At 41.2% G+C, this 60,915-nt stretch overlaps 1 protein-coding gene across 1 annotated transcript; it reads left to right on the top strand.

Annotated features, from left to right (window-relative positions):
- The first annotated feature begins 1,509 nt into the window (after nucleotides 1-1,509).
- On the top strand, nucleotides 1,510-33,744 carry LOC139418737 (ADAM metallopeptidase with thrombospondin type 1 motif, 15a). Its single transcript, XM_071168403.1, has 8 exons — nucleotides 1,510-2,788; nucleotides 9,730-9,862; nucleotides 10,403-10,570; nucleotides 25,339-25,625; nucleotides 25,993-26,170; nucleotides 26,456-26,631; nucleotides 30,145-30,320; nucleotides 30,538-33,744. Exons 1-8 carry the CDS (start codon nucleotides 1,841-1,843, stop codon nucleotides 31,337-31,339), a joined length of 2,868 nt encoding a protein of 955 aa, XP_071024504.1. The 5' UTR covers nucleotides 1,510-1,840; the 3' UTR covers nucleotides 31,340-33,744.
- The last annotated feature ends 27,171 nt before the right edge of the window (nucleotides 33,745-60,915 follow it).

Here is a 60,915-nt window from a genome sequence, read left to right as displayed (position 1 = left end):
ATCACATTCACTTTGGGACTTTTAAAATGCTTCGATGTCTATTACGTATTTCCCATTTTGGCCACATTACAATAGGCTACTTCGAAGTCTCTATCAGGCGTCAGCTAAATTATCATAATGACCAATGATAAAACAAAAGTATTATTAAATCACCGTCTTTTAACCACGATGTGGCAGTGTTGTTTCACAATTCAAACGTAGGCGCTTCTAGTGATGGAGTTGAAGCCCATGTATGTTACAAAAAATGCATTTAAATGGAAAGAAATCAAACAAATGATGCACACAATTAAAACGTAACAGTTAATGGATGATAGCAGCTAATTGTATTTAATTTATTTGATTAGTCTTGTTTAGTTAGACGGAAGCGGTGTACATGATTATGCATATTAGCCACAAGATGCCGCACTTGTATCAGCCTCCAGAATATTGTATCTGAAAAGAGGACTGTCTGGACACCGCCAGGCATCAGTTCTGAACAATCTTGAAAGAGCAAAAACCGTCAAGTAAAAGTACCCAACACATCACATTGTTTCACTTTATCAAGGTGGTGTTGTATTATTATTTGTACAGTTCCATAGTAACATTAGGCTACTGTGTTACATTGTAGGCTATAAACTCGTGTTGAACTTGAATGGACTTTTCCCCAATGATCTGATGATGATGATTAGTATGATGATTGTGACAGCATGATTACTTTATAATCAGATATAGCCTAAACCCTGTCTCACTGGCTCAATTATACTACAGCACATAGGCATGTAGCCCACTGGTTTCAGTTAATTATAAACCCCAAGAAGATTGGGTATATTGAGCACAAGACTAAAATTATGCACACTATCCACGGCCACTGATGTTTGTCTCTGAGCTCGTATGCCAATAAGATGATCATATTTGTATCATCAGTGGGTGTTGAAGCATAGCCTAACCCCTAGATACATCTTACTAATTCACAAAGCCATGTTATAAAATGACATTTTGTAGAGTATAGGCACTGGCTAGTAAACATATGCAAAATATATCACTCATTTGGTGTTGTGCTACTTTGCTTTGGATGTTGCGTTGGATACAAATGTGTATGGAGGCAGGCTGCGCGCTATGCACTGCATAGCATAGCACAGACTCAGCTCGAGGGGTAAGTGTAAGGAAACCCTGTTTTTCGTGTGCTGCGCGGAAGTGGTGATGCTAATACAGTACAGAGTTTCAAGTGGTCGCAGAGTAAACCTTGAACTGAGACGCATAACCAATGAGCTTTCCCGAGCGCCTCCCCAAAAACTCTGTTGTCACTAGTTACCGCAGCCACAAAGTAAAAATTGTCTATATCGTAAAAATGCATTAAAACAAAATGTGCTTTATAGTCTTAATTTAAGGTTATGGTTAGGCATAAGGTTTGCAGTGTGGTTAAGGTTATGGATACATTTAACGTTAGGTTTAAAATCAGATTTTAAGAGAAATTGTAGAAATAGGCGGGGTTAAACCATAATTATGACTTTGCGGCTGTGGTAACTAGTTACGACCCCAAAAACTCTGATTACAATTTCTCAATATTTAGGCTACTCATGACGCAAAAGCATAAAGTCCACAGAAGGCAGCAATCGGCTCAGCAGACAGGTAGATGATGGGAACGGGTCAGATACTGAAGGATTTTGCACTGAGCGGACTTGTAACGGCAATGTTTTAGAATAGCCTTCCATTTGCGCCTTGGATTATTCTCTGTTGTATCGATCACTCATTACGACTGCATTAGAGGGAACGTTTACCCGGGAACGTACCCCTTGCAGGCTACTTTTGTTGTTCATTTCAATTCCTGATCATTACATTAGGTTACTCAATAAAATCAATCATGGTGATGTTCATAAGGACAATATTGCTCTATTGTTTCGTGATTCTACACTCCAGATCCGTTAATTGCATGGAGAGTGAAAGTGAACTTTGCTACCCCATTAGACTGGATGACAAACAATATGAGCATAATGTTTTTGACAACGGCGAGGATATTCTTACGGGGATAATTGTTCTTAAAATAAGCGCCTTCCAGCAGGAGCTAGTGCTTGATTTGCATCCAGATTCAAATTTCCTTACCCCCACGGTCTCTGCCTCCAGTCCAGCTGCAAGCGGGGACCTGAGCAGGTGTTTTTACTCCGGTTATGTCAACTCAGACCGGCTCTCATACGCAGCGCTGAGTCTGTGCAAGGGCTTGCAAGGCGCATTCGGTTTCAAAGGCTGGGAATATTTCATCAACCCTGTCCACAATGACACCACTTCAGGAAATACCAGGAGCGCCGAGAGCGTGCATGTTATCCGGCGCCGTAGCAACGATAACTTCAACGGTAACTCGACCTCCATGTGCGCGGTGGACACGGGTCTGAGTCCCGACGTCGCGGCGTCTTTGGAGAAATACAAGCACTTATACAAAGGGCACAATGTGACTGAAACAATGTTAAAAGGTATCCAAGGTAGATCCAAGAGATTTGCCTCCATCCCCAGATACGTGGAGACGTTGGTTGTTGCTGATGAATCCATGGCTAGTTTCCATGGAGATGACCTTAAACATTACCTCTTGACACTCATGTCTGTGGCAGCTAGGCTCTACAAACACCCCAGTATTCTCAACTCCATCAACATTGTTGTTGTCAAGTTCATTGTGCTAACTGATGATGACAAAGGACCCAAAGTCTCAGGCAATGCAGCAATGACGCTGCGTAACTTCTGCACTTGGCAAAAAAAGATGAATAAGAATAACGACAAGCATCCAGACTATTGGGATACTGCCATACTGTTCACCAAGCAGGTAAAGTTGAGCTTTATTCTGTCAACATGGGGTGCTCTCTCTCTGTCACCTTGCAATCACCATGGGAGCATGGGATGGCAGGTAGCTTATTGCAAAGGTGTTGGGGCAGTAACCGGAAGGTTGCTAGTTTGAATTCCACAAGATGAAAAATCTTCCCTATAACCCTAAATGTTTCAGGGTCTCTGTCAATAATGGTTTATTCCGGCCAATGACCCCACTCTCAGGGGGAGTTGCAATAAGCAAAAAGCTAATTTCCATTTTACACCTCACACTTGTACATGCCGTGAAACTGGATAGATTTAAGCACCCTCTATTTTACCTTGGTTTGCAAGTATGTATGCATCTGTGCAATTAGAATTACTGTGTAATCTGTATGCAGAATGAGGATGATTGTGATGCATTGGATCATTGCAATAGTTTGAAAATGGGAATATAATTGAATGCACCACATAAGCAGTCTAAACCAGTCTATAATGCTGACCAGCATCTTCTATTATTCATTAGTGTGTTTGTCTATGGTGACATAGATGCCATATAATAGAACTTGTGTCACAAGGAGGTATGGGAGCCTTGGCATAAGTCCATGTAAACCCAATGGCACACGAGACATAGTCATAGACATAAAACTAGCTAAACCAACCCAACCCCAGGTCTCATAAAGTAGACACTGACTTGATTTATGCTTGTTCACAAATCACAATGCTTATTTATAAAAGGCTGGGTTCAGTGGGTTGTCCCTGCCCTTAAACATTAATTGATTTGCACTCAAACACACTTTCCACCTCTGATGAACTCTGAGACAATCCCCACCTGTTGGGAGGGAGAGGTAGACAGAGAGGAAGAGGGAGAGAGAGAGAGTGAAATGGAGGGCCGCGCCCACAGCACAGTGTCGACAGACCAGACCACTCATTACTCACACAGCCAAACAACAAGACTCTACATGCCACGTGGCCAACCGGCTGGTCAGCCCTAACACTGAAGTAAGGTCAGGGATTGTCATGGTCCAAGTTTACCATTACAACCAAAAATAATCACTGTCAGAGCAGAGTGGCAGTTATTTGTTTCTGTTATGCTGACATATTTTCTTTTTGATTCATTTCTAAATTTCAGACAAGGTCAGAGTTGAAGTCCCTCCTTACATTCCAACCATTATTAGAGAAGGTGTAGCTCTTTGACCCATGAAGAGACATGTGAACACTCACTTCTCAGCCAAGTTTCAGACAGCCGTGATATGACAGACAGACACAGACGTTATACAGTCCTTTGTTTTCCTTAGTAAAGAAGGTTGTCCATGGTTTACTGTCTTGAAGGTAGGCAAGCATTTAGTGGGGAGAGCGATTCAGACACCTCCAATAGTAGCAAGGAATACAGTTACCATGCAGTTAGCTACTTTAGTCTCAGAGCTTTCATGCAATAAATAGATTGGCAGAGCCAAACTTAATGTCAGTGCAGTGCTGTACTCAACCACCCTTACTTGGCAGATGTAATTGAAATAATTCCGGATCATGTCATATAGCACATTATGTCATGGCCAATCTCTTCATGACCAAGTCACTGTACTTTCCAGCAAACATACTGAACATAATTATCCAATAGAAAATGTAACAATAAACTAACAACTAGCTTAGTTATTTGTGCTCTGTGACAAGGGAGTGTCAGTCAGTCTGTCAGTACCCCGAGGGATGCAGCAATCGGAAGTGTCTTGTTTTATGTGGACCTTTCCCACCCTGCCTTGCCTCCAGCTGTAAATGCGCTGGCTTGTCCCTCCCCACCTCCCCCTTCCCCCTCTGAGGATGCCTTGCCTGCTCCCCATTAAATATGCCCCTGGGGAAGATCACCATGAACATGTCAGAAATTCCCCTATCCTTCCCTCCCTCCCGCCACATCTCTGGCCCTGGCCCACTTGCTTGCCCCCAGTCTGAAACCACAGCAGCACTAGAGGAGGGAGAGCCTCACAGCTGCAGCCAGCCGCAAGGGACAGGATTCAGCACACCTCTCCTCTGCCTAGTGCACATTTCTCATCTGGGTTGTTGGCTCAGTTTTAGCATTTTGATTTAGATCTGTTTGTGTGTATTTCCATTCACTCCTGCGTTTCTACCATGTGACCTCTACAGCAATTATTGTTTTTACCTGTCACTCGTCAGGGTTGTTCACCTACACATTATGTGAAAGTCATTCTGAAAATTGATTGCGAATTTATTGTTGAGTATTGAAAATACACTGGAGATTTTAAACAACTGCACAATAACTACACTATTACACGTCTTGTTGCTTTTTAATTTACCATAGTGGTTTCCAGTTGGCTAAACCTTACCTTTAATAAAGCCCAACTTTATCGAGTCCCTCAGATTTACACCTAATAAAAGAGGCTTAGTAGCACTGGCAGTGTGGCGTGGCACAGTTGGCCATCATCAGTCACACGCTTTCCTCTCAAAACCCCAAAAGTGACAAAGAAGCCTTGCAAGTCATTTTAAGTAGCACCATATGAGCCTGTCATCCTAAAACCACTAAATATAAACAGTCTCACGCCAGGCTATAACCAAGTAATTACACATGAATAACATAACAGAGACTGACTGTTGTGTGTGTCAGAACATTCACTGTGGTAAAGAGTGGCAAAGAATGGCAATATGGATCAGCATCACTATTAGAAAATGTAATGTGTCAGAATCATATCTCTCCAGGCAACACTTTTGTTGGCTTAGTTGGCAGCTGTATAGGCTGAATGTAGGCTTAAAAAGTAATGTCAATGATAATAGGCCTACTAGAAGAGGAGTAGATTGATAAAACTTAATTCAACAAGTTGGATGAATATTTTATCTCTAGAAATCACACTCTGCAGTCATTGCCTTTGCAGTAATCTTGGTAACCATACAGACCATTGGCAACAGGATTTGTTATGACCACTGAGATACTATGCAGTTCTGTGAGGGTAAAACCTTCCAAAGCACGGGCTTGGGCTCATCATTTAAAAGATACTGCCATGGGGACTTGTAAAGGAAGTGGGAGAAAGAAAGACTTGAAACAATCAGTTTCAGTTTAAATTTAGCTCCCTCAGGCATTCAGATTATTCCTCATGACAAATGAGTCTTACTGTTCCTGAACATTGGAGTGGACGTGAAAGACTAACATATCTCACCTTCAGCTGTGAAGCTGTCATTATGAGACCCAATACTCCCAATGGGCCCTTACAACTACCACACAGCAGACCCTTGTGTGAGCTAATTTCTTTACTGTCTTTCATTGGCAGTAATCCTAACTTCCTCCTCTCACCCCAATCCCATTCTCTCCAGCTCTCCTTTCCATTTCCGCTCATTTCTGTCTATAATAATAACAAGTCTGATTAAACATGTTAAAGCTGAGTTGTGGTGGACACTGGTATGTAGTCTGTGACTCAGAGAGAGAGAGAGAAAGAGAGGACGGGGAGAGTGGGAGAACTAGAGAGAAAAAGAGAGGGAGAAAGTGAGAGAGAGAGAGAGATGGGGGAGAGTGCGAGAACTGGAGAGTGGGAGAAAGTAGACAAATTGAGAGGGAGTTGGAGTGAGATAGAGGCAGAGAGGAAGAGAGAGAAATGGAAAGAGAAGGAGGGGGAATGCACACATGGAACAGTTTGGATGTTATAAAAGCCTAATGAAAGTCTGCTGTTTGTACCACCGGGTGCCAATTGGGTCAGTGTTGCTTGAGGAGAGGAGTCGTCTTTGACACAGTGAAAATGAATAGGTTTTGACAGACATGGGCTGGTGGTGATGCTGATGATGCACTCAGCCGACCTTGGTCCATAGCAGGAGACAGTCATGGGACACTTTCCATGCTTGTGGCATAGGAATTCTCATTCTAAATACCCAGAGGGCATGACATCACAATGACGTAATTTCAATCAGTTTCTAATGCCATTTCAACCATTTCCCCCCAGCTGGTTAGGCACATTAGATTTAGACGCCTGTGAAAGGGTCTTGAAATGGTTTGCAATCAACAGCACAATGGCATGAGTAAAGGCACAGATTGCGCCTGATGTGATGTTTACTTATGCTGAGTTTAATGTACTATACTTATGTGTTTTATATAGACCACTCAGCTCTCACAGGGAGCCTCAGTTCTCCCCATGGCTCCTTCCTTACTGCTCTGCAGCTTGCTGAGATCGCACAGTAACGTCCACAGAATGTGCAGTGTATGTGAAAACCCCTTTTCCAAAAGATTAGTAATGGATTCTGACCATAAACCTGCCAGATTCATATTTCCCCAGAGAGGGCTGGATGGGAGAGTAACTCTACACTAAGTTTGCTATTAACTTCCATGATAGACAGATACACACCAGGGTAACAAGGGGGGAAGGACACACCTAGCTAAGTATTTCCAGATCTTATAAAACCCTTCCCGGTGATACTGGTGTATCAGACCAAGGTTTCCAGTTGTCGTTGCAAGCTGCTGCAGTTGTTGTTGTGTAACTTGTTTAGTGCCTAGCCTAATTCTTTCTCGCTGTTGCTCTTTTAACATTTTGCAACAACATGTTGCTTTTGAATATGCCGCCAGGCCCCTACTAATCAGCCACCGGCTGATTGATTGAATCACTACAACTTTGATTGGTTCCCGGCCCTACTCTGTTCTGTTGCAGTTCTGTTTAACAACATGTTGCTTTTGAATGTCCCCCCAGGCCCTACTGAGCCATCACTAGCAACATGACTTATGTTATGGAGGGGAGAGTATTTTTTTATTTAACCTTTATTTAACTAGGCAAGTCAGTTAAGAACAAATTATTATTTACAATGACAGCCTAACGAGGAACAGTGGGTTAACTGCCTTGTTTAGAACGACAGATTTTTACCTTGTCAGCTCGGGGATTCAATCCAGCAACCTTTCGGTTACTGGCCCCACACTCTAACCAATAGGCCATCCCAAATCCTACTCTGTTCTATGCCTGGTTCAGTGAAAATTGGAAGTAACATGCAGAAACAAGGTCACCAAAAGCAGTGGGTCTTTTAATTATGATTAGTCAGGATTGGAACGATATTATTGGTCATTGTCATTAAACAGCTGGGTGAGTGAGTCCACACCGTGGAAAGATGGATAGGATGGAGAGTCAGGATTGGCAGTTGTGTTTGTGTGCGTGCGTGCGTGTCTGTGTGTGTGTTAAACAGCTGGGTGAGTGAGTCCACACCATGGAAAGATATGGCAGATGGCGGATGGGAAAAGTAGGTCAATGGCAGATGAAAACACAGCAGCTCATTGCAGTTTAGTATACTTTCTCATAGGCCTAGCGCAATCAAAAAATGTGATTGTCCTGTGTTTTATATATATTTCCACACTATGAGGTTGGAATAATAATATGAAATTGTGAATATGATGATAATGGCCTTTTAGTGTAAGAGCTGTTCGAAAAGACAGTTCTCAGTTTTTCCCTCCCCACTCAAACCACTCCCAGATAGTCGTAGAAAATGATTGCTTGAGAAATTACAATTTTTGACCATTTTAATTGAAAAGAATCCCAGGTACTTTATTATTTGATATTGAGTTAAAACACACACACACACACACACACACACACACACACACACACACACACACACACACACACACACACACACACACACACACACACACCTGGATTGGATTTTCATTGTCAAGCAATTGTGGTAGATACTTCAAATAATTTGTCACAGTACTTTAAGGCTTCAGTTTGGATATACTTTTAAACACCAGATCAAAGCTAAGAGGAGCTTGGGGATTGATGGTTTTTACTGTGTGTTTGTCAAAGATTCTACTCTAGTGTGCACAGCCTGGCATCAGAGCAATATGAAACATACTTAATGTATTTCTGAGCATCTCCAAGATGTATGATACCTACTAATGATCTAGTTACTTTAGACTGAAACAAAAGTAGGGAGATTGGTTGGACGTAGCAATTTAAAGGTTGTGTGTTTGAGTCATGTCGGGAACAACTGTATTATTTTAGCTAACCCTTCCCCTAACCTTTATTCTAAACTTTAAACCAATTCACCTAAACTACTACTTAAATTCACCTTACAGTTTTGTTTTAGTTCCCCTAACCTTTCACGTAATTTATCCTAACCTTTGTTGTTAGTTCCCCAAACCAACAACGTAAATTCTCCCCGTATTTCTACTTTGTTGTTACATGCAACAATCAACCTGGTCTCAGAGAAAGATGTATAATACTATATGTCCTCCCAGATGTGTGATAACTTCCGTCATCCAATTCGTATGCTACTGTACGACCAGGTAAAATGTATGATACTATACATCCTCTAATTTGTATGATATTGTACGATTGCTTTTCCATTCATAATGTAACCCGACATAACGTAACATACTGTATCATACTAAATTTAGTTTCACAGATGTATTTACAGAATAATACAAACTGGGCAGAAAGGCATTGCTCAATGGGTTGTTTAGGTACTGCCTGGTTGTCAGTGAGGCCTGTGTTAATGAGGTCCCAATGGGTCCTTACTCACTAACATACATTGTGTTTAAAACAGTGTGGTGCAGAAATATAGGTAAATTGTAAACTTTGCTACTTGGCAGAACAATTGGAGGCATTTTCATTAACTCAAGTACAGGTAGATTGAATGTGTAGTGGGGGTTTCCAGAAAGCAATGCCTATTGGGAGAACGTATGGCAAGCCAAAGCAGACATATTAGAATGGTTTGTCACAGCATTAACATCTGCTAACCATGTGTATGTGACAAATACAATTTGATTTGATGACACACAGTATAATCACTATATATAGTACATACTACTGTGGTCTACCTCTTTCAAGGTATTAAAAGCACGACAAGTAAGAGGGTCAAATTAGCTTGACAGCAAGTGAATATCCTAGTTAAATCTCAGAACAGCAATAGAAATGTTATTACCATGTGTAATGGGAGAGATGAGTGTGTTTGTCTGACCAGTGTGTGGTGTGTGTGTTATCTCCTGTCCAGGACCTGTGTGGAGCCTCCACCTGTGACACCCTGGGCATGGCTGACGTGGGCACCATGTGTGACCCAAAGAGAAGCTGCTCTGTGATAGAAGACGACGGTCTGCCCTCCGCCTTTACCACTGCTCACGAGCTTGGTGAGTGCTCTGTCCCATCACCTTAGTCCGTCCTCCAGGGTTGGAATTGAACGTTCAGTTTACTTCCTGAATTGACTGAATTGACTCAATGGGGTGAACCCATTCACCCAAACCTGCTGTCCTCTCCAAACCCCCCTGGCACAGTAATTGAGAACCCAAAGTTGCTGTTTTGTCAGTGTGACAAGAATAGTTACTAAAAATGATCCAGATTTCCACTTTTTAGTTTGAACAGCATTAGAGCTGATATAAAGGAAGACCGATATCTATGCAGATTCTCATTGTATTTTTATGTGAATGTAAAGCTGTAAAAACGGTCAAACAAAGACGAAACTGTTGACGGTATCACCTCCTTTCACAATACCTGAGCAACCATAAAATAATTTTTGTAAATGTCCAGTGTTTATTGACTGACAAAAACAACAAGCCAGTTGACGGCAAGGTATATGACCTATGCTGCCCAAGTAAATCCAGTAAGTAATTTATTGAATAACAAAGATGAATGAGACATTACTGTCTCCCTTCTTCCTCTTCCTGCTATAGGCCACGTGTTCAACATGCCGCATGACAATGTGAAGGCGTGTGAGGAGACGTTTGGGAAGCTGAAGGACAACCACATGATGTCCCCTACCCTGATCCAGATCAACAGGACCAGCCCCTGGTCCCACTGCAGCGCAGCCATCATCACTGACTTCCTGGACAGCGGACATGGTGAGTCAGCAGAACCTCTGACCCCTGACGCACACACATAGGCATGTACGCACAGCACATACCTGACCCTTACTAAGGTGTGGTAGTGGTAAAGAGATATTTGGGTAACCCTTGAGTGCTGCCGGTAAAAAAGTGGGCAAACCCTTAACCCATTTATCTTGTGTAATATGTGGGAAAACCCTACAAGGTTGGTAAACTGCCTGGACAGTGCAAATGGTGAGTCATCGTGACTCTTACCTTCTGACCCCTAACCCCTGACCCTTGTTGTGTAGAACAAGAGGAAGGAATGTAGGGAGAGTGTTTGATAAAGAGATGTGAGTGAGACTCAGCTGAACTCAGTCTCACTGTGGTGCTTCAGGCACCCCTTATAACACACTCATTGGTTGACAACATACAGTACAAACATCTTGTGTTGGCACCAGGACTGCTGATGGCTGATCACATTGAGAGAACACATGCCCATCCTTACGTGCTGCTGAGCACATAATCACAGAGCCTGTTGTGTTCCTGTTGTGTCCCTGTCACAAACAGAGTCACACAGTCTAGCCTGTTATCTGTTGCCACAGGGTCAGTAACTAAGGGGCTATGAAGCCTGCGGTTGTCAAGGAGCAGGCTGACTTACTTCGCAAAGCAGACATTTGTCTCTTTATTTTTCTAAATTCCGCCTGATAAGATCAAATAGATAAAGATGGTAGTTATTGTCCCTGAAAGGGAAATGTGTTTTAGACATATATACTGCTTAACATAATGATTATAAGTCTTCAAATAGTCCAAGAATATAATAACCTCTCAGCCATGAATATGACCTGATGGGGTAACAACAGCTATAGTTATCTCTGTCGTAAAGACGAATCACGTATCAGATAACTCTAAATGGGACATGTGCACAGACCAGACAGCCTACACTCACTGTAACGTTGGAGGCACTCACAAAATGTTACATTACAGACAATGAGAGAGAGAACTCTCTCTGCAGACATCCTAATCCTACTCTCTTGAATATGGAGCTTGTGCCAAGCAGGGCAAACCACAAGGTCTGGACCCAGATCAGTGACAAACTGTTATTTCAAGGCCTGCTATCCTGACCATCTGTCCCAAATTAGAGGGACTGTTATACGAAGAACCACCACAGTGGTTTGGGCAGCTAGGTGTAGTCCTCAATACTTTCCACATAGGTTAAAATAGAATAGAAGAAAAATGCTCTGTTCGTTCCATTCTGTTTTCATGGCCGTTACATGACATTTTTCCTCAGGACAGAGAAAAGTAGACAACGACAATGGCTGGTTCAAAGTAGCACAAGCACGCACGCAAGTTAGGAGTGCCTTGAGACATTAGGAGTGTGTGTCTCTTTGTTAAAAACAGCTGGTGCGTGTTCTCTAATGTTAAGGAAGTCTCAAGTTTTTGCTCGCCTGAGTTAGAATACCTTATGGTAAGCTGCAGACCATACTATTTACCAAAAGAGTTTTCATCTATATTTTTGGTAGCCGTCTATTTACCACCACAAACCGATGCTAGCACCAAGACTGCACTCAACAACCTGTATAGGGCCATATTCAAACAAGAAAATGTACACCCAGAAGTGGTGATTTTAATGCAAGGAAACTGAAATACGTTTACCTAATTTTTACCAGCATGTCACCTGTGCAACTAGAGGCCACAAAATTCTAGATCACCTTTACACGACACACAGAAAAATATACAAGGCTCCTCGCCCTCCCTGATTCCTACTTACAAGCAAAAAACTCAAACAGGAAGAACCAATGTGGAAGTGGTCCAATGAAGCGGATGAAACACAGCAGGACTGTTTCGCTAGCACAGACTGAAATATATTCCGGTATTCATCCAATGACATTGATGAGTGTACCACATCAGTCACCGGCTTCATTAATAAGTGCATCAATGACGTCGTCCCCACCGTACGTACATATCCCAACCAGAAACCATGGATGCCATGGATTCTTGTACGACCTCACTGAGCTAAAGGCTAGAGATGCCGCTTTCAAGGAGTGGGACATTATCCGGACGCTCATAAGAAATCCCTCTTCAACCTTTGATGAGCCATCAAACAGGAAAAGCATCAATACAAGACTAAGATCGAATCCTACTACGCCGGCTCTGACGCACGTCGGATTTGGCAGGGCTTGCAAACTATCACGGATTACAAAGGGAAAACCAGCCGCGAACTGCCCCGTGACACGAGCCTACCAGATGAGCTAAAAGCCTTCTATGCTCGCTTCAAGGCAAGCAACACTGAAACATGCATGAGAGCACCAGCTGTTCCAGACGGCTGTGTGATCTCACTCTCCGTAGCCAATATGAGTAATTCCTTTAAACAGATTAACATTCACAAGGCCGGATTACCAGGATGTGTACTCAGAGCATGGGCTGACTAGCTGGCAAGTGTCTTCACTGACATTTTCAACCTCTCCCTGACAAAGTCTATAATACCTACATGTTTCATGCAGACCACCATATTCCCTGTGCCCAAGAACGCCAAGGTAACCTGTCTAATTGACTATCGCCCCGTAGCACTCACATCTGTAGCCATGAAATGCATGGCTCACATCAACACCATCATCTGAGACACCCTGGACCCACTTTGCATACCGCCCCAACAGATTCACAGATGATTTTTTTTTTTATGGATAGCGGGGGCTATTTAAGCCAGTGGTGTAGTGGGGGATATTTAAGCAATAAGACAGGTGGACTCAACAGGGTGGGGGGTGGACTCAACAGCCCTTAGCCGTGGTATATTGGCCATATATCACAAACCCCTGAGGTGCCTTATTGCTTTTATAAACTGGTTACCAATGTAATTAGAGCAGTAAAAATACATGTTTTTGTCATACCCGTGGTATATGGCCTGATATATCAAGGCTGTCAGGGCTCGAACCATCCAGTTTTTAAATGCAGGTATATGCCGTATACCCACTTTTCTTTCAGTGGGCATTGCATTTACTCACTTCTTAATCCCCAGTTATGTGTAACAAAGTAGTGTAGTAGAGGTATACAATATCAAGTATGTAGTACAATAGTGGAATCCTGCCTACACAATTGCAAAACACGTGAAATATATTCACATGCACGCTGCTCACATAGCCTAGTTTCAGCAAAATATCATCTGCAGGCAGGCAGCAAGAGCGGCAAGCTCTTAACTGGTTTTGGCATGGAGCAGCTCACAGAAGAATGTCACCCACAGCTGGTAGGTAGGAAAGACGTTTCAACTTATGATATCTACCAATAAATGCTAACTAAGGCAACAATGGGTATGCAAACCAGGTATTAAAAAATGTTAGTCTGATGTCTTGGTTAGTAGGCTATTTGTGATTTCAGTCATCATGTGCTGTTTGCATCAGGGGCATAGGCATGAGTGGGCCTGGTTGGACACAGGCCCAACCACTGGGGCCCTGCCAGGCCCACCCAATCAGATTGAGCAAAAAAACAACAACACAGTTCCACTCACCAGATGATAATCATTTGAAACAACCCTTCCCTGCAGTCAATGACCAAAAGTGCCTTCTTTGGCCTCAAAGGTGGAAGGATATTAATAATTTTAATAATTGTGTAATTAGTAAAGATTATAAATATAAAATTCATATCAAGTGTTTCTATGTCAAACAGTTTTGTTATATTTCAGTCTTCTGTGATGTAAATAAAGTGTAATATTGGGATGCGAACAACAATTTGAATACATTTTAGTTCTATATCTGACATGGTATAAGTGTCTTTTTTTTAAGTCCATAACCATGTGTGAGGTGTATACTTTTTTTAAATGCATTTTTTTTAAGACTACTAAGAATCACTCTGTGTGACCCTGATTTAGCCCACTGCAGTTAAAGGTTAACTTCTTGTTAAAAGTTATTCTTGAAAAGGGAGAAGCTAACAAATTAGCAACAACATCCTCTTCGATAACACCTGTTGCAGCCGCTGCAAACTAGCCAACAACAAAAGATAGCTAGCTAGACCCTGGGAAAACTACTGCTCGCTATTGCACAGTGATCTGTTGGCCTTTGATAAGGCAGAAGTTTCCATACGTATTTTTGGTAAAAACTGTCCCACCCATTACAAATTAAAATGTGATTGGTTTATTCCTGTAAGGGTTTTCCTGTGGTGAAGGAGAAGCGGACCAAAATGCAGCGTGGTGGTTATTCATGTTTTTAATAAAGACAACTATACATGAACAGACTAAACAAAACAAGAAAAGTGAAAACCTAAACAGTCCTATCTGGTGCAAACACAGAGACAGGAACAGATCACCCACAAACACACAGTGAAACTCAGGCTACCTAAGTATGATTCTCAATCAGAGACAACTAATGACACCTGCCTCTGATTGAGAACCATACTAGGCCGAAACATAGAAATACCCAAATCATAGAAAAACAAACATAGACTGCCCTCCCAACTCACGCCCTGACCATACTAAATAAATACAAAACAAAGGAAATAAAGGTCAGAACGTGACAATTCCACTGTCACTCCCAAATGTTGCCCTAATACAGTTAAATGGCATGTGCCTTCTATCCAGCTTCTCATGGCCTAGCTAATGGCTGAATTAGCTAGGTAGATTTATCTCGCCAAAGACAAAATCTGAACTGAAGAGATTAAATCAGAACATGATTGAAAATAATAATATAATTGTAATTATTGTTGTTTTTATTATATTAGAAATCCTTAGCCCTCTGAAGGCGTAGAAGGTCCTCATTGTTCCCCGCTGTGTTTGGGTTAGTAATAATTGCCCTCAGCATGCATTTGTTTACCATTCTGAATGTCTATAGAATCCATATGTTCTTCTGAAATATGCAGAAATACTGGACAAAGAATTACAATTATGGTCTTGAATTATGGTCTTTTTTATGTTCTTGGAATTGAATTGGTCTCGAACCTGCTTGTCCCTCTCCCGGTCTCGGTGTCAACTCGGACTCGACCTCCCTCCGGTCTTGGTCTTGACTCGGACTCGATTTTCTCCGGTCTTGGTCTTGAATTTGTCTCGCTTTAGGTGGTCTCGAACACAACACTGGGCCTAGGCTACATAAAAAAACATACAAAAATCAATGAGTCTGATGCAACAGATCAGAAAATGTTGATGCACTATTAGTCTGTGTCTTCACATTATAAGCGCAACAATGTGCACAAGACAGTAGGCTACGCGTGAATGTTCGTTTCATAATGCAATTAGCATGAAAATACCATTGTCAAAGTGACAGATATGAAAATATCCTTTCGAAATTTAGAAAGAGGGGAGATCTAAAGATGCAACAACTAGCATGGGTTGCTAATATGACTAGGACTGTGCCTTTGGTTACTGGACAATGAAAGAAAGTTGAAAACCAATAGAACATGAGAAAAATAGGCTACTGGTTTCAATGGCATATGGAAGTCTTTATAATATAATTGCCTATACAGATATGGTTGGATTTTGCCGAGACTACCTTGAAGCAAAGTACAATATGTAGTAAAACTTTCAGGTTTCAAACAAATAGCTATACTTTTTCAAAATGTGTATTGCCTCCAGCACATTGCAAAGTGTTGTGTGGCGCGCTGATGAAGCCTGCCTTCCATTGCCTATGCATTTGAAAGGCAAAAGGGAATCGCGCTACAATTACGAGATGAGATTTTTCTGTTGCTGTTTTTAATCGTGGCCAGAAAAATGATTTTCAACATGCGATTGCATTTCAAATGATTGAGCAACGATTGGGCTTATAAAAGCTGTGCGCGTGTGATAAATAAGATACCCTACATAACAAATATACACTACCGTTCAAAAGTTTGGGGTCACCTAGAAATGTCCTTGTTTTTGAAAGAAAAGCAAATTTTTTGTCCATTAAAATAACATCAAATTGATCGGAAATACAGTGTAGACATTGTTAATGTTGTAAATGACTATTGTAGCTGGAAACAGCAGATTTTTTTTAAATGGAATATCTACGTAGGTGTACAGAGGCCCATTATCAGCAACCATTACTCATGTGTTCCAATGGCACGTTGTGCTAGCTAATCCAAGTTTGTCATTTTAAAACGCTAATTGATCATTAGAAAACCTTTTTGCAATTATGTTAGCACAGCTGAAAACTGTTGTTCTGATTAAAGAAGCAATAAAATGGGCCTTCTTTCAATTTTATGTTATTTTAATGGACAGAAAATCTCCATGGCACTGTTTCAAGCAGACCACCATAGTCCCTCTGCCCAAGAACACTAAGGCAACCTGCTTAAATGACTACAGACCCGTAGCACTCACATCCGTAGCCATGAAGTGCTTTGAAAGGCTGGTAATGGCTCATATTAACACCATTATCCCAGAAACCCTAGACCCACTCCAAGTTGCACTCCACACTGTCCTTTCCCACCTGGACAAAAGGAACACCTACGTAAGAATGCTATTAATTGACTACAGCTCAGTGTTCAACACCATAGTACCCTCACAGCTCATAAGATCCTAGCACTAAACACCTCTGTCTGCAACTGGATCCTGGACTTCCTAACGGGCCGCCCCAGGTGGTGAGGGTAGGTAGAAACACATCTGCCACGCTGATCCTCATCACTGGAGCCCCTCGAGTGCGTGCTCAGTCCCCTCCTGTACTCCTTGTTCACCCATGACTGCGTGGCCAGGCAGGACTCCAACACCATCATTAAGTTTGCAGACGACACAACAGTGGTAGGCCTGATCATCGACAACGACTAGACAGCCTATAGGGAGGCGGTCAGAGACCTGGCTGGGTGGTGCCAGAATAACAGCCTATCCCTCAACTTAACCAAGACTAAGGAGATGATTGTGGACTACAGGAAAAGGAGGGTGGGGCGCCCCTATTCTCATCGATGGGGCTGTAGTGGAGCAGGTTGAGAGCTTCAAGTGCGTTGGTGTCCACATCACCAACAAACTAGAATGGTCCAAACACACCAAGACAGTCTTGAAGAGGGCACGGCAAAGCCTATTCCCCCTTAGGAAACTGAACATATTTGGCATTGGTCCTCAGATCCTCAAAAGGTTCTACAGCTGCAACTTCGAGAACATCCTGACTGGTTGCATCACTGCCTGGTACGTCAACTGCTCGGCTTCCGAACGCAAGGCACTACAGAGGGTAGTGTGTACAGCACAGTACATCACTGGGGCTAAACTGCCTGCCATCCAGGACCTATATAATAGGCGGTGTCAGAGGAAAGCCCATAAAATTGGCAGAGACTCCAGTCACCGAAGTTATAGACCGCTTTCTCTGCTACAGCACGGCAAACGGCACCGGAGCGCCAAGTCTAGGACCAAAAGGCTCCTCAACAGCTTCTACCCCCAAGACATTAGACAGCTGAACAATTCATAAAAATCCCCACTGGACAATTTACATTGACCCCCCCTCTTGTACACTGCTACTACTTGCAGTTTGTTTGTTACCTATGCATAGTCACTTCGCCCCCACCTACAGATGACCTCAAGTAGCCTGTACCCTGCACACTGACTTGGTACCAGTGCCCCCTGTATATAGCCTTGTTATTGTTATTCTTATTGTGTTACTTTTTATTATAACTTTTTATTTGAGCTTACCATTATGGGCTATTAGCAGGACAATATACCTTAACCAACACCTCTCTGTATTTTGATACTTTGTAGATGGGAGCTCCGGAGTGGATGGGGGCTCCCACATGTAAAATGCGTTGCTACAGATGCAGGTTTGATACCTGTGCCGGCCGCCACCAGGAGACCCATGAGGTGGCTTTTAGTTTTAACCTAGAATCCTTCAACTCTCTATATGTAATTATTGGCGGAGAGTCACGTCATATTTTTCGATCTAGTGTAGGCCTACCGTAGGCGACATGAGTCTCACTAGTGTTGAGTAATTTGCTGTTAAAGTGGTGTAGGTCTTATTTATTTAAAGAGCATATTGGAGTTAGAAGCAATATAGGATTTGAAGCAAAAGCCTACAACTATTTTAGCACCGTTTTGCGCTGCTCTGAGACAAGCATGGGGACTGGTCTTGATAAATCAATTGAGGTTTTTATTTTCACTTAATCTCCGTTTGGATATTGGTTAGACTATAATAAAAAATTAGGTCGCAGATATGTTATGCTGTTAGTGTAACCTTTATTTAACTAGGCAAGTCAGGTAAGAACAAATTCTTATTTACAAGAACAGCCTATTCCTTCCTCCCCGTCTTGGAATTGAACCCCGGTCTCCCGCGTGCCCTGTCCACATGACATGGGGATTCTTTAGCTAAATAGCCAAGTACTGTACTGCCGACCGTCACGTTGTACAGCGCCATATTCTCCATTCCTTCCTAACGTTTTTTCTTGGAATAGAAACACCATAATATTAATCTAATTAACTAAGCAAGTAACAATCTAAATTTGACACACCTAATCATTCCAGGATGTTTCTTTATTTTGACTATTTTCTACATTGTAGAATAATAGTGAAGACATCACAACTATGAAATAACACATATGGAATCAGTTAAGAACAAATTTTTATTTACAAGGACAGCCTACTCCTTCCTCCCCGTCAGGGAATTGAACCCCAGTCTCCCTGTGCCTGCATTCTCTAGTACAGCCATCATTGAAGGTACTTGAGGTCACCGAGAAAGTCTGGACATGGCCTGCTCTCCCTTATGTAAGGAATTAGGCACTTTCCCATGTTTACTACAGTATGTATTGTAGGCTATGCTTACTTGTCAGACTGCACATTGGCCTAATAAACAAATGCAGGTGGCTTATATCTTCAAAATGCTTTAAATGCTTTATTATCCAAATGTAAAAGCATATACTTTACAGTACTGTATTTCCTCATCAGCATCTTTATGCTTTCATTAATAAAATAATGATAAAAATACTTTTTCAAAATGCAGATGTTGATTTAGCTTTGGATCCATAACGAATTACTATGAGAATAAATCACTGAATTACAGAAATATTGGAACAAATTTGTCTAATGAAGGCAAACAAATTGTTGCTTACTGGAAAATACTCTTTCAAACGCACATGGTTACGTTGTACATCATCGTTATGGCCATTAGCAGTGCTATATATTTTGTCCTTTATTCAGATTACAATCGCTCACTGTTGTTTAAAAAAAAAAAAATCGACAAAATATCATTATAAATAGCCTTCCCTCTGTGGACGTCTATTTCAGCACCGTTTCTCGCTGCTATGAGACAAGCATGGAGAAACTAAAATGTTCAATTATATTCCATGATATTCTTAAGATATATCTTTTTAGATATACTGTAGGCTTATCATAGGCGAAAGGAGTATTGGTCACACTACAATTAGGGTGCGGAAATGTTATGCCCCTTAGATATTAATTTAGAATCCTCCAATCTTCTTATGCTGTAGCCTGCTCCCGACCGTCACGTTGTACAGTGCAATATTTTCCATTCCATCCTAAAGGAAACCCTGAGGGTTTTGTTTTTATTTTCCTCGGTGGTCAAACTAGCACTAACTCTGGTGGTCAAACTAGCACTAACTTGCATTAACATAAAAAATGGCTGACAATTAAATAACATGCCATAGAATGCTGCAGCAAGGTGTGCTGCAGTATGACACAACTTTTAATCGAGGAACCACTGCGTGCCAATTTTATTCCACAAAATTATGCAAATTAACCCATAGACCGATACGCATGACCGGTCAAATGTATTGACTGGTTTTTCCATCAATGAATAGGCTAAAAATGATTATTTTGCAATGTGATTTTTTTTCTTCTCCAGGACAATTGGCCAGTGCTAATTTTATTTATCACCTTTTCTATTGTTTTTATCGTCCAAAAGCCGGCTATTACCTTCTAACAGAAACTCTGCGCTGGACAAGTGACGATTTTCATTTTCATTTGAAAAATGTATTGGTCATCTATGTGCATTGGGGAGTAACCCATTAGGGCATCCACACACGCAGCCAGCGGCATCAAAAACCTAGGGCTATTGGCCAAATGTCACGCCCTGGCCATAGAGAGACTTTTTATTCTCTATTTTGGTTAGGCCAGGGTGTGACTAGGGTGGGCACTCTATGTCCTTTTTTCTATGTTTTGTATTTCTATGTATTGGCCTGGTATGGTTCTCCATCAGGGACAGCTGTCTAACTTTGTCTCTGATTGAGAACCATACTTAGGTACCCTTATCCCCCACCTGTTTTGTGGGAAGTTAACTTTGACTTTGTTCAGGGCACATAGCCCAAAGCTTCACAGTTTGGTTTTGTTCTTTGTTTTGTCGGCATCATTTTTGATAAAGAGAAAATGTACGCTTACCATGCTGCACCTTGGTCCAGTCCTTCAGCCAGCCGTGACACCAAATGATTTACATGTCCTTAAAAACAGCCTACAACAAATTACAAAAACACTATTCTATATGTTTTGATTTTCGATGTGTAGCATATGCAAAACTATAGCATATGGTTTTATTGAGTTTTACTTTCCTAAAATAATTATTGTCCACCTAACGGTTCAGCCGTTAGATTTGAGCACTAAATGCATCAGAGAATTGCATGCATATAGGCCTATAGACTTATGCATCCACTCTATGATATTAATATTTTTAAATAAAATGTAAAAGGAAGAGATGCTTAGGCCTAGCCCCAGAGAGAGAGATACAGATATGCCAGTGGCATGCTATGACACCGACATGTAAGGAATTAGGCTACTGCGTCTGCTATACAGATATAGACATAGGAGGCTAAATTCGTAAATTTATTATCCTAATATTTTTTAATAAAGATAAGCATTGTATGTTAGATTATAGGAGAATCTTTGGTAGGCCTAAAATTTTTTTCCTCAAGTTCTACTGTCATAGACAGTTGGAGTGCCAGTTCACACTGCCTTCATATCACACCACACCAAACTGTCAAAACCGTTTCTAAACTTAAGGTAATGTAATATCATAAGTCAAGTTATTGCTAAAGGGAAAATATCACAGCAAACACAACATTGCATTTGGAACTTCATTTGGCCAAAGAAAATGGCTGAAGAGAATGAAATAAAACACTTGCAAACTGGTTTAAACCTTCACCAAAGTTCTGAACAGGCTGTATTGCAGGAATTATCAAGAAAGGCTAGTGACTACTTTATAACCTTTGTTTAACACCTTTTTGGTTACTACATGATTCCATATGTGTTATTTCATTGTTTTGATGTCTTCACTATTATTCTACAATGTAGAAAATAGTGAAATAAAGAAAAAGCCTTGAATGAGTAGGTGTGTCCAAACTTTTGAATGATAATGTATATATACATGTTTTTTTTTTAATCTTTCTCTCTGCATTGTTGGGAAGGTCCTGTAAGTAAGCCTTTCACTGTTATTATGCCCCTTTTGTTTACGAAGCATGTGACAAATAAAATTAGATTTGAGTGTATTGAGAAGTTAGGAGAGTCTCACTGAGTGCTAAGTCACAGACCGTCCGACACTTCCAATTCAGTCTGGCCTTTTGATGTTGTGTAACACAGGCCTGTCAAACCTGAGTTATTATTAGACTTTTCCTGGAAACAGCTAGGCCCTCTGCTCTGTGCTTCTTCTTCTTATCGTAACTCCACTCTGCAGGGCTTTTGTCACTCAGGTGTGCTGTCTTAGGTAGGGTTGCACATTTTGGGGAATATTCAGAGGTGGAAAGATTCCGTGGGAATTAACGGGAATATATAGGAATTATCGGTAATATATGGGAATTATTGGAAATATATGCACATTAATATTTTTTTTGTATTGGATATATTTACCATATCACATGGAGACAGAAACATAAACCTTTTACCTTATCATAAGTTGACATAATTGCAAATGATAAATGCTTCCAATAGAAAAAAACGAATTGGACTTTAATTAAATTAGTTGACTCTTCACACGTGGGATGATTTCACTGAACAACAAAATAAAGGGAATATTGAATGATCCCCAATGATCCATCGCATCTCCCAAAAATGTTTTCAACATACATCTGTAAAATGATAGAAACAAAAACTTTGGTTGTTTTCCTCTCAGACTTCCATGTCTTCTCCCTGGACCTCCTCAATGTCCACCTCTTGAACATCAGACTCTGAGGCCTCATCTTCACTGTCACTTTCCAACTTTGTTGAGGATGGCTCATTGTCAGGCTCAAAAAGCCTCAAATTTGCCTGGATGGCCACCAATTGTTCAACCCTTGTGTTGGTCAGCCTGTTGCGTGCTTTGGTGTGTGTGTTCCCAAACAAGAACCAGTTGTGCTCTGAGGCGACTGATGTTGGTAGGATTTGGAGGATTGATGGAGGCCACAGGGGAAAGAGCCTCAGATCCATAAAGTTCCTTCCACCAGGTGGCTGATGAGATATGTTGGCACGACTGCTATATTGCATCTCCATCCCAAAGCCCTTGTTTGGAAGTGTACTTCGCCAGACTGCCAAGAACCTTGCCCTTATCCAGGCAAAGGTGGTGAGACACGGTAGTGATGACACCATAGGCCTTGTTGATCTCTGCACCAGACAGGATGCTTTAACCAGTAAACTTGGGGTCCAACATGTACGCTGTGGCGTGTATGGGCTTCAGGCAGAAGTCGTCACGCTTTTTGATGTATTTCAGAACAGCAGTGTCCTCTGCTTGGAGCAACAGTGAAGTGGGCAGGGCAGTATGGATTTCTTCTCTTACATCTGCAAGTAGAGTCTGAACATCAGACAGGATGGCATTGTCTCCCTCAATCCGTGCAATGGCTACTGCTATAGGTTTCAGGAGTTTCAGGCTGCTTACCACTCTCTCCCAAAATATATCATCCAGGAGGATCCTCTTGATGGGGCTGTCCATATCGGCAGACTGTGATATGGCCATTTCTTGGAGATACTCTTTCCCCTCCAGGAGACTGTCAAACATGATGACAACTTCACCCCAATGGGTGTTGCTGGGAAGCTTCAATGTGGTGCTCTTATTCTTCTCACTTTGCTTAGGGAGGTAGATTGCTGCTCTAATTGATGACCCTTCACATACCTAATTATTTCCTTGGTTCTCTTGTAGAGTGTATCCATTGTTTTCAGTGCCATGATGTCCTTGAGGAGCAGATTCAATACATGAGCAGCACAGCCAATGGGTATGATGTGAGGGTAGGACTCCTCCTCTCTAGACCAAGCAGCCTTCATGTTTGCAGCATTGTCTGTCACCTGTGCAAATACCTTCTGTGGTCCAAGGTCATTGATGACTGCCTTCAGCTCATCTGCTATGTAGAGACCGGTGTGTCTGTTGTACCTTGTGTCTGTGCTCTTGTAGAATACTGGTTGAGGGGTGGAGATGATGTAGTTAATTATTCCTTGCCCACGAACATTCAACCACCTATCAGAGATGAATGCAATACAGTTTGCTTTCTCTATGATTTGCTTGACCTTCACTTGAACTCTGTTGAAGTCAGCAAATGAGTGGATAAAGCATGTCTGGTTGGAGGGGTGTATGCTGGGCGAAGAACATTCAGAAATCTCTTCCAATACACATTGCCTGTGAGTATCAGAGGTGAACCAGTTGCATACACATCTCGAGCAAGACATTCATCAGCATTTCTCTGACTACATTCCTCCATTGAGTCAAAAAAAATATCTGATTCCAGGAGGACCATGAGCTGTTGCTATCGATAAGATGTCTGATTCATAATTTCCCCTTCAAATATAAGTAGAGGGACTTTTGTCAGAGGTTGCTTGTTGTGAGCGCTGAGGGAACTTTATGCACTTCACCAGATGATTCTGCATCTTTGTTGCATTCTTCACATATGATTTGGCACAGTATTTGCAAATGTACACAGCTTTTCCTTCTACATTAGCTGCAGTGAAATGTCTCCACACATCAATCAGATAGTGCCTGTGGATTTTCCTGTAAAGATTAGAAAAAAATGAGTAAAAAAAACAACAAATACAATTCCATGTATAGATAAATAGTTCAGCAGTTAGATTAAACAACTGCTTTGTAAGATAAATGTTTTAAAATGACTGGGATGTATGGAAACAGGTGATTTAACACACTCCTCAGTTAGCAGTTAGCACACTCCTCAGTTAGCAAGCTAAAACCCACATGGTAGCAAAAACTAACTAGCAGAAATTGTTAACAAGTTGGAAATCATTTAAACACACTTTGCTGTAAGCTGCTATTTCACCAGAAAGATTCCAACCCTTTGCAACCCTAGCCTTAGGTCAATGAATTTGCATATATCTGTTTGTGTGTGTGTGTGGTCATGTGTCTCTGTATATGTCTGTGCGTTCACATGTGTGTGTGCATGTCTGTGTGCTTGTGTGTGTGTGTGATCGTTACTCTACTCAGCAGGGCAGAGGCAGACATTAGGCAGACACTAGGCAGACGTCTATGGAACAGCACACTAATGGGTTAAACTAGACTTGGCCAAGTCAAGAAATTGCGTGTGTATGTTTTAGGAGGTAGACGTATCACCTCCTGTGTGTGTGTGTGTGTGTGTGTGTGTGTGTGTTTGGTCTTTAACAGCTAAGTGTAATGAACTATCAGCAGTTTCTGAAGCGCCGTCTTCAAAGGGGTCGACGTCACAGGGTCACAACTGGGTGACTGGCTGAGAGATTGTGCACTTGTTTAATCTGCACACACGTGCACACACGCAGAGATACACACGTACCTACTCACACAAACTTTTGAAAATCCTAATCCTCACGTGCAAAGTGTTTCACTACAGAAAAATAGAGAAAGGATGCAAAAAGACAGAGCAGTTAAACACTTGAATTGAAGGCACTTGAAATACAGTAAGCTCAGCCTTACTAAGAGTTGGAGTAAAAAAACCTCTGTTGGTGTAGCTGTGCAACTCATGGCCTGTATTTCTCTCTCTCTGTTCACTAGGTGAGTGTCTGCTGGATCAGCCCCTGAAGCCTCTGGCCCTGCCTGAAGTCCTCCCTGGATCCTCCTACAGCCTGGACCGGCAGTGTGAGCTGGCCTTCGGAGATGGCTCCAAGCCCTGTCCCTTCATGCAGCCGCCCTGTGGTCGGCTCTGGTGTACAGGGAAGTCCCGGGGCCAGCTGGTGTGTCAGACACGTCACTTCCCTTGGGCTGATGGCACCGCCTGTGGGGATGGAAAGTTGTGTATGAGAGGCGTCTGCATGGATAAGATGGATATACACAAGACTAAGGTAAGGCTGTGAGATATGCACATGCATGCACATGCAGGTGGGCAGGCACGCACACACACACACACACACATACACACACACACTCGCTCGTCCAACACTCGTCAACACACTTCAAACACTTCAAGCTTTCAAGCAATTCTCACACCAGTGTGAGATATGTCATGTCAGTAGAGATGTGAATGCCCTTCCACTGTGGTGTGAATGACGCAAGCCCCATGTTGTCAAACATACTTATTTAGGTATTTTACTCACGCTGGAGCATTGGCCACTGACATAGGCCATGTTGTCATATCGCTTATAAGAACCATGTAATAACACTTTAATAACTGTTATAGCCGTATAATAACCTGTTATAACCTCACCCCAGGTGGACGGGCGGTGGGGGAGGTGGGGTTCGTTTGGCTCCTGCTCCCGTACGTGTGGCGGGGGTGTCCAACTGGCCAAGAGGGAGTGTAACAACCCAGTGCCCTCCAACGGGGGCAAATACTGCCAAGGGGTCCGGGTCAAGTACCGCTCCTGTAGCCTGAACCCCTGCTCTGACACAGGTAAGAGTCGGCCCAAGACCTATATTTAATTACTTAATCCTCTCTATTCCCTTTGGGACATTTTGTAAGGTCAATGAGCTCACTCCACTTCTTCCGGACCATGGCAACATGTTGTACCTTGCTCCAAGAGAGGTGATCCCTGCCAGGTCATCTCTAAAAACCTATAACTACTTTACTCTATTACTTTTACTTTGTTACATTTTGTTTTACTGGGACAGTACACATTAAATCAACATGACTGTATGGTTGTTCCTCACCTCTAACTGACCTCTCTCTCCGTCTTAGGTAAAAGCTACCGCGAGGAGCAGTGTGAGGCATTTAACGGGTTCAGCCTCAACACCAACCGGCTTACCCCCTCGGTGGTCTGGGTCCCCAAGTACTCCGGGGTCTCCCCCAAGGACAAGTGCAAGCTCATTTGCAGGGCCAACGGCACCGGATACTTCTACGTTCTTGCACCCAAGGTTAGTTAGCAGCCATCTTCCTATTCTATTTTATTCTATTCTATTCTATACCCTCAAACCTAAGGTTAGCAACAGGCACATTTGAAACCATGAAGACATGGTACGTGTGCTAGAAGCAGCATTGTTAACCACTACACATCAGAGGTCTTTTCGGATCCCGAAATTGCGATCCGAATGGAATTGGATCCATTAAATTCCCACCGACACCGACAGGACCAGGTCATTTTTAGCTTGAGCACGCATAAAAGTACCTGGTCTGTGTGTAAATGTAAGCAGTAGTTCCTCACTGGGTTTGAAAGATCTTTCCAACACTCTCCTTCTCGATAGGCGTAAGTAACCACTGCGCCTTGGTATGAAATAACAACATATTGCTGATCTCATATCTCCAGTAGAAATATCATGGAATATGCTACCTGAACACTTCCCCCTTGGGAGGGTCCAGTTGAAACAATGTAGCATGTCCGCTACAGCAAGAGATCAAGCCAGTCAGAGAAAGAGGCAGACAGGCAGAGGAGAGAGATTCATGCTTTTGACAACTGCCATGTGTAGCAAACGTGATTCATGGGGAATATTTATTTTCATCAGGATATTTTCTTCTTCAAATACAGTTTTGGATCTGGTCGGTATTTCACATATTGTCAGACACATCCGAAATCCCTGGCGACCGAGCGTGATCAAACCCGGGATCCAAGGGTCAACTACAGAATATCTGACCTGTTCGAATATCGTGTCGGATCTCGGGTAATCGGGTTAGGGTATATCCGTGAAGACCTCTCTTACACATGTCCAGACCACCTGAGATATGTTTTTGTCCAGAATTACTAAAGCATAATGTTTGACTGGTATTTCAGATGTTACAGTACAGTATCAGTAGTAAAGACATGAAAAGAACAATTGCAGGCAGTCAAGCATTATGAGATGATGTGACAACCCCCCCCCCCCCCCCCCCCCCCCCCCCCACACACACACACACACGTACATGCAGATGAACTGACCTATGAGAGCAGCGTCTAAGAAGAAAGGAATGAGGAGGGAATGTAGAGAGAGAAGGAGGGCATGGAGACAAGGCTTATCTTGTTCAGATAGAGTGGTGTGGAGTGAGACAGAGCAGGAGCCTCAGTCACGGCATGGAGTTGCGGGTTCCACAGTCCACAAACTCCACTTCACATTGCCGTCACACTATCAGGCTTTCAGAGCAGGGGCAGATATGCAGAGAGACATGAGTCTCTTACTGGTCAATACTGGAACAGAGTTTCTGAGAACAAGTATGTTTATTTAACCCTCCTGTTGTGTTCGTTTCATGTTAATTAATTCTGTGTTCCCTGTCCAAAATGACCACCCCATTATAGCTAATGTTATCACCTAATGTTGTGTTAGATCTTTTTATCAACTTAAGTTATTGTGAACATTACAAGGCCTGTAGGCCTCATTGACCTAAACTCACACAACTCGTTTTTGAGTAAAAAAAGCATAATGTATGGATTATTTTGACTCTAACAAATACTCAGATGAAACATATTGTGCTATTTATCACAGACTACTTTGTGTCAAAGTTTAACAAGGCCTCTCTCCTCCTCACCAGTGTCAAGATCAAATATATGATCAAGAGCCTCACATACAGTATATCGTTTGGTCATTGTGCTGCCACAGAATGAATTGTGAGCAAGGCCTCAAAAAGGTTTCATATACCAGAGCTGTGAGAAAAGTTCTATATATTATTGAAACAATGTTGTGAATGTTTGTGAGAATGCCAACAGGTGTAGTTCCCGTGGCAGAAAGATTCTATTGGGGAAAGGTTCCCGTTGGGGTTGCCACTCAATTTTATACAGTAATTGTAGTCTCACCCATTCATTTATAATGATCGGTCATTTTTGACTAGGAACACCACAGGTGTACAAAAGTTAAATAAAACACCCAAAATGTTATGAAAATCATCTAAATGTATTTTGTGTGTTCAGATGCCCTGTGTGGACAAAGTCATGGAACCTTATGACAACAAGATTAAATTAACTATATTTGTCAGAGAGAATACTTGTAAATCGGTCCAATTCGATCGGAACACACCAGGAGGGTTAAAACATTGGGACTTCAATTGGGTCCCAGTTTTGACCGGGTCATGGGAAAAAGGCAGTTGAGTTCAGTTGAGGCAGTACTCACAGACACCATGTTGAGTTATCAGCTACATATTTCACCATGGTCCCGACTCTGCCGACACAGACTGTTGAGCATACTGACCTGGTCGACTGCTTCCACTCCAGACAGGCTGATCATGCGTTAGTAGGGTCATGTTCAGGGTGTGAGAACCAACTATAAGGCTGTATGTAAACTACATATTTTGCTCAGTCTAAGCGTGTCTAAAATGATCACAGTAGGACAGAACAGAGGGGTATCTTACAAAACAAGCTACATCTACTTAGGGTTTTCTAAAGCTAACCAGCTTCAGTTAGCTTCGCTTTCCAGCTCAGGGTTCATCCATACTATGACAGTGGATATTGCTCGTCCGCCTGCCGCTAACTCTAGCAGGCGTTTAACTGCACGTGCATGTCGCACTTGGCAAGTCGAACAACAAACTCTTCATTGAGACAATGCTGAAATATCAATCCATGTGCGAGTCAGTGCCACATTTTCATTTGTGCCGAAATCAAAATGATTTTTTGATGGTGTGAAATATACTTTTTATTTTGTATTACTTATTGTTAATGCCGTCTTTTGTGTGCTTTGGTGTGCTTATTTAGCAACACACAAACATTTTTTCCCCCACTCCTATCGATATATTTTCTTTCTTTATTAAGTCATACAAAAGGGTTACGTTGCGTGACGTTTTAAATTAATTGTGTTCTTACTAAATGTGCAATGTGATATTTTAACATTACTGTTTTTTTTAACACGCAAAAAAAACTATTGAATAATACAGTATTTAATCAGTCGTCTTCCTCAAATGAAGGGAATGATGACGCAATCTTTGCAACAGGGACAGAATCTGATTGCATTTGGTCCTCAACTCGCGGCTCAGTCATTTCACTCAGGGTACGTTTTCCGGGAGTTAGCCTGCCCGGTGCAGGTTAGTTCTGAAGAATTCGTGGGCATAGAAATTTACCTGGCTAAAAGGTTTTCCACTTTCGTATGACCAGTTATCCTGAGTTGACCAAAGTTATCTCGCTAACTCCTCAAACCTGCTTCGTTCAAATACCCCTCAGGTGTGGTGTTTTGCATGTATAGTTTGTGTATGTTATGTACACTAATCTCAGAGCCCAGAACTTAATTGTATTTATTTATTATTTTACCTTTATTTAACTAGGCAATTCAGTTAAGAACAAATTCTTATTAACATGACAGCCTAAGAACAGTGGGTTAACTGGGGCAGAACGACAGATTTTTACATGGTCAGCTTAGGTATTCGATCTTGCAACCTTTCGGTTACTAGTCCAACGCTCAAACCACTAGGCTACCTGCCGCTATTGATGTTGCATAACATTTGTTGAGTAATAAAATATATCTATCTCTGTATCCCAGGTGGTGGATGGGACCCCATGTTCTCCAGACTCCTCAGCAGTGTGTGTCCAGGGGAAGTGTATCAAGGCTGGTTGTGACGGCAAGCTGGGCTCCAACAAGAAGTTTGACAAGTGTGGCACCTGTGGAGGTGACAACAAGAGCTGCAAGAAGGTGTCAGGACTCTTCACCAAACCCATGTGAGTTCTCGGACCATTTATGCAATTTCTCATAGGTGTTTAGAGAACCATCTTGTAATGCATGGAAGTCGTCATTGTTTACAAGTGACACAAATTCCTATAACAGGAATGGATTGGATGAATTCCATGTAAAAGGAATGGTTTTGTTAACATTACTGTAACTGTTTAATAACAGTGGTTTTACTGATTTATGAATGTATTCTATTTTCCCCCAAAGACACGGTTACAACTTTGTGGTTATGCTTCCGGTGGGGGCATCCAACATAGACGTACGGCAGCGCGGCTACAAGGGCCTGGTGAGTGATGACAACTACCTGGCGGTGAAGAACAGCCAGGGTCAGTACCTGCTTAACGGGAACTACGTGGTTTCTGCCGTGGAGAGGGACATCATCGTGAAGGGTAGCCTGCTGAGGTACAGCGGTACGGCCGGCCTGGCAGAGACCTTGCTGGCTGTGAAGCCGCTCCGCGAGGCCCTCACTGTGGAGGTCCTGTCTGTCGGTCAAATGACCCCTCCCCGCATCCGCTACTCCTTCTACCTAGCCCGCGAGAGCAAGGACAAGAAGAAAGAGGAACGGGCGAGGTCACATAACAGTGTTCTAGCGGAGGACGTGGGCGGGGGGCAGAAGGGAGGAGAAGGAGGGGATCTCCTGAAGAAGTCCTCATACAGTATTGAGGGACCCATTCCAGGTAAGTGGTCCGCGGCCATGTGGGACGAGTGTTCGGTGACGTGTGGGAGAGGGGTGCAAGGGAGGCTGGTGCAGTGCCTGGGGCAGGACGGAGAGCCAGGGCTGGACTGTGACTCCATCGTGAGGCCCTCGGCTACCAGGGTGTGTGGGGACCCTTGTCCGGTGTGGGAGATTGGGGAGTGGTCACCCTGCTCCAGGAGTTGCGGGAAAGGCTTCAAGAGGCGGCCGCTGCGCTGTACCACGCAGACGGGGTTGCAGCTGCCCCGGGACCACTGCAGTGCGGGGAAACGTAAGCCACAGGAACTGGACTTCTGTCACCTAAAGCCCTGTTAACACACCATGAACCCTCCTTTTGTTGCCTCCTAGTCTACAGTACTATCCCTCCTCAATGGACTGGTGTGTTTTTCAAAAATGCATTTGACAAAGAAAAGACAAAACCAACAAGAATAAACAATCCCAATAATGATCCTGAACTTTGTTTCTGGTGTATCTGGCATCTGCCTGCAGAATGGGACAAATGTGAAGAATGAAGGACCCAATGTTGTTGGAAAGACAGAGAGACTGAGAGGGAACTGTGCTGTAATCTTTAGGTCATTGGTTAGTTGGTTACCGGTAACACTTTTGAAGAGCCAATATTACAGAAACAGTTGGTGTTGTTTGTATTTTTTGTTACAATCCCAATGTATTCTAGATTGTATTCTAGAATGTCCATATGCCAGCAATCCATCCAGTTGACCTGATGAATCTGGAACCAATGCACCATCTTGTCCCTCTCTGGTGTTGTAAAGTTCAGGTTCTGTGGGATATAGCAGAACTCTAAGTTGCTCGCAAGCCAACTGTCCACACAGCTTTCTCACCTACTTATCCTGAAGCCAGACATTGTGGGAAAATATAAAGAAAACATACAGTATGGAAAAACCATCTGCTAACTGGACCAAGATCATAATGCCCTTGTACTGCATGAGAATACTTTATACTGCAAAAATACTTATTGTATCCCCTTTACGTCCAGAGGTAGAATAAGAATCAGGAGAAATGGTTGTACTATACAGAGCATTGTACTGAGTATTATTGCACCGGATTTTACCAGTAGATACAGTATCATGGTAATTATTCCACACCTGGTTCTAGAATTCACATGTTCTTATTAGGAATTAATTTGGTAAGCATAGAATGTGATGATAGGATGTCTGTTCCGTGATCCATGAAAATAATTGTTTTCCTATGGTGTTCTGATCCTCCACGACATGAAAATATGCCTACACATTTTTTTAGTAATGACAAAAAGGGGTAGTGCAATGGGGATATCATATCTGTTTCCCTTGTGTTCCTCTTGCAAACAATACAGAAGAGCAGAAATAAACCTGTCCTTGGATGCAGCATAAGACATTCACTTTCTACAGAACTTTGACAGACAGCAGAACTTCAGTAACGGAAACTGTTACAGAAATAGATGCAAAAATCGTCCTATTGGCTGCTTTAGAAAAAGCCCCATACAGTAGTGTAGTCAGTCCCTAGAAGCGAACTGGGAAAGGAAAAAGGAAACTCGCTACCGACGCCTCTGTAGTAGTCTGCACTCTGTCACCACCACACCAGTGTGTTAGCGAGAGAGAGAGAGCTTTCAGCGATGTCATCATCCTCTACGTTAGGCTGCGCCCAGCCCCACACTAAGTTAGGCTGCGCCCCCAGCCCCTGACTTCACCGGCCGTTACCACGTTGTTCAGTTCAGTTTAGCAGAGACCGATGTTGACTCAGCCTGTTTGATTCTACCTCCCTCTACACGGATTGAAGTGGATTTAACAAGTTAAATCAATAAGGGATCATAGCTTTCACCTAGATTCCCCTGGCCAGTCTATGTCATGGAAAGAGCAGGTGTTCATGATGTTTTGTACACTCAGTGTACACCGTCCAACGAAATGCTAACTTGCAGATATCTTTTCCCTTTCATTCTCCCTTTCCCCACCGTCCCCTCCACACATACACATGGACAGACAGTGTGTTCCAATATCTGCACTGGCAGACCACAAGGAATTAAGCAGTGGGTGTCGGGCATGCATTCTTCCAAGTAGTGTGCTAGTATAGATGCAGTATTTGAACTTGTACTAGGACATAGCAAGCATGTAAGCATCTTTATCACTGGGTTTGATTGTGTGTTCAATGTTGCCCTTATCATTCCAATTGTTGAGCCAGCGGTGCAGCTTCTGAAATCCTGTCAAAGTGTTTGGCTTAGTTGCAATAGCCAAGTTATTATCGTTGAAATTAAATCATCAAAGTGGTATAGAAAAATGTCCTAATCTTTCTGAGACTGTGACAGAATGTGTGTTCTGTTGGAGCTCTCTGTTCCATCCTGTCCACAGCTGGAGCCCTAAGGCGAGAGGCAAGCTGTTCTTTGTACACAGTTAATGAAACCCCCTGTAATCCATTATATGCTTCTTGTTTTGGTTCTTCAGAGGGACCACATTGTCCATCTACACGATGGTTCCTGTATTACTTGGAATATTTTATTTGTCATTTATCTTTTGCACTTTGTACAGCAAAAGAGTGCAATGTCATGTCCTTGCATGGGCTGTCTTTGTATACTATGTATACATCCATTCCGCTTTGCGCAAAATAAGTATTGTAAATACTTTTTCATGTTTTTTTTTGGGGGGGGGGGGGGGGGTTATCTACGCTGGCAATTTTTTTTATTGTATTTGACATCAAGATATTTATTCCAAATAAAAACATTTACACATCTGTTCACTCCCCCTTTTCCCCTCTTCAAAATATCTTTGGTTCTCACAGTCGTCCTCAGGCTTGTTGCCAACGATAAATGAAAAAGCTTCCCACTGGGTACAAACTGGTTGACTCAATGTAATTTGTCAATGTTTTGTGACATGGAATCTATGTGAAAAATACATTAGATTTGAAAAAGTCATCAATGTAAACTGTTGTTTTGGGGGTAAAATTTAAACCACAGGATTATGTCATCATGGTAAACATACACAAATCCATCTCAACCAAAAATACAAGTTAAAGAATGGGACTAAATCAAATCAAACTTCATTTAAAGTGCATTTTAAGTTTGATTTGATTTAGTCATATTATTTAACTTCGATTTTTGGTTGAGATGGAGACATGAATTCAACATATAAATTATTAATTTGTAGACCAAGTGTAGACCAAGTGGCACAGATGGAACTATCCAAGCAGAAGATACATCTCTTTCAAACTAATGTAGCATTCAACCTTAAAATGATGAACACATTCATAGCCACATTGAGGCTACTGTCTAACTATGCATTTCTTCTTATGAATCATATAAAGCGTGCATGTTCAAGATAGCATGCATAGGTCGTTGCAGGTCTAGGGAGATCTTTACAATTGTTGTAATAATCTGTGCAGAATCTCAAACGGCATTGTTCACTTGCACCATGTACTTTTAATGTAATCTCAACTCCAATCCAGGTCATTTGGTTCTGACCAAGCACAGTGATAACACATGAATCTGTTTTATAAATAAACAAAGATCTGACATTGTATTCCCATTTGAACTTTGCTGTCAAATATTATCCACTTTGAAATGACGTGGCGTGCCCAGTGGGATATGTATACAATATACAAAGGGTTTTTTCTCTCTCTCTCTTGTAGTTGTGTCTGTTAGTCATATGTTTATAGCATATCATTTTCCAGGCATTGTTTAAGAAATGTGGGGCAAGTCAAAAATATGGATCATCATCCAAAAAAGAGGGCAAACAGAGAGGGAGAGGAAGAGAAAGGGAGTGTGGAAGGAACCAAATTGCAAGCAGGAAAATGTTACATCTGGAGCCTCCCAAAGCAAAGCCATGTATGGCAGTTTGACTTCATTATTACTCTGTTATATATAGGCAGGCTCTCGGCTCTCACTGAGAGAAAGAGAGAGAAAGAGAAACAGAGAAAGGGGTCAGAGGCTAGCTAGTACAGCCAGTCAGCCAGGAGGGAGGTATTGTTCCAGGCTGCAGAGAGGACTATTACATCAAGCTGAAGGTATTGTTATGTCAGTAGGAAGAAAGTTTGATTAAACTGACCTACATAAAAGCAGATCGAAATATAGAAAGAGAAAAAAAACCTAAGGGAATAGAAAAACCTGACGGAATTGTTTTGTTCTTGGCTTCTTAGCTTCAGTCCAGGATGATGGAGTTTGGTTGAAGGCTCCTCTGGAACAGCCAAATAACTCTCAACTGTATCTAGAGAAATTTTGAGCAGTGCAGCATGCACTTCACAGAAGAGAAAAAAAACTTTGAGCAGTTTGAAGAACCGCTTGTTCCAGGGAGACATATCTTGGGAGATACAGATGCTTTAGTAACAACATCTTCTCAATAAATCTGGGGCATTCTTTTGGGGCCCCCTACTCCATCAGAGCTCTTTATCAAGGGTACTTTTCTGGATACTACATGATTCCATATGTGTTATTTCATAGTTCTGATGTAGAAAAATAGTAGAAATAAAGAAAAACCCTTGAATGAGTAGGTCTGTCCAAACTTTTGACTGGTCTGGGTAGCCATTTGATTAGATGTTCAGGAGTCTTATGGCTTGGGCGTAAGAGCTGTTAAGAAGCCTTTTGGACCTAGACTTGGAGCTCCGGTACCACATGCCGTGCGGTAGCAGAAAGAACAGTCCATGACTAGGGTGGCTGGAGTCTTTGGCCATTTTTAGGGCCTTCCTCTAACACCGCCTGGGATATAGGTCCTGGATGGCAGGATACTTGGCCCAAGTCATGTACTGGGCCGTACGCACTACCCTCTGTAGATCCTTGTGGTCAGATGCCGAGCAGCTGCCATACCAGGCGGTGATGCAACCATGCTCTCGATGGTACAACTTTAGAACTTTTTGATTATATGTGGACCCATGCCAAATCTTTTTAGTCTCCCGAGGGGGTGCCCTCTTCATGACTCACTTAGTGTTTGGACCATGATAGTTTGTTGGTGATGTGGACACCAAGGAACTTGAAGTTCTCAACCTGTTCCACTACAACCCTGTAGTCCACGATCATCTCCTTTGTCTTGATCACGGTGAGGGAGAGGTTGTTATCCTGGCACCACACTGCCAGGTCTCTGGCCTCCCCCCTATAGGCTGTCGGTGATCAGGACTACCACTGTTGTGTCGTCGGCAAACTTAATGATGGTGTTGGAGTCATGCTTGGCCATGCAGTCATGGGTGAACAGGGAGTACAGGTGTGGACTGGGCACGCACCCCTGAGGGGCCCCTGTGTTGAAGATCAGCGTGGAAGATGTGTTGTTAACTAGCCTTACCACCTGGGGGTGGCCCATCAGGAAGGCCAGGATCCAGTTGCAGAGGGACGTGTTTAGTCCCAGGGTCCTTACATTAGTGATGAGCTTTGAGGGCACTATGGTGTTGAACGCTGAGCTATAGTCAATGAATAGCGTTCTCACATAGGTGTTCCTTTTTTCTAGTTGGGAACGGGCAGTGTGGAGTGCAATAGAGATCGCGTCATCTGTGGATCTGTTGGGGCGGTATGCAAACTAGGGGTTTCTGGGATAATGGTGTTGTGAGCCATGACCAGCCTTTGAAAGGACTTCATGGCTACAGACTTGAGTGCAATGGGTCGGTGGTTATTTATGCAGCTTACCTTGGGGTTCTTGGGCACAGGGACTATGGTGGTCGGCTTGAAACACGTTGGTATTACAAACTCGGTCAGTGACAGGTTTAAAATGTCAGTGAAGACACTTGCCAGTTGGTTAGCGCATACTCGGAATACACGTCCCGGTAATCCGTCTGGCCCTGCGGCCTTGTGAATGTTGACCTGTTTAAAAGTCTTACTCACATCGACCATGGAGAGCTTGATCACACAGTCGTCCAGAGCAGCTGGTGCTCTCATGCATGCTTCACTGTTGCTTGCTTCGACACACGCATAGAAGTCATTTAGCTCATCTGGTAGGCTTGTGTAACTGGGCAGCTCGTGGCTGTGCTTCCCTTTGTAGTCCTTAAAAGTTTCAATGCCCTGCCACATCCGACGAGCGTCGTTGCCGGTGTAGTAGGATTCAATCTTAGTCCTGTATTGACGCTTTGCCTGTTTGATGGTTCGTCGAAGGGCATAGTGGGATTTCCTATAAGCGTCCAGGTTAGAGTCCCGCTCCTTGAAGGCTGCTGCTCTACCCTTCAGCTTGATGCGGATGTTGCCTGTAATCCATGGTTTCTGGTTGGGGTATGTACCCCACTGTGGGGACATCATTGATGCAATTATTGATGAAGCCAGTGACTGATGTGGTGTAATCCTCAATGCCTTCGGAAGAATCCCGGAACATATTCTAGTCTGCTAGTTAAACAGCCCTGTAGCTAAAAATAGTTTTAATGTAGTTTTAGCTTAATTTAGTTTTTTTTTCCTCTGGTGGCATATGTGACATGCTTGTAGAAATTAGGAAAACTGATTTAAGTTTCCCTGCATTAAAGTCCCCGGCCACTAAGATCGCCGTATCTGGATGAGTATTTTCTTGTTTGCTTATGGCCGCATACAGCTCATTGAGTGCGGTCTTAGTGCGAGCATCGGTTTGTGGTGGTAAATAGACAGCTACGAAAAATATAGATGAAAATCTCTTGGTAAATAGTGTGGTCTACAGCTTATCATGAGATACTCTTCCTCAGGTGAGCATAACCATTTGAAAATCTAGTCAGCTGTATGATATCGATGTCGTCATTCAGCCACGACTCGGTGAAACATAAGATATTACAGTTCTTAATGTCCCGATGGTAGGATAGTCTTGATCGCAGCTCATGCAGTTTATTATCCAGTGATTGTACGTTGGCTAATAGGGTGGATGGTAGAGGCGGCTTACCCACTCGTTGGTCAGGAGCCCGTAAATCGCAGCCTTCTCCTCCGGCACCATTCTTATCATGAACTCATCCACCTTCTGCTTCAGAGTAGGAGTGCTAATCTAAGATTAGGTCCCTGCGTCCATAAAATCGTATTCATTATGATCTCAAATCAGAACTGATCCTAGATCAGCACTGCTACTCTGAGATGCTTTTTGAATACAGGCCCTGGAATCTAAACCTGGGATCTATTGGGCCCAATAGAATGGGAAGAGGGGGAAGTCTTTGGAGGAGGAGGAAAATCCGACCTCATCACCTTATTTCCTGTTTAAACCAACTGACCCATAAATCCAAGCTTTTTTCTTTCTTTCTTTCCTCCTCTTTCTTTTCTTTCCCCCATCATTTTTAGTTTCTTCAACGACCACATAATTTTTTTTTAACCGTTCTCGAACTCTGGAGCTAATTAGAATGAGAAGAGTCAGCAGATGACTCAGTTCTCTCTTCTCTCTCTCTCTGGGTTCCGTCTGATCAGCAACAGATTCCTGTTTTTGTGGTTGAACACGGAATCACTGAATCAGACAAACTGCTCTCTCTGGAGACAGTTTAAAGGATAATCGCTGTGGAATAAAAAGTGCTTTGTACCAGTATCATATGGTACTGAATGAGGGTAGGCCTATATGGTGAATGTTAAATTAAAGGGCTTATCAGAAGAGCCCTTAGGGCCCACATCAGCACATCTCAACTCTGAGGAGGTCTGCTGGGTGCTAAGTCAGGGAATAGAATATGATACATCTGGGAACAATATTGCTGACCTGGAGAAAGGGTCTACTGTAGCCTGGTCCAATGGTTATAGGAGTCTGGATAATGGCTATAGGAGTTGGAAAGACATCACAAACAGATCTGGGACTAGGCTATACTACTCATAACAACAAATTTCACCCCTCTTCTCCAGTGCATATAATATTTGAAGTCATTCGGCCCAAAGGGGTTCTGTGTGTCTAAGGTTCAGTGATTGTTCAACTTAATGTCTGTTGTTAATACACTCTGTGTTACGGAATAGATGGAGTTTCTTCAACTGTCAGTAAACACAGGCCAAAAGTTCCCCAAAAGTCCCCTCAGGGCACACTTGTAGGATGAAATACTTCAATACCCATAATGCTGTTTTATCTGAGTAAATATGCTAATGAAGGATAACATAATGGTGTCTTCTAACCAATACATGGTGTCAGAAGTGGGATATCCAATAAAACACTCTCTTGATGACATTGTAGCTCCAACAAGAGTCATTCCTTAGGTCGTTTAGTATTTGTGAACGACAGGATCTAATCGGTAGCAACATTTGAAATTGTGTTTTTTACATTGGATAAATCTAGAGACTCAGAGCTACAAAATGGTATATCATACACTCTATTTGAGGAACAATGGGAAAGTAATTTTGCTTTGATACACAAATGTGTATTTGTTGATTGTGACCCAGAGACTCCCTGACCATTTATTTTGAGACTGTTCTTATTTCTGAAGATTTCGTAGTAGATTTTTTTTTTTAAATGTTCCTATTAATGTTCATTTGAAAGACTCTGATATTATGTTTTATTTTGAATCAAATTATATGGACCCTGATTGAACATTCATTGTTGATTTGTTAATTTTTCATGGCCGATTCTTTATCCATAAAATGAAGTGGGCAGAGAACAAACCCCTATTCACATTGTTAAGATTGATTTAAATATTATTTTGAAATTAAGTATAAAAACAAAAAAGCAATACGTACCATAAAACGTTTTGACAAAATGAAAATGTATCTCGATATGTAGGTTTATGTATATTTCTGTTTTTGTATTTGTTTTGTTCATAATAATAATAATAAATATATAAAAAATAAATAAAAATAGCAGTCAAGCACCCAAGCTAATTTGCTAGCTACTTCCAGGCACAAATGAGAGAACAGAATGTTCACTGAACATTACTCTCCCTAGCCGAGCTGGTTAGGCTGTTATGTTATCCAGAGCGTTGGTGACTACAACTGTGCTGTTAAATTGTCCTTTCGTAAATTCAGAGCATTCCGCTCTCCGAGCATTCAGAGCACACACTGGACCCTCTGGCCGATGAGTAGGGCTGATCCGAACATTCTGACATCAAAACGGCAGTCAAGCACCCAAGCTAACTGGCTAACATTGGCTAACTTACTAGCTACTTCCAGACACATAATGAGAGAAAACCCCACTCTGACCATTTTACTCGCCCTAGCAGAGCTGGTTAGGCTGTTTTCATGTTATCCAGAGCATTGGTGACTGTAACTGTACTGCTGGCAACAATTTAATTACGCTTTTTTGCCAACATTTTCTGACACCAGCCATATTCAACTGGTGTTGAGCGTTCACAAATTCATCACTTATTCTGCGCTCTGGCACACTCAGATGAGATTGCTCTGAAATCGAAGTAGATGGCCAGACGGAATTTACGAATGCACCTGAAATGGTTACTTGTTAAGACATGTAGCTAGCTAGCTAGCTAAGCAATGAACCACAATCACAATTCATGATGTTGCTACCCTGCATGAATCTGCAGGTAGCTAATCAATGTCTATCAACAGTTGTCGCAGTGAAATTCAATTGAAATGGATACTTGCATAGTGGAGTCTTTTGTTAAAATATTTAGATAGCTAGCTAGCTAAACAATGAACCATAATCCTGTTACTACCCTGTATGAATGTAACGTTAGCTAGCAAGCCAGCTAACGTTAGCTAGCTAACAGTACACTTTAACTTGAAATTAAACTACTTTCTTACCGTACATATCATAGATGGACGCATCTCCTGTCGGGTGCCATGGTTGCCCTTAGTTTGAAGATGTAATCTGGAGAGAGGTGTTTTTTTACTATGCAAGAGATTTTCTTGTAGGCAGAACGCACCGGAGTAGGATTCTGTTGCAATGACAGGCACAACTCAGCCCATACTCCACAAACCTGTGTGGCATAACCACTCAGAACTGCAGCATCTCTATTTAAGCAACAAGGCACGAGGTGGTGTGGTATATGGCCAATATACCATGGCTAAGGCTGTTCTTAGGCATGACGCATTGTGGAGTGCCTGGACACAGCCCATAGCCATGGTATATTGGCCTTATACCACAAACCTGAGGTGCCTTATTGCTATTATGAACTGGTTACTAACGTTATTAGGACAGTAAAAATAAATGTTTTATCATACCTGTGGTATACACTCTGATATACCATGGCTGTCAGCCAAATCAGCATTCCCTGGTCGAACCACCCAGTTTATCAATGCAAATAGACCATTGCCATATATGGATCTGTGCCATTCACTTTGAACTGAACTGCGTTTACAGCATGAGTGGTTACGCCTGTTTTGAGATCAAAGCGAGAGCTGCATGTAGCCACTTGTGCACATTTGTTCATATTTTCTGCTAGTAAGTGTGTTATTAGCCCAGTTATAGCTAATTTCTAGTCAGCAATTGGGGAGTGGTTGCTTCCTACAAGAGCTCAAAACATGTGCATTTCTAGCCATCTTTGCAAAGCGAGTGAGGTAAAGAGTACAGGCTTGAATAAGCTAAGTAGCCAAAAAGGGTAGAAATATTTGTCTAATTCTCTGTAATAATGTTATGAGAATAATAATGAACTTTAATTTGTAAAGTGGCTTCTTGTATCAAACAACACATTTTCAGTCACCTCCTTGTCTGAAGGATAAGTGGATAAACAGGTTAATGGTCAAGCCCTGCATATTTTCCAAAAGTTCCAAAAGTCTCATAATGTACAGTAGGCCTTGTGGTGGTTAATTTCTTTACTATCAAATGAGGAAGCAGGTCAATACAACGCACACATATTAAGTGAATCGATTGAGTGCTCTACGATAATGATGGCTGGTCATGGCTGGTTGACGATTCACGCTCTGATGATTTGTTGAGTACCCCAAGACAAAAGTACAAAGGTCTTTTATAGCCAAGATATACCCCTTGGGGGGTCATAAGGTTAAGATCTGTAAGAAAGATACCTATAATACATAGCAGACAGTATATATAAACAACTATTTCAGAGCACTCTCGTCTGTGTGCCAGAGCACAGAATAACTGATGAATTTATGAACACTCAATATGGCCAGCGTCAGTAAATGTCGGCAAAAAAGCGTAATTACATTATTGATTTTTGAGATCGGTTCAGTTTCGGTTATATAAAAATAAAAAATAAACGTTTTTTGCTTTTGATAATTTTTTTAAACATTAAATGCACTTTGAATTATGTGGGTTGTTTGCTGTAACTACACAGAAAAAAACAACAAATGATCGTAGTAACTTCCCATTACTGTTTATGACTTATTAACCATCATTTATTTACATAAATTAATTTATTTAAAGTTGTGTATATTACATTGGTTTTATTTGATTACTTTATTACTGAATTTGAAAGTCATCATCTCAGCTGCTGCCTATACTGTCTGATAAAAAAATCACTATTTTAGTAGTTCTTCAAAGTCAATAAAGGCGTACTGCTGAATACCAACTATCAATCACTTAGATCATGTATTTTCAGGTAGAGATACGCCGAGAAGCAACTGCTCTCAATCTAACATTCTTCTGTCTCTTATGTAGCAGTCATAAAACACAGATCTGACAAGTAGGCGCGCAATGTATTTTGGTCATTATATTAATTACCACATTTTCTGTGCTAAACTATGTAGAATATTGGCCTTTTGGAAACTACAACTTGATCTGATTTATCTCTAGAGAAACTGCAAAATGTGCTCATTGAGCATGCAGAAAAAAACGAAATGGAATTACAATAATTCCACTGAACATTGCGCCCAGAAAAAAACTGAACCAAATGGAATTAAAATAATTGAACTGAAGATGGTCCATTAGTTGTTTAAAAACCGAAACATAACCGAAATGTTGGTTAATCACTCAGCACTATTAGCGATACAACTATAACGTTCTACCCCTGAAAGGGGGGAAATATGAGAACTGTTTCACACTGACACATAGCATCAGCGACAAAACAAAACAAATGACATTTTTAGAACTGCATTGTTTGCATTTTGATTGCATTCGGATGTAGGCCTATAGGGAAGATAGGGCATGTGGATATGTTCATATTGAAACATATCTTCTAACTTGTCCTAACTTGTTTGATAAGATTGTAACACTTTACTTGACACCCATCGTCATAACACTTTATGACAGTCATAACTATGTCATTTTGTCAAAATAGCTTACATAACATCTCACAACACTATCATGACCCATATATTTACACCTGTTGCGACATATAATTATGTCATTTTATGGCTGGTTATGACACCTACATAAGAGTGTCAAAACCCAGATTTATTCAATGTGTTTTTTCCCTGTAAGGAAGTTTCCTTTAGTTTGAAAATGTGTTTCTTTATTCCTTTTTTTTGTGCATCATATTTTAAATAACTTGCAGAAAATAAGATTTATGACCCTGACAAGAAGCATTATGAACATCCTGTGTCACTTTAATTGGACTAAGAAAAAATACACTTTATGACAATGTCAAGAAGCATTATGACCATAATAATCATATAACCCAGTCAGGCCTATCACATACATACCCTTATGTCAGTCATAAATCAAAAAGAGGGTGTCTTTTCCTGCTCCTGAAATCTGCTCCTGCATTCATCCCAATCAGCAGCAACAGAGCTGGAAGAAGGTGCATGTCTGACTTAATTTGGTGCGCAATTACAATTATCATTTTATATGGTCAATTTCAGAAAATGTTGTATAACATAAACATACTCTTGACAAGTAGGCTATGGTGTAATGGAATGTTTTGCTTTGTGTGGTAGGTTTTGTGGGTTTTGGCACTATTTATGTAGGTGTCATAACCAGCCATAAAATAACTAACCATGGTAGGTTTTATGGGTTTTGATATGCTTATGTAGGTGTCATAACCAGCCATAAAATAATGCAATATCTGTCACAACAGGTCTAAATACACAGCATGTGTCATGACAGTGCTATGACCATATTATGACAAGTTATGTCAGCATGCATTGTATCCTGCCTCAGCCTCACCACTGAGCACCACATCACTGTCTGTTTCAGTAGCCTACTCTCTGGCTCCAGTTAACGTTAGCTTATTACTTCATCCTTCTAGCTCACTAAGTAATACTAGCCAGAGCCCTGGAACGTTATTGCAATAAAAGTCTCTGCCGGTAGCTAGTCACCTGACCAGGGGTGAAAGTGTAATTATTTTAGTACCTACTATATGTTTGCGCGTGCACTAAAAATGTGTATGGGCCTAATCATAGAATTACATATAGAATCCCTATTAATTCAATAGGATCTCTGTGGACCTAAAAGTAAAGATTTGTCATTTAACTTTTAAAATGCATGACCTTTTATTGTGGCATTAACACAACCAGTCGTGATGTTTTCATCTGATTGTCAAATAATCACTTCAAAGGGCTCCTTTACTAGACTACCCTCACACGTTCATCCACTCACAACATATTTCCAGCCTCAAAAACAGCGGTGATTGGAAAGAGTCATCGGTTACACAAAGCACCAAGTGGCCCGCACCATCTGGCTAATGTTTTACCAGTACAGCGTACCCCCACTATTATTTTGCGGACACGCGGTACCAGACTGTACCGTCTTACTTGCACCCCTGCACCTGACTGACATAGCTAACCTATAAGTAGCATTTATTTTTTTCTTCAGACAATTCCTTCGCCCTAATGGCTTGGTTTTTGATCTGACATGTACTGTCAACTGTGGGACCTTATATTGACAGGTGTATGCCTTCCCAAATCATCTTAAATGAATTGAATTTAACACAAGTGGACTTCAAATAAGTTGTAGAACTATCTCAAGGATGATCAATAGAAAAAGGATGCACCTGAGCTCAATTTCGAGTCTCATAGCAAAGGACTTGAATACTTATGTGAATAAGGTATTTCTGTTTTGATTAGCAAACATTTCTAAAAACCTGTTTTTGCTTTGTCATTATGGGGTATCGTGTCTGAATTAGGGCTGTTGCAGTGACCGTATTACCACCACACCGGCGGTCACGTGCCATGAAGGCAGTTAAATTCCACGTTACCGTTAAGTCATGGTAATTAGACTTCTCTGAGCTCTGATGCTGCTGCTGGTCATTAATAGCCTCCCAAACTTGCTAACTGCCTGGTACTCAGCATTATTTTGTCCCTCTAATCACTCTGACATCCAATGCAAGTGTAATTGAAATCTAATCAAACACTTCATGAGAGCCCGTGTGAGAAAACAGAGTGATGGCCTCTATTAAAAAGAGGAGGATGCCATCAGCTTTCTATAGGCTAGGCCTACTATATTTATTTCTCAATATTCCTAACATTAACCCTTTGACGCGTACAATCACATATTTGTGATCATTGTACGATCTGCGTACAATGATCACGTAAGATCTGCGTACGATCTCAAATACGTGGTTGGAATAGTGGCAACAGAAAATATGACGCAACAATCACGTCTAAACACCAGTGTTGTCAGAACAGTATCTAAATATTTTTTGTATGGATGGAAAAAAAAGGTCTTAAACTTTATTCCTCAATTTGACCTTTTATTGTAATAGATAAATGCAAACTTCATCATCCAAGCATCACACAGAAGCATCCACAGCCAAACTCATTCAATAAACCAGTCTAAATAACAGGTTGCACTGACAAAAAACAAAACATAAGTTAGCAACCTAACAGCTAGACGAGTTTACAATGTATCACATCTCTGGTGAGCAGAAGAAACTAATGTAATGTGGTTTAGAAAATAAATGCGTGTCAGCTAAGCTAACAACAGCTAAAGTCTTTATAATGGCAGCCATGGTTGTATACTTTTGCGAAAACTCCCTAATCCCAGAATGCGAATTCAGTATAATGCCGCATTCAAAACAGCGTGGAACTCGGAAATCTCTGACTTCCGACTTCAGTGTTTTGAAAACCACTGGTAATTGAAAATAATGAGCTCAGACTTGGAAAAATAGATTTGAAAGGTCGTCCAACTCGGAAATACAACTCGGGGCCTCTTTCTAGAGCTCTGGCTTTACAACATGAAGATCACTGATGTCAAATATTTTACCATGTATTTTTCAGATTTCCAAGTTGTTTTGAACGCGGCATAAGACGCAAATAAACAAAGTCAAAGATGGCTGTGCCCATTGCCCGGAAAAAATCTACTTAGTTTGGTCACTTTTCAGCATATTACAAATCTGCATGAGCTTGTATACAAGAACCGGAGCACATGACTTGACAAGTTATTTACAGTTTTTGACCAATCACAAAGCAAATTAAATGTTATTACCTCACAGATCATCACCAAAATACAAGCCTACTGCCTAGCCGTAGCACGAACAGGGTTGACAGATTTAGTTGAAACCATTTTAGTGGGGTGGAAATGTTAATTTAATTCGTGGGGGGTTTTCAGGTACATGGGGGGAAATGGGGGAAGGTATCGTGGGGTGGCTATAACAGAGGAAATAGTACTATTATGAGGGATTTATCAATAAATGGGCAAACACGGGAGAAGTTTATAAACTAAATACAATTAAACCCCCTGGAAACGGAGTCTGAGTCTGAGATTGAGTCGTATCAAAAGTGACGAGGGATATCTGCCCAACCTTCTGGACTGTGAGCGTGAGGTAAATGGTGCCCACCCCAACCTTGCAGGCAATGAACATCATTCACTTCCCCAAGATGCTGGTGCTGCTGTCAATGTTGTAGGCTGTGAGGGAGAAGAGGTTGAAGTTGAGGAGGACTGTCCCAGCTGCTGGAGATCCTGTCACTTCACACCATCAGAGATAGACTTCAATGACACCCTGTCTGGCGTACAAAGCACCCTGTCTACCCCCTCAGTGTCAGAATGTTTTAAACTGGTCCTTGATTCCTTGATGAGGAATTAATGGAGATTGTCGTGCAGGAAACCAACAGGTACGTCCATTATCCTATTACAGGAAAATCCAAGGCTCTCTTCTAATGTATCAAAATTCAGAATGCCTTTAGCCTACTAAATATGCATATTTGTTTGCAGGATGTTCTGATGAACTGAAAGAGAAGACTGCCCATGGCGTAAAAGGGAAGCTCTCAAAATGGGTGAACACTACTATCAGTATACCTTCCTGGAGGCGGTGGGCAATAGTAGGAAGGCCACTTTATCCAGCTCACCCTGCACTATCAGCTCCAATGTAAATAACATGAGTAAGTCTACCTCTGATAAGCTTCCCAGTAAAGCATTAATAACAGTCAAGCAACCCAGAAAAGTGCTAAAAATAGCCCATTAGCATATGTAGCCTAAGAAACAAGGTCCATTAAGTCAATAACTTGCTTGTAACAGATGACATTCATATTCTGACTATCTCTGAAAATCCCTTTGATGATACAGTGGTAGCAATACATGGTTATAACATCTACCAAAAAGACAGAAATGCCAACGGAGGAAGTGATATATTCAGAACCACATTCCTGTAAAGCTTAGAGACAATCTAATGTTAAATACTGTTGAAATACTATGGCTACAGGTTCATCTGCCTCACCTAAAGCCCATTCTTGTGGGAAGCTGCTATAGACCACCAAGTGCTAACAGTCAGTATCTGGATAACATGTGTGAAATGCTTGATAACGTATGTGCTATAAACAGAGAAACATATTTTCTAGGTTATTTAAATAATGACTGGCTATCATCAAAAACATTAAACTGTAACCAGTGGCTGCAACCTGAATCAGGTTGTCAGTCAACCTACCAGGGTAGTTACAAACAGCACAGGAATTAAATCATAAACATGTATTGATCATATTTTTACTAACGCTGCAGATATTTGCTTTAAAGCCCTATTAAAAATTTGTAGAATGTAGTGATCCTAATATAATAGCCATATCTAGGAAAACCAAAGTTCAAAAGGCTGGGGCTAATATAGTGTATAAGAGGTCATACAAGAAGTTTTGTAGTGATTCATATGTTGATGATGTTAATAATATTTGCTGGTCTGTGGTGTGTAATGAGGAGCAACCAGACGCTCCACTTGATGCATTTATGAAACTACTTATTCCAGTTACTAATAAGCACGAAAATGACTGTAAAAACTGTTGAATCCTCTTGGATTGATGAGGAATTAAAAAATTGTATGGTTGAGAGGGATGAGGCAAAAGGTATGGCAATTAAGTCTAGTAAGCCCAACTGATTTGCAAACGTACTGCAAATTAAGAAATCATGTGACTAAACTAAATAAAAATAAACTACACTATGAAACAAATATAAATTATGTAAAGAATGACAGTAAAAAGCTTTTGGGCACCTTAAATGACATTTTGGGGAAAAAACCCAACTCGGCTCCTTCATTCATTCAATCAGATGGCTCAAATCACAAAGCCCACTGATATTGCAAACCATTTGAAATACTTTTTAATTGGCAAGATAAGCAAACTTAGGGATGTCATGCCAGCAACAAATGTTGTCACTACACATCCAAGTATATCGGACCAAATGAAAGACAAGAATTGTACTTTGGAATTCCGTAAAGTCAGTGCGGAAGAGGTGAAAAAATAGTTGTCTATCAACACTGACAAGCCACCGGGGTTTGACAATCTAGACGGAAAATTACTGAGGATAGTAGCAGACGATATTTCCACTCCTATTTGCCACATCTTCAATTAACTTCTTTACAGATCAGTGGGACGCGACTGTCCCACCTGGTCAACATCCGGTGAAATTGCAGAGCGCCAAATTCAAATTACAGAAATTGTAATATTAAACATTCATGAAAATAAAGGTGTCATACATCATTTAAAAGCTCAACGTCTTGTTAATCCAGCCACATTGTTTGACTTCAAAAAGGCTTTACGGCGAAAGCACACCATGCGATTATCTGTGGACAGCGCCCTGCACACAAAAGCATTACATACATTACATTCCAACCAAGCAGATGCGTCACAAAAGTTAAATAAATCACTTACCTTTGAAGATCTTCATCTGGTCACAATCACAAGGGTCCCAGCTTCATAAGAAATTGTCCTTTTATTTGATAAAGTCCTTCTTATATCCCAAAAAAGTAAGTTTAAATGGTACGCTTGACTCCGCAATCCACCGGTTTCCCTCGTTCAAAATGCATACAAAATGAATCCCGTAAGTTACCAATAAACTTCTTCTAAACAAGTCAAACACCGTTCCTAATCAATCCTCAGGTACCCTATTATGTAAATAAATGATACAATTTAAGACGGAGAATACCGGAGACCATTACCGGAGATAAATAACGAAGTACGCGCATTCGCTACAAACACTACAGCCAAAATGGGAGCCACTTAGAAAAACTACAAATTCTAGCTCATTTTTCAAAAAACAAGCCTGAAATTCTTTCCAAAGACTGTTGACATCTAGTGAAAGCCCTAGGAACTGCAATCTGGGAGGACTTCCTTTTATATTCTCATTCCCAGCCATTGTAATCAGAGGTGAGCTGAAAAAATAAGAAAATGGATGGATTGTCCTCGGGTTTTCACCTGCCATATCAGTTCTGTTATACTCATCGACAATATTTTAACAGTTTTGGAAACGTTAGAGTGTCTTCTATCCAATACTACCAATTATATGCATATCCTAGCTTCTGGGCCTGAGTAACAGGAAGTTTACTTTGGGCACCTCATTCATCCAAACTTCCGAGTAGTTTGCAATATCAGTGGGCTTTGTGATTTGAGCCATCTGATTGAATGAATGAAGGAGCCAAATTGTTTTTTTTTCCCCCAAATGCCCCATAGCCCGAAGAATTTAACCCTACTAGAGAGCGTGTGCCCTCAGGCCTGGGGGGAAGCTTAAGTAATTCCTCTACCCAAGAATAGTAAAGCCCCCTTTACTGGGTCAAATAGCCGACCAATCAGCCTGTTACCGACCCTTAGTAAACTTCTGGGAAAAATGGTGTTTGACCAGATACAATGCTATTTTAAAGTAAACAAACTGACAACCGAATTTCAGCATGCTTATAGGGAAGGACACTCAACAAGCACAGCACTTACACAAATGACTAATGATTTTCTGAGAGAAAATTATGATAAAAAGACTGCGGGTGCTGTCTTGTTAGACTTCAGTGCAGGTTATGACATTATTGATCATAGTCTACTGCTGGAAAAACTTGTGTTATGGCTTTACACCCCCTGCTATAATATGGACAAAGAGTTACTTGTCTAACAGAACACAGAGGGTGTTCTTTAATTGAAGCCTGTCAAAAATAATCCAGTTAGAATCAGGAATTCCCCAGGGTAGCTATTTAGGCCCCTTGCTTTTTTCAATTTTTACTAATGACATGCTGCTGACTTTGAGTAAAGCCAGAGTTTCTATGAATGCGGATGACTCAACACTATATACCTCAGTTACTTCAGCGAATGAAATGACTGCAACACTCAACAAAGAGCTGCAGTTAGTTTCAGAGTGGGGGGCACGGAATAAGTTAGCCCTAAATATTTCTAAAACTTAAAGCATTGTATTTGGAACAAAACACTCACTAAACCCTAAACCTCAACTAAATCTTGTAATAAATAATGTGGAAATTGAGCGAGTTGATATGACTAAACTGCTTGGAGAAATACTAGATTGTAAACTCTCATGGTCTAAACATATTGATTGATGCAGTAGTAGCTAAGATGTGGAGAAGTCTGTCTATAATTAAGTGATGCTCTGCCTTCTTAACCTTTTTGGGATAGGGGGCAGCATTTTCACTTTTGTACGAATAGCGTGCCCAGAGTGAACTGCCGCCTACTCTGTCCCAGATGCTAATATATGCATATTATTATTAGTATTGGATAGAAAACACTCTGAAGTTTCTAAAACTGTGAGTATAACATAACTCATATGGCAGGCGAAAACCTGAGAAAAATCCAACAGGGAAGTGGGACATCTGAGGTTTGTAGAATGATGTCTGTGAGTTTAACTTCTTGAGAATACTTGACACGCAGACGTCCCAAGTATGCCCCTGGAAATGCAAATGCGCTACGCTAAATGCTAAATGTACTCGTTACAACTCAATCTTTGATCAAAATTCACAAGCAGGGTATTGAATTAAAGCTACACTCGTTGTGAACCTAGCCAGCAAGTCAGATTTTTAAAATGCTTTTCGGCGAAAGCATCAGAAGCTATTATCTGATAGCATGCACCCCCCAAAATGCCAGCTCGACACGTAAACAACAGATTTTGCGATAGCCGGCGCTACCCAAAACGCAGAAATAAAATATAAAACATTCATTACCTTAGACGAGCTTCTTTCTTGGCACTCCTATATGCCCCATAAACATCACTATTGGGTCTTTTTTTCGTTTAAATCGGTCCATATATACCCAAAATAGCTTTGTATGGAGGTTGTGTCATTCAGAAAAAATCATCGTTTTTAAACGCTGCGTAATTTTTTAAAATTAAAAAAGTCGACGATAAACTTTCACAAAACACTTCGAAATCCTTTTGTAATCCAACTTTAGGTATTAGTAAACGTTTATAATCTATCAAAATGATTACAGGGCGATGTCTCTTCAATAGGTCCTCACTTCAAAAACAATGCCATCTGATCTCTCCCTAAACTGCATCCGGGTGAAGACTGGGAAACTGGAGGTCAGACAGATGTATTTTCCAACAATTAATTCAATTGAAAATTAGTACAATGGCGCCATCGTGCGGAATTTGTATGAGGTGCAGGCAGATTCCCATTAAATTCTGTTCTCTTTTAACAACTGGTGGAAGTGACTTATGGAAATTATTTTTTGCTTTCAGAGAGCAGTTTTTCTTGCGTTTTTCAATGAAACACACGATCTGTTATAGTCACAGCCGTGATTTAACCAGTTTTATAAACTTCAGAGTGTTTTCTATCCACACATACTAATCATATGCATATACTATATTCCTGGCATGAGTAGCAGGACGCTGAAAAGTTGCGCGATTTATAACAGAATTTTCAAAAAAGGTGGGGGTAGAAGTAAGAGGATAACAGAACTCATATGGCAGGCGAAAACCTGAGAAAAATCCAACCAGGAAGTGCGACATCTGAGGTTTGTAGTTTTTCAAAGCTTGGCCTACCGAATACACATTGAGATATGGATGAGGTTGCACTTCCTACGGCTTCCACTAGATGTCAACCGTCTTTAGAAACTGGTTTGAAGATTCTACTATAAAGGAGGGGCTCATGAGACCTCTTTGAGTCAGTGGTCTGGCAGAAAGCCTTGGTCTCATGACGCGCGCTCCCGACAGTGTTACTTCTTGTTCCAGTGCTTTTCTGAAGACAAAGGAATTCTCTGGTTGGAACATTATTGATGTTTTATGTTAAAAACATCCTAAAGATTGATTCCATACATCGTTTGACATGTTTCTAAAGGACTGCTTTTCGAGTTTTTGTCTGGACGAAGAGCCTGCGCCTCATGAAGATGGATTAATGGGCTGAACAAGCTAACAACAAGTAGCTATTTGGACATACAGTGGGGCAAAAAAGTATTTAGTCAGCCACCAATTGTGCAAGTTCTCCCACTTAAAAAGATGACAGAGGCCTGTAATTTTCATCATAGGTACACTTCAACTATGACAGACAAAATGAGAAAAAAAAATCCAGAAAATCAAATGTAGGATTTTTAATGAATTTATTTGCAAATTATGGTGGAAAATAAGTATTTGGTCAATAACAAAAGTTTATCTCAATGCTTTATTATATACCCTTTGTTGGCAATGACAGAGGTCAAACGTTTTCTGTAAGTCTTCACAAGGTTTTCACACGCTGTTGCTGGTATTTTGGCCCGTTCCTCCATGCAGATCTCCTCTAGAGCAGTGATGTTTTGGGGCTGTTGCTGGGCAACACGGACTTTCAACTCCCTCCAAAGGAGGTTGAGATTGAGATCTGGAGACTGGCTAGGCCACTCCAGGACCTTGAAATGCTTCTTACAAAGCCACTCCTTCGTTGCCCGTGCGGTGTGTTTGGGATCATTGTCATGCTGAAAGACCCAGCCACGTTTATGGTGTTGTTTCTAACTTTGCTGATTCCAAAATGGCAGATATTCCTCTGGCTGTTTTGGGTTCTGAGCGCCGTTCTCAGATTATGCTTTTTCCGTAAAGTTTTTTTGAAACCTGACACAACGGTTGCATTAAGGAGAAGTCTATCTTTAATTCTGTAAATAACACTTGTATCTTTTATCAATGTTTACTGCACGTAAGGCGCCAATGTAAAGTGAGATTTTGGGATATAAATATGCACATTATCGAACAAAACATACATGTATTGTGTAACATGATGTCCTATGAGTGTCATCTGATGAAGATCATCAAAGGTTAGTGATTCATTTAATCTATATTTCTGCTTTTTGTGACTCCTATCTTTGGCTGGAAAAATGGCTCTGTGTTTTTTCGACTTGGTTATGACCTAACATAATCATATGTTGTGCTTTAGCTGTAAAGGATTTTTGAAACCGGACACAATGGATAGATTAACAAGATGTTTATCTTTCATTTGCTGTATTGGACTTGTGAATTAATGTGTGAAAGTTACATATTTCAAAAAAATATTTTTGAATTTCGCACACTGCCTTTTCAGCGGAATGTTGTCGAGCCTGCGCTAGAAAGGTTAACAACACTATCAACAAGGCATGTCCTAAAGGCCCTAGTTTTTTCCCACCTTGACTACTGTTCAGTCGTGTGGTCAGGTGCCACAAAAAAAGGACTTATTACAAAAGTGCAATTGGCTCAGAACAGGGCAGCACGGCTGGCCCTTGGATGTACACAGAGAGCTAATAATAATATGCATGTCAATCTCTCATGGCTGAAAGTGGAGGAGAGATTGACTTCATCACTACTTTTATTTATGAGAGGTATTGTTGTCTGAGTTGTCTGTCTAAACTACTGGCACACAGCTCAGACACCCATGCATACCCCACAAGACATGCCACAAGAGGTCTCTTCACAGTCCCCAAGTCCAGAACAGACTATGGGAGGCACACAGTACTACATAGAGCCATGACTACATGGAACTCTATTCCACATCAAGTAACTGACGCAAGCAGTAAAATTAGATTTAAAAAGAGATAAGAAAAAACACCTTATGGAACAGCGGGGACTAACATTGGCATAGACACGCGCACACACACACTAACATTGGCATAGACACACACACACACACACACACACACACACACACACACACACACACACACACACACACACAGATTTAGTACTGTAGATGTGGTATTGGTGGAGTAGGGGCCTGAGGGCACACAGTGTGTTGTGAAATCTGTGAATGTATTGTGGTGTTTTAAAATAGTATAAACTGCCTTAATTTTGCTGGACTCCAGGAAGAGTATCCAGGAAGGGGATCCATAATAATAGCAAATACAAATACAAAGATGGCACATATGACAACTGTTGCCAACATGCGAAAAAAAAAAAACTGCCCCTGGTTTTGACATGCTTATGTAGGTGTCATAACTAGCCATAAAATAACGCAATATATCTGTCTTGACAGTGTTAGGTGTCATGACAGTGTTATGACCATATTATGACAGTTTATGTAAGCTGTTATGACATAATTCTGACATAGCTATGACCGTGTCATAACATGTTATGACGCTAGGAGTCAATTAAAGTGTATCAATAGTAGATAGGTTTCAGTAAAGCTACTGACTGAAAACAGTGTTGGAAGTGCTCTGCTGTCCTCTGTTACACTTTTGCTGCTGCGAACAAGGTTGCAATCCCGCACATACAATATCCTCATGGGCAGACATAATAAAGTGTCAAGTAGAAAGAAAGTAGTGAAAATCAGGGATCTCAAAATGGCATGTAATCTTTAATTGTAGGTAGGAGACCGGCAACAGCACTCCTTTTCTTTATGACATTCATGCACAATTCTGCTTAGCACAGGCTCTTTTCAATATAGCTCATTATGCCAAATTGTTGTCCCAATATTGCCATGCAATTTCATAGGCTACGGGGTATGGGTCACTGGAGCAATGCTCGGCAACAGGCAACATGGACAACATTTTTTATAAGAAGCATAGGTTCAGATCTCCTCCCACCAAGACGGCAGCTGAACCTGCATATTTCATGCACGTCTGCTAATTTGTTTGCTTGTGTTTTTTGTCCACCCATACCAAACGCGATCACGACACGCAGGTTAAAATATTAAAATAAACTCTGAATCATATATATTAGTTTGGGGACAGCACAAAAAGCATTAAACATTTATGGCAATTTAGCTAGTTAGCTTGCACTTACTAGCTAATTTGTCCTATTTATTTCCACAATCCCCCCCATCAAACACCTCAAGTCATACATTTCAATACATTTTACAATTGTATATTTAAAAATATCAGCATAAAGCAACAATTGTATCAGCCTACTTTCCACTTAGTAGTGCTTCAGGGTGTGGTAACTGCACACAAGGCTGTGTCACATGGCTCACACAGATACTTGGTCAAATTTCTTTGTCGGGTAGATTATAGACAGACCTTGCAATGCCTCCTTGTGCGTTTTCCTTGCAGGGTGGTCTGAGGGACATCACTTGGAATGTGGCGTCCAGTGAGGCATAGAGGATTGTCAGAGGCAGGCTGGACCCAAGCAGACGGACGACGAGGAGTGTATTTGTGTTTGTGTTCTTGCGGATTCAAGAAGTCTGCGATGATCAGAATGAGACTGATATGAGGTAATGATTAATCAATGACTGATATCAATATATATCATCTTGAGTTTAATTCGGGAGACCGTAACTCGTTAACCAACTTTTCTGTGGTGCACCAAATTCCTAATGAGTTAATTGTTACATGATTAATTTAATCGAGTAACAATTAAACATAGTTAGTTGATTCGATACATAACAGTCATCAGATGAAATAAGTCACGTCAAGACACAATTACAGGCTGACCACACCGCTCGCATCGCGTGCGCGAGCGTTGCAAACTAAATTTAGAAATCTATGTTATTCAATTATTGCACCCACAATGCTCGCGGGCGCCAATGCGCGTCTGCTAAAAAAGGGCTAAAAAAGAATCTGTTCTAAAAATCAGTAAGGGCTAAAATAGAAGACAGTTCTATTTCTGACGCAGATTTCATTGCAAAGCCTGCCTCTCCCATCTCCTCATTGGTTTATAGAAGCAGGTACCCATGTGCCATCTCCTCATTGGTTATACCCACGTGGGTGACTGAAGTTGATATAAATGTAACCACGTTTTGGAAGGAGAGTGATAACTGGTCCACCCACGTAACATTCAGCACATAGATGGCGCCAAAGCATAAACCTAGATAATCCTGTCTAGCTCCATAGTTTACGATAACCCATTATATCTACAACCTCGCTTCACTCATGCCACGTTCTCTGCATACAATATAGCTTATTACACGCATGTACCATTCAATCTGATCGCCTGCACAAACTAACTCACTTTGTTGCTTACATGACTTTGTCCACCACCCTGTTCTCATTATCCTCTGCCTCGACCAGGCTAAAACCTATCCAAGCCATAATACTCACCGCATTTGATGAGAAATATCTTCTTGGTGACAAAGCAGGCAACAAGGTAGGCTATGGGTGTTTTCTGTTAAGAGAATGTGTTTCTTGTTAAAAGGCTAAATAGCATTAAAGGGAGTAAGCAAAGGCACCATGTGTAATCCTGGGATTAAGTGTACTTAATGGTACAATTCTATAATGGCCTATAGTTATCTGTGCTTAATGCTATAATGGCCCGTAGTAATATAATAGTCCGATAATGGCATGTAGCAATATTATAATTGCCTATAGTAATCTGTACATATTATTTTCTGGAAATAATGTATAGCCGCACCACCAATTTAATTGATCCAACGAACTAGAGGGGAGGGGAAACCCCTCCTATAGGAAATCATTTAGATTTGGAAACAATGGTGGAGTAAAGCCAAGGGGATATGGTAATTAGCATAAAGTGGAGGGACTATGAATCTTGTATAAGCATGAACCTGTATAAAAGGAATGGACTGAGACTGAGTCCGGGAGTTGGTCCATGGGCCCTCTCGGCTTGTTGCTTTGTAATAAAGTCTATTTGAATTCACAAGTTCCGGTATCTGAGAAATATGATTGAGCGAATATTTCCACAACATAAATGGTGAGCATGCTAGGAGTGGTAAAAAGGGACCATAAACTGTGAAAATCTGCAGTGTTGGACAAACTACAGAAAGTGGCAACTTAAAAAGGTAAGCAAAATTCTTGCTTAAAACAGTATAGAGTTTTGTGTGGTTCGCTCCAGGACACGCCCTCAGCGTTAGGACATCAAGTGGGTCTTTCCAAATTTAATGAACTAAAGATATTGGGAGCTTTTGAATTCAATAAATGCATGAAAAATAATGAGAAAAAAATGAAAAAGTATAATAGAAATATTAGTGTATCAGCTGCGGATTGAAAGTTGTGTGTTATCTGTTTTGGATGGCTCAGTTGAGTGGGGTTATTCACCTGTCTTGCTTGGGTGGTTCATCTGACCAGTCTGTTCTGTCTGTTTGCGTTAAGATTGTGTTGTCTGATTCAGTTTGGCCGGAACTGTTTGTTTAGACCTGTTTGAGTTAGCGCACAAACGCAACGCATTCATCTCATTCAATCAGTCCGAGTCAGGTTGGTCATTCAATTCATCCGGCTCGCTCAGTTGCTCATCTGGGGTGGTTGTTCAAACTCGTTCAGGTCGTCTGTCTGCCCTGTTGACTGTTCTGTTTGATCCAGTTGGGAGTGGCAACTGTTCATCTGCATGGTCGAATATAATTAAATAAAAGACCTGTGGTTACCGCCTTATAATAAAAGTATCGATAGGGGACTGCTCAGACAGGAAAATAGACCTGTGGTTACCGCCCTATAGTAAATGTACCGATAGGGGACTGCTCAGATGTGTTGTGCTGTGTTAAGTGAATCAGCAAAGGACTGCTCAGACAGGTAAAACTCTGCACAATACTGCTTTTTTCTGTGTCGAGGAAGTGTATCAGAGAAGAGCTGAATTTCAGGTCGCTAGGAAAGCGTAAGAGGTGTGTAAAAGTGAGTGTGAAAGTTCTCTGCTGTTGGTGGGGAAGGGGTTGCGCATCTCTCTCGTACCTTCACTTGAGTGTGACCTGGTAGGGAGGACGCACCCAGTCCCACACTAGAGGAAAGTGTGAATGATGCACGAATGTCTATTGAAGTAATAAGAATAGAGAGCTATAAGATGCCAAATGGTTTCGAAATAAGACAAACAAGAATAAAAAGGCGATTTATGAGACTGGCTATGAAATGGCAGTGACAGACAGGAGAAATAATTGTACTATGAGAAAAACGAACACACACATTTACAATAACTGCATTTTGGATAAGAGAGTCAAGACTGTGGCCAAATTACCAGTAGAGAAGTGAATAGTACAATAAGGCAAAACTAGGGAGAAACGAATAAATACAAATATCGTAGGAAGCTAAAGGACCTGGAAAGAACAAGGGCGACTGAGTAAGGTGCAGGAAGGAACCCAGGAAAGTTATGAAAGTTTATGTGGAAATAGGAAGACAAGTGTGAATAATTTTGGTAATGTGGGTTATCAATAATACTGATATTTGAGGCGTAATACTGGAATAAGACATTAACTTCTTGGTGACAGGGGGGCAGTATTGAGTAGCTTGGATGAATAAGGTGCCCAGAGTGAACTGCCTCCTACTCTGTCCCAGATGCTAATATATGCATATTATTAGTAGTATTGTATAGAAAACTGTTTGAATGATGTCTGTGAGTGTAACAGAACTCATATGGCAGGCGAGAACCTGAGACAAATCCAACCAGGAAGTGGGAAATCTGAGGTTTGTAGTTTAATTTAAGTGATTGCCTATCCAATATGCTATGTCTATGCGACCAGATTGCACTTCCCAAGGCTTCCAGCAGATGTCAACAGTCTTTAGAAAGTTGTTTGAGGCTTCTATTGTGGAAGGGTGTCGAAGAAGAGCTGTTTCAACAAGTGGACTAGGCTGAGGCCAACCAGTTGTTTTACTGCGCGGGCGCGCCGTTCCTTCTTTTTCCTCTGTAATGAATACGCTATTGTCCGTTTGGAATATTATTGATGATTTACTATTAAAAGACCCTAAGGATTGATTGTAAACATCATTTGACATGTTTCTACAAACTGTAATGGAACTCTTTTGACTTTCCGTCTGGATTTTGTGCTCGCGCATTGTGCCTTTGAAATAATGAACTAAACGCGCGAACAAAACGGAGGTATTTGGACATAAATATGGACGTAATCGAACAAAACAAACATTTCTTGTGGAAGTGGGAGTTCTGGGAGTGCATTCCGACGAAGACCAGCAATGGTAAGTGAAGATTTATAATGCTATTTATGGCTTTTGTTGACTCCACAATTTGGCGGGTAACTGTATGGCTTGCTTTTGTGGCTGAACGCTGTTCTCAGATGATTGAATATTGTGCTTTTGCCGTAAAGCTTTTTTGAAATCTGACACAGCGGTTGCATTAATGTTGACCGAAGATTTACGATGCTTTGGGTGATAAAACCTAACAAGACCGCATTCCATAGCATGAGTTGGTGTTTCTGTTCAAAAAGGTACCAGGGAGAGATGGCTCAGTGACAGACCCTGGTTTCTACACAATGAGAACAGTCTTTACAGCAGAAACTGTCTGATGTGAATTATTAGTGTCTTTCATACAAATCTTAACCTTGTGACCTGTCCCACACAACTCTTGTGTGTCATGTGAACTGAAAGGGGTGGATCTTGCTATAAAAGATCTTTGTATCCTTTGTAAGAGTGATTCGTCGACCAGCCATCATTATCGTAGAGCACTCAATCGATTCACCTGCTCCATTATTAATAAGTGAATAAAGATTTAGTTAAGGTATGATTCTGACTTGTGTGTTAAACCTCTAGCGTCGAGCAATCCCGTATCCGGGAGCGTAATCATAGCCTCAAGCTCATTACCATAACGCAACATTTCCTATTCATGAAAATCGCAAATGAAATTAAATAAATATATTGAAACACAAGCTTAGCCTTTTGTTAACAACACTGTCATCTCAGATTTTCAAAATATGCTTTAACCAAAGCTACACAAGCATTTGTGTAAGAGTATTGATAGCCTAGCATTCAGCAGGCAACATTTTCACAAAAACAAGAAAAGCATTCAAATAAAATCATTTACCTTTGAAGAACTTTGGATGTTTTCAATGACGAGACTCTCAGTTAGATAGTAAGAGAAATAGCTCAGTTTTGTTCATCATGTTTGGCTAGGAAAAAAAACGAAAATGCAGTCACTTACAACGCCAAACTTTTTTCCAAATTAGCTCCATAATATCGACAGAAACATGGCAAACATGGCAAACGTTGTTTAGAATCAATCCTCAAGGTGTTTTTCACAATTCTATTCGATGAAAAATCATTCCTGGCAGTCGGTTTCTCATCAGAGTCAAACGGAAAAATACTGCAGCTGGAGATTACGCAATAATTGTGACGGAGGACACCAAGCGACCACCTGGTAAATGTAGTCTCTTATGGTCAATCTTCCAATGATATGCCTACAAATACGTCACAATGCTGCAGACACCTTGGGGAAAACGTGGAAAAGGTAAGCTGACTCCTAGCTCCTCCACAGCCATATAAGGAGTCATTGCCATGAGGTGGTTTAAAAAAATGCGGCACTTCCTGATTGTATTTTTATCAGTTTTTTTTCTGTAACATCAGTTCTGTGGCACTCTTTGCAGTTTTGGAAACATCAGAGTGTTTTCTTTCCAAAGCTGTCAATTATATGCATAGTCGAGCATCTTTTCGTGACAAAATATCTTGTTTAAAACGGGAACGTTTTTCATCCAAAAATTAAAAGAGCGCCCCCTATATCGAAGAAGTTAAGTTTGTCTCTCCTCATTTGTAAAGAAGTAAAGAAATTAACCACCACAATGTACGATAAATTTACTCTCTTTGTCTCTCCCTCTCTTTATCTTTCCCCATCCCCTTTCCATTGTGTAACAAGCCGTCATATTGTGTCAGTCCACTAGGGACTTTTATCTCATGTAAGTGTGCATGTGTATTCTGTGTTATTATTTAGTCAGTTATTAATTTAAATTATTAAATCAATTTGTGTAGTACTGAGTATTCCAAGGGACTAGGGTTCTTGCAGATATCAAGGATTATGCAGCGTTCA

Source organism: Oncorhynchus clarkii, chromosome 10, assembly GCF_045791955.1.
Source record: "Oncorhynchus clarkii lewisi isolate Uvic-CL-2024 chromosome 10, UVic_Ocla_1.0, whole genome shotgun sequence".
Lineage (NCBI taxonomy): Eukaryota > Metazoa > Chordata > Actinopteri > Salmoniformes > Salmonidae > Oncorhynchus > Oncorhynchus clarkii.
Note: the sequence above shows the minus strand (reverse complement) of the source record. Positions and strands in the feature narration are given on the sequence as shown.

Bases quoted from the DNA above. Each gene is read 5' to 3' on its own strand.
- LOC139418737 (XM_071168403.1), top strand. From the start codon at position 1,841: ATGGTGATGTTCATAAGGACAATATTGCTCTATTGTTTCGTGATTCTA. The intron at 2,789-9,729 runs GTAAAGTTGAGC...TCTCCTGTCCAG, and splicing joins CCATACTGTTCACCAAGCAG to GACCTGTGTGGAGCCTCCAC. The intron at 10,571-25,338 runs GTGAGTCAGCAG...TCTGTTCACTAG, and splicing joins CTTCCTGGACAGCGGACATG to GTGAGTGTCTGCTGGATCAG.